Source organism: Octopus sinensis, linkage group LG15 (genome assembly GCF_006345805.1).
Source record: "Octopus sinensis linkage group LG15, ASM634580v1, whole genome shotgun sequence".
In the NCBI taxonomy this organism is placed as follows: domain Eukaryota; kingdom Metazoa; phylum Mollusca; class Cephalopoda; order Octopoda; family Octopodidae; genus Octopus; species Octopus sinensis.
The window spans coordinates 23,884,953-23,954,952 of NC_043011.1; the positions used below are offsets into that span (position 1 = coordinate 23,884,953).

The 70,000-nt window shown below is 37.0% G+C and overlaps 1 protein-coding gene across 1 annotated transcript; it reads right to left on the reverse strand.

Annotated features, from left to right (window-relative positions):
- Positions 1-5,284: 5,284 nt before the first annotated feature.
- Positions 5,285-56,095, reverse strand: LOC115219783 (tyrosinase-like). Its single transcript, XM_029790038.2, has 5 exons — positions 55,587-56,095; positions 34,627-35,588; positions 17,512-17,646; positions 14,963-15,107; positions 5,285-7,116 (listed from the first exon to the last, which is right to left on the reverse strand). Exons 1-5 carry the CDS (start codon positions 55,732-55,734, stop codon positions 6,881-6,883), a joined length of 1,626 nt encoding a protein of 541 aa, XP_029645898.2. The 5' UTR covers positions 55,735-56,095; the 3' UTR covers positions 5,285-6,880.
- Between the last annotated feature and the right edge of the window lie 13,905 nt (positions 56,096-70,000).

Here is a 70,000-nt window from a genome sequence, read left to right on the forward strand (position 1 = left end):
ATGTCAGGTCACTTTCGAGTGCTACTGGTAACATGTAACCCAGTACAACCTGTTGCATGGTCGGGTCGTCGGCGACTAAACAGGCAACCCCACCAAGCTTGCTTGGTGAGGAGGGTGTTTATTGGATACCCTGCGGGATGAAAAGGAAAACCCGTCAAAGGGTGGAGGAACACTTGAGAGTCAACGGTCATCCAATAAATGTCTTAAGGCTGTATCATGCGCGGGGACATAGAAATAATCGGACTGAATACCCGATCGCGCGATTAAACCATTGGGAGTGAAGGACTCCTAGCCTTTGTTAGGGCATCCTTCTAGGAGAAGGTAACTCAGGTAACTGGGATAACTCCGACATAAAACCTACAGCTCATTGGTTACCGATGATGTTGTCTTGTTCTTCTTTTCGGATTATGGCCGCTGTTGCTTAGTGAGTGGATTGACTCAGTGCACAGCCTTTCCTCACTTAAAAAAAATCTTCTTGCACAGGCATTGCACGATAATAACATTGATTAAGCTTCGCGCAATGGCCATACTCGATAACGAGGGGGGCAGCCACCACCATGTAAGTATGTATGTATGTATGTATGTATGTATGTATGTATGTATGTACGTATGCGTGTGTGTGTGTGTATGTGTGTATGTGTGTATGTTGGTGCATGTGACTGTATCTTTGCCTTAATATGGTGTGATAGTTGAAAACGAGTGAAGGCTGGTGACAAGGACATTCGACTGTAGAAAATCTACCTCAACAAATTCCGTCCGACCCCGACCTGCAGATATGGAAAACGATGATGGTTGTGATGATGATGACGATGATGATGATGAAGCTGGATGATGTTGATGATGCTGCTGCTGCTGCTGATGATGATGATAATATTTATCACCCAGCAGAGAATGAAAAAAAACAAACAATTGTTAAAATGTTATATTACAGTTTTGTTTATCATGGATTCAATTTATTTCTCTACAAGATTATGTCACGTTTTAGAAAAATTTTATTTCCTTTACTGAAAATTATCTTGTAACAAAGTTTGTGACTGGTAGGCTTTGCTTTTTTTTTACAGTGACAGAGTTGTGATATTCGCCACCCACCACCATCTCCCCACACACTGCTAGAAGTAAACGTTGAAAGAAAGAAACTAAGAAAAGAAAAAAAGAAACAAAGAGCAAGGGTGAATGAAAATATAGGTGGAAGGAATAGGTTTTTATCGGACAAGGCACAAACCAAGATTTAATAAAGGTGGTAGTGGTGAATGGTTTTGGTTGTGTCTTTCACCCATGGACATTAGCAGTGGAAATGCAGTTAAATAGCATTTGAAACCGGGTCGCGGATACGACTCGCCAGCAGCTTTACCTCAACTCTGAACACTTACATAAAAAGAAAATAATTGTGATAATAATAATAATAATAATAATAATAATAATTTCGACTGGAAGCACAAGGCCTCAAATTTTGCGGGAAGGAATTAAGTCGATCACATCGACTCCAATGCGTAACAAGTACTAATTTTATCGACCGCCAAAGGATGAAAGGCAAAGTCGACCTTGGCGGAATTGGAACTCAAAACGTAGCGACGGGTGAAATACCGCTAAGCATTTCGTCCAGCGTGCTAACGATTCTGCCAGCTTGCCACCTTAATAATAATAATAATAATAATAATAATAATAATAATAATAATCCTTTCTACTAAAGACACAAGGCCTGAAATTTTGTGGGGAGGGATATAGTCATTTACATTGACCCAGTGCTTAACTGGTGCATATTTTATCGACCTCAAAAGAATGAAAGGCAAGGTCAACCTCGGCAGAATTTGAACTCAGAACGTAGCGCAGACGAGATACCGCGAAGCATTTTGCCCAGCGTGCTAACGATTCTGCTAGCACGCTGCTTTAATAATAGTTCTTTCTATTGGAAGCACAAGGCCTCAAATTTGGATGAAGGGATTAAGTCGATTACATCGACCCCAGTGCGTAACTGGTATTTATTTAATCGACTCCGAAAGGTTGAAAGGCAACGTTGACCTCGACGGAATTTGAACTCAGAACGTAGCGGCGGACGAAATGCCGGTAAGTATCTCGCCCAGCGTGCTAACGTTTCTGCCAGTTCACCGCCTTTTTAATAATAATAATAATAATAATAATAATAATGATGATGATGATAATGATGACGATAATAATAATAATAATAATAATAACAATAATCCTTTCTATTATAGGTGCAAGGCCTGAAATTTGGGGGAGGAGGTCAATCGGTTACATCGATCACAGTACTCAACTGGTATTTAGTTTACCGACCCCGAAAGGATGAAAGGTAAAGCCGACCGCGGCGGAATTTGAACTCAGAATGTAGCGACAGGGGAAATACCGCAAAACATTTCGCCCCGCGTGCTAACGATTCTGTCAGCTCGCCGTCTTAATAATAATAATAATAATAATAATAATAATAATAATAATAATAACAATAATAATAATAATAATAATAACAATAATAATAATAACAATAATAATAATAATAATAATAATAATAATAAATGCCCTGATGCAGTACCAGGCAGTGGCTCTCATGGCTTCTGATCTTAACTGATTGGAAGTGTTATCATGTACATTGTTTTGTCTTGGTATAAAAGATGGGCTACAGCAAATATTCTGCTCAATACCACAGATTTGCTTGTCAGTTGTTTGACCTTAACCAGTTGAGCATGTCCCTTAGTGGCTGACGATATGTGCATCTCTGATCACGAGCAGAAGTAGTGTGGGAGCATCATAGCCATGTTTGAGAGGGATGCTTTGGGGTTTGAATAGTTCACCTCTGGAAACATGGGTGGTTCTTTCAACATCCTTAAACAACCCTTATTCGGGGACCGTTTGAGCGGGATGGGCTACTCAACCTGAAGAAAATTCAAACTGGGCCCCACCTGCAAGGTCATGTGCTGTTTATCTTGATATGAGATCACCATGTCGCGCACATATGGTTGTGATGCATGTGCCTGGTGTACCTTTATCAGACGGGTAGTCATGATGGGTATATTGGGCTTCGTATATTTTACCCCAGTGTCACTTTGATGGCATGAACTGCTCTCTCACTCAATAATAATAATAATAATAATAATAATAATAATAATAATCCTTTCTACTAAAGGCACAAAACTTGGAATTTGTGGGGTGGGGTGTAGAAGACCACATCGATCCCAGTACTTGACTATTACTTTATTTATCGACCCTAAAGGATGAAATGTAAAGTCGACCTCAGTGGAATTTTGAACTCAGAACATATACACCGGCGAAATGCCGCGAAGCATTTTACCCGGCCTGCTAACGATTCAGCCAGCTCGCCGCCTTAACAACAACAACAACCACAATAACAATAACAACATCGACAACGATAACAACAACAACAATAATAATAATAATATGGGCTACAGCATATATTCTGCTCAATAACACAGATTTGCTTGTCAGTTGTTTGACCTTAACCAGTTGAGCATGTCCCTTAGTGGCTGGTGATATGTGCATCTCTGATCACGAGCAGAAGTAGTGGGGGAGCATCATAGCCATGTGTTGAGAGGGATGCTTTGGGGTTTGAATAATTCACCTCTGGAAACATGGGTGTTTCGTTCAACATCCTTAAACAACCCTTATTCAGACCTTTCGAGTGGGATGGGTTACTCGACCTGAAGAAAATTCTAACTGGGCCCCACCTGCAAGGTCATGTGCTGTTTATCTTGATATGAGAGATCATCATGTCGCGCACATATGGTTGTGATGCATGTGCCTGGTGTACCCTTATCAGACGGGTAGTCATGATGGGTATACTGGGCTTCGTATATTTTACTCCAGTGTCACTTTGATGGCATGCACTGCTCCCTCACTCAATAATAATAATAATAATAATAATAATAATAATAATAATGATAATGATAATGAAAATGATAATTCTTTCTGCTAAAGGCATAAGGCCTGAAATATTTTGTGGGGAGGTGACTAGTCGATGACATCGACCTCAGTGTTTCACTGGTATTTAATTCATTGACCCCGATAGATGAAAGGCAACGTATGTGAGACCAGAATGGAAAGAACTGGAAGAAATACTGCTAATTAATTTGTCTGACGCACTAGCCATTTTGCCAGCTCGCCGTCTTTTATTTCTTTTTGTTTTGGCACGAGGCCAGAAACTTTAAGGGGAGGGGCAAGTTGATACCATTGATGCCCAATTACTTGACTAGTACTTTATTTTGTCGACCCCGAAAGGCTGAAGCGCAAAATCCTCCCCAGAAGAAATTGAACTCAGAACGTAAAGGGTAGGAAGGAATAGTTTTAGGCATTTAGACTCTGATAATTCTGCTACATAACAATAATAATGATAATGATAATAATAATAACAATAATAGTAGTAGTAGTAGTAGTAGTAGTAATAGTAGTAGTAGTAGTAGTAACAACAACAACAATAAATGCCCTGATGCAGTACCAGGCAGTGGTTCTCGTGGCTTCTGATCTTAACTGATTGGAAGTGTTATCATGTACATTGTTTTGTCTTGGTATAAAAGATGGGCTACAGCAAATATTCTGCTCAATACCACAGATTTGCTTGTCAGTTGTTTGACCTTAACCAGTTGAGCATGTCCCTGAGTGGCTGACGATATGCGCATCTCTGATCACGAGCAGAAGTAGTGTGGGAGCATCATGGCCATGTATTGAGAGGGATTCTTTGGGGTTTGAATAATTCACCTCTGGAAACAGGTGTGTTTCGTTCAACATCCTTAAACAACCCTTATTCAGAGACCTTTTGAGCGGGATGCAGGAGAAAATTCTAACTGAGCCCCACCTGCAAGGTCATGAGCTGTTTATATTGATATGAGATCACCATGTCACACACATATGGTTGTGATGCATGTGCCTTGTGTACCCTTATCAGACGGGTAGTCATGATGGGTATACTGGGCTTCGTATATTTTACCCCAGTGTCACTTTGATGGCATGCACTGCTCCCTCACTCAATAATAATAATAATAATAATAATATAATAATAATAATAATAATAATAATAATCCTTTCTACTAAAGGCACAAGGTTTGAAGTTTGAGGTAAGTTGATTACATCAACTCCAGTTATCAACTGGTACTTATTTTATCGACTCATGAATGATGATAGGTTAAAGTCGACCTCGGCGGAATTTGAACTCAGACATTAAGACAGACGAAATAACGCTAAGCATTTTGCCTGGCGTGCTAACGATGCTACCTGTTAACAACAACAACAATAACAACGACAACGACAATAATAATAATAATAATAATAATAGAAATATTATTTATGAATGTCTTTTCTATGTACAAAATAGAATAATCTGCGAGCAGCTTACTTTCGAAATATTTCTAACCTTTACGTATGCAATAGCAACCTGGCAATTTATCTTCATCTTTACTTCCATTATCTACGCTGTTTCTTCACTCGGTGTCCTGTGTGTGTGTGTGTGTGTGTGTGTGTGTGTGTGTGTGTGTGGTGTGTGTGTGTGTGTGTGCGTGTGTACGTGTGTGTATGTGAATGTGAGTGCGAGTGTGCGTTTGCGTCGCGCGCGTGTTTTAGCCATTCTAACAATACACACACATACACACAGACACACACACACACACACACAACACACACACACACACATACACACACACACACACACACACACACACACACACACACAAACGAAAATTGCTTTGTAGGAAATGTGGAGATGTATTGAGATATACAGATATGGAGATAATTTATTCTCAAGTGCAGAATTATGCATGAACGGCGTAAATAGGATAATATCCTTATATTACAGAAAAAAAAATTGTCAGCAGCCAGCCATGAGACTCGAACTCATATCTCTGGGATTACCGGTCAAGTGCTTTCCATGGTATTTGTTAATGCTCGAGATGACATTCGCATCAGAAAAGAAACGTTTTAGTATTAACATATTTAATGCCTAGGGTACTTTTAAGGTAGCTAGAAATAAGTATGCTGTGGGGATAAAAAAAGTAAGATAGACAACTCCGATCATGTTTTGGTTTTATTCTAACCTCATTAACGAACTGAAATCTGTATTGATTTATTTTATTATATATATTTTTTATTGAAACCTATTATTTTTAGTAGTCCTGGCCTTAAGATCCTATTCAAATTCTTAGGACCGTCTCTATTTGCAATCACTTTAATTTTGTTTTTGTTGTAAAATATACGATTTTCCCTGTATCTGTTTTATTTTATTTTATTTTATTTTATTTTCCACACAGAAATCTTTTAATTTCAGAAGTAAAATAACAACATAATGAAGACAGAGAGCTGCTTACAATGAGAAAAGGGATAAGATTAGTAACGTTTATATATTTCGTGCCTGAAAGTATATGAAGGTCGTTAAACTTTTTCCTTTTCACATTGAGAAAAAGTTTTCTGTTTTCACTATTTTGTTATTTTTCTTTTGTGTCACAATGTTTCAAGCAACTTACAACGCACTTCTGTACGATTCCAATTGCTTATCCTTAAGAACCTATTCAAACACTTCTGCAAATTTCTTTTAAAAATGCAGTAAAAAGTGATATGATGAAGAGCTAGCGTCTAATTTTTGCTGGTCGATTGACAGTATAGAAAGAAGCTCCATTGACGATATTTTTTTTTTTATGTAGGTGAAGGGACATTTTTCTGCACGCACACAAGGATCCGGCTGGGTGAGCCAGCGGTGGAAGTAGAAATTGTAGAAGCAAACAACAAAACAAGAAACAAACAAATAAAAACAAAACAAAAAAGAAAACAAAAACGAAAATGTGATGCTGGATAAATGTCAAAATGCTTTCGCATACGTAAGGATAGATAAATTAAGTAATATATAAAAAAAATTGTTTTCTTTCTTCAACTATGAATTCTCGGCAGCATTATAGGTTCTGTAAGTTGGGTTTCCTGGCTGGAATATTGGTTGTTCTTCATCAGCTGTGTCAGCGGTGACGTTGTTATGCACAGACGTGGAACTCACTTGTCTTGCTTGGGGACGGAGTTTACGTGTGCGTGCCAATTCGATGATGATTGCCAGCAAAAGCAGTAAAAGACCAGCTTCGACAATAACAATTATCCAAACTGGACTGAGCGAAGTTTCTGCAAAAAAAAAAAAGAGAAGTTTAAAATAAAGAAAACACATTCCTTATTTTACCTCAGTTCATTTTTACTCTTTTATTTGTTTCAGTCATTTGACTGCGGCCATGCTGGAGTACCCGCCTTTAGTCGAGAAAATCGACCCCCAGGACTTATTCTTTGGAAGCCTAGTACTTATTCTCTCTCTCTCTCTCTCTCTCTCTCTCTCTCTCTCTCTCTATATATATATATATATATATATATATATATATATAAGACTATTGAAAAGGTTGCAAGACGCATCGAAAATTTTAGGAAAATAAAAATAAGGAATAAGTGCAAATTTTACCGGTGAGTGTGTTAAATTATAAGGCACAAAAAGAAAATGACTCTCCTTAGACACAACAGAATATGCTTCAACACACGAACTTACATAAAGAATCTTGCAAACCAAATCCCAAAACGAAATATATATATATAGGGTGCATGTATATATGCAAAAATGAAAATAACACTGACATCTCATTTTAACAGATATATTTACCCAAATTGCATGAAAATAACTTCAAATATTAAATAGTAAATTTATTCAATAAAATCGCCATTGGTTTCAACCACGGCCTCCAGACGACTTCGGAATCTTCCGCAACTCTTCTGGACGGTCTCCTTGTTTAAGTTGGTGAATGTTGCCATAATCCTTGCCTTCAGTTAATCTTTGGTGTTACAAGGAGTTTTGTTGGTTTCTCGTTCAACTGCCTCCTACACATAATAATCAAAGGGGTTGCAGTGTGGAGAGTTAGGTGGCCAGATGTTAGTGGTGATGTTGTCACAGAAATTGGCTGACAGCATGGCTGGGTTCTCCTGCTTGTGTGGCATGGTGGAGAATCCTGTTGCTAGACATAGTGTCAACTGACAGCGACCCTCTTGACGCAGCGCAGCACTATCACCTTCAGGCACTTGATGTAGGCATCCGTGTTGAGTTTGAGGCCGTGTGTGAAGATAAATGGAAGCATAACGTCGCCATCACTAGTGATCACCCCAGACACCATGATATTGACTGGATGTTTGATTTTTATTACTCTCAGTGCGTGTTTTGGGGACACGGCAAGCCAACGGTTGGTCTGTGTGTTCAGCATCAGATCCTGGCAGAAATTTTTCTCGTCTGAGAAAAACCAAAACGTGTTCGGTTGGAAGGGATGCTTGAGTTTGTTCAAAAGCTTCGTAGTGCGGTCTTTCCTCTTGTCCTCGATAGCCTGGGATAAAAATTGGCCCTTTCTCATCTTCCATGGGGAATGCCGAATGTCTTCAAGTACTACCTACCTGATAAGAAACTCAGACATTCCCATGTCTCTGGTGATGGACCTGATTGACTTGGAGGGATCGTTGTCAATCATAGCCAGCATTTCACCAAAAAATTCAGGAGTTCTTTTCTTATCAGAACGATCAGAGCAAGATTTCCGACCTGTCGCACCTTCATAATCACCATTAGACTCATCCAACATTTTCTAAATCTTCTGCACTGTCCTCATATTGACACACAAACACTCTGAAATGTTCGTATTGGAGCATCAGGTGCGAATGCTAAACAGTACAGCATGTCGTTTCGAAATTTCTGGCAGAGTGAATTGTGTCATGGTGCTGTTTTTCTTATAGAAAGTGCCCAACTAACCCTATCGTACTGCTTAATTGACAAAATCAAAAATAAACTATGTGCATAAAATGGTGACAATTTACCCATTGCATTCTGTATATGTATGTATGTATGTATGTATGTATGTATGTATGTATGTATGTATGTATGTATGTATGTATGAGTGTGTGTATGTATGTATGTATGTGGTATGTATGTATGTATGTATGTATGTATGTATGTGTATGTATGTATGAGTGTGTGTATGTATGTATGTATGTATGTATGTATGTATGTATGTATGTATGTATGTGTGTATGTATGTATGTGTGTATGTATGTATGTATGTACGTACGTACGCATGTATGTATGTATGTATGTATGTATGTATGTATGTATGTATGTATGTATGTATGCATGTATGTATGTATGTATGTATGTATTTGCTTCTGGAGAGTAGAAAGAATCCGTTGTAACTGAGAGGTGTCAACCTATCAACCGAATAGTTGGAGTAGCAGCAGTGATTGCTTGGATCGGATTCTTTTATCTTTTTTCTCGTTTCAGTCATCAGACAGTAGCCAAGCTGGGACAACGCCTTGAAGAATTTTAGTCGAACGAATCGACTCCAGTACTTAATTTTTTCAAAGCCTAGTCAAGCGGTGCTGTGACACAAATACAGACACAGAGATTCTCTCTCTCTCTCTCTCTCTCTCTCTCTCTCTCTCTCTCTCTCTCTCTCTGTTACACACATACACACACATGCATGTGTGTGTGTGTATACGATGGGCCTTCTTTCAGTTTTAGTCTACCAAATCCACCCACAAGGGTTTGATCAGCCCAAGGTTATTGTAGAACGGGACTGAACTCAGAACCATGTGATTGGGAAACAAACTTCTTACGACACAGCCATGTTTGAGGGTTTTTCAAATTCTTAATTTAACGATCTATATTTCTAGTTCCTTTCCACCAGAAACGAAGGCGTGTGGTTTTAAGAACAGAGTAGTTAGGATGTTGTGACATTAATGCCTTTCCCAATGTATTTAACGATGTATTTGAGAAAGAAAATAGCTACAACTGGGGACTGAAAGTGGTTCGCAGATTCGGTTCGCTGCTACCCAGCCTTGTACTCCATCGCATTCGCCACGTTGTATTAAGTAGTAAAAGTACATCCATGTCTATACTAACCAACGAGCCAACCAACCAACCAACCAACCAACCAACTGCTTAGATTCTGTAGGATAGTAATAGTGATTCCTAGTACATATTAGTCATATGACACGATCACATCAGTTATAAATATACCCTTAGTTTATAGTGATACTCCCATCCTCAAATTTCTTCAAACAATCATTTGTAACTGTTCCATCATGTGACAACCTTCAAAAGTAATGGCTACTTTTAATTTTCAATTTTCCTTAATATCGTCTGGCTATTTGTTTTTTGCAAGAAGCCTTTTCTGTTATATAATGGAGCACACAAGAGAAAAATATTTATGAAGCTCATCAACAGATGGTGCAGATAATTCTTTTTATCATATTGTTATCTCGCTAATTATATATCAGGAAGGTGACATACTTAGTAGCGTTTTCATTAAAAGAAAAAAAAAAAAAATTAGCCGCAGGGATAATAACATTCTTGTCAGTCGAGATTTATTAAACTCCAACTAAATCCCCTTCTTCAAATTTGACCTCAATATTGTATTAGGGATATGTGTAGCGAGAACTATTTTCATAAAAATGAATACTAGCGATGAATAGTAAGTAACCACACACATTAGATAAGGTGAATTAATAGAAACTTATTCAGATATTGTCTTTCTATTTCGTGTAATATTCAATACAAGTTAAAGACCAAACTCTAAACTAAATGGAAACTTTTGTGACTTATTCTGTCCTCCTTCAAAAGCAATCGTAATTCTGTACAAATAGAATTACATTTACAACGTATCAAAATATAGGCGCAGGCATGGCTGTGGGGTAAGAAGCATGGTTTTAGGTTCAGTCCCACTGCGTGGCACCTTGGGCAAATGTCTTCTACTATAGTTTCGTGTCGAAACTATAGTACTTAAGATGGTAGACGGAAACTGAAAGAAGCCTGTCGTATATGTATATGTATGTGTGTGTGTGTGCATCTTTGTATATGTGTTTGTCCCCCACCACCACTTGACATCCGGTGTTGGTGTATTTACGTCCCCTCAGCTTAGCGGTTCAGCAAAAGACACCGATAGAATAAGTACCAGGCTTAAAAAAGTTCTGGGATTGATTCTTTCGGTCAAAAATTCTTCAAGGTGATGCTCCAGAATGGCTGCAGTTTAATGGTTGAAACAAGTATAAGATAAGATATATAAAATTTTAGTTTAGATTAGCCATTATATTTTACTTGATTCAGTCATTGGACAATAGCCATGCTGGGGCACCGCCTTGAAGTGTTTAATGGAACAGATGAACCTCTATCTCTTATTATAAAAGGCAGATTTTATCTGCCTCCCTTTGGGAGTTATACAAATCTACAATATAGGATTTCTTCAATTACAATTTACCTAGCATTTTTAAGAGTACAATGCATCGCGTCATGCCAGGTCCAGTTTTTAAAATTTAAACTCCAATTAAGCAAAATTTACAGAAAACTCACATTCTGGTGTGTGTGTCAAATGCTTTTCTTAGTCTGGTTTACACCACACGCAAACGCACACACACAGTGGGCAACGAATAAAATGAAAGTAAATAGCGACAGAGTAATAAAATGAAAGTAAATAGCGACTGAAAGTATTCTGTCTATGACGCTGATAGATACATGAGTAAAATGTATGGGAAGCTAAGAGCTAAGAGTGAGTGAAAATGTTCTTGGAAGAGAGTAAATAGCGAGAGAGAGAGTGATTTGAGGAAGACTTTACATTAAATAACCGTAGTGGCTTGTGTTAGTAATAAAGTAAACATACACTCATACATACATACATACATACATACATACATACACACACACACACATACACACACACACATACATACACACACACATACATACATACACACATACTTACATACATACATATACATACATACATATACATACATACATACACACACACACATACACACACACACAGTATTGAAGCTTGAGAACAATCAGATACATTTGCAACACATCTGTTGAAAATATTATTGTTCACACACATACATATACATATATACATACAGACAGACAGACAGATAGACACACACACACACACACACACACACACACATGATCCAGCATGGCCACAACCTCAAGGCTGAAACATATAAAAGAATAACAGAATATAAATGTGTGCAAAGTACAAGAAATATTAATGCAGTATATGGGGATTGGACAATAAGCGTAAGGCAGCGTCAATGGTGGTTCCAGAAATCCCGAGCCATAAACTACAGCCTAGAAGACGAGCCTCATCCTGAAAGATCTGTAGAACTCGACAAGGACATCCTGAAAACCCTGGTGGAACAAAATCTCATCGTAACTGTTGAGGAACTAGCAGAGAAGCTTGGATTTGGTCATTCAACCATTCATTGAGACCTGTGTGCTATCGGAAAAGTCAGCAAATTGGGTCAATGGGTTCCTCACGAACTTTCCGAGTCTAATTGCATGCAGAGAGTGAATGTATGCTTTTCTTTGCTGTCACATCTCACCACTACTGCGCTATGTATATCTATATATATAAAACTGTAGTTGTGTGAGTGTCTGTCCCTTCGATTTAGATTCCTAACTACTCCCACATTTTGCGGTGCAGTTTAACCAAATTCGGGTAGCTTATAGTCGTGATTCATATCGAGCCCGTCTGAGTATTAGCGCGCGTCTACGATGAGTCTACGATTTTAAAAATAATTTAACATCATTTTTTATTCCATTTTAATGCATAATTTTTCGTGTGTCGATGGCGGCGGAGTTGGCGTCCAAGCTCACACCTGCACCTGTGGGGAAGGGAGTGTAAGGAAATCAACGTCGTAATGCGTTGTCAAGGAGACCAGCGTTCTTTTTGAACAACGACTTCATGGCTTGAAGACACCAAAACAGAAATGGCTAAGAAAGTGTCTACATGAGTCTACGATTTAAAAAAAAATTTACCATCGTTTTTTTTCCATTTTAATGCATTTTTTCGCTATTATATAAGGTAAGTAACTCTCTAAAAATGTCTACGATGAGTCAACGATTAAAAAAAAAATTTACCATCATATTTTTTTCATTTTTAATGCATTTTTTGCTATTTTTTGGCTATAACTCTCTAAAAATGCTTATATAGTTATTTCCCTTACAAACCCGAGCAACGCCGGGCGATACTGCTAGTCACTTAATATTCTTTAAAATCCGGTGCTTATTCAATCGGTCACTTTTTGATGAACCGCTTGGTAATGGGGACGAAAATAAACCAATACCGATTGTTAAGCTGTTGGGGACTAGATACAAACGAGATCACACACACACACACACACACAGACACAGACACACACACAGACACACACAACACACACACACACACACACACGCACGCACGCATGCACGCACGCACGCACACATACAACAAGCTTCTACACATTTTCAGTTTATCAAGGCATTGGTCGGCCCGGGACAATAGTGGAAGGCTTTTGCCCAAGGCACTTCGCAGTGGGATGATCCTGAAACCAGGTTGTTGTAAGGCGTGCTTCTTAACCACACAGTCCTGCTTGTACATTGTATAAAAATATTTCTGTTCGAGAAAACACAAAGTTAAATTTTGACAAGGTGGGTTTAGAGCAGGTTGTCCTATTATATTACTGTCCTATTATATTACTGGTATTTACTGAAATGCGCTGCAAAGAAAAACGAGACCCGGTAGCGTTTGCACTTAGAACTGGCGAATTTAAATACAAGTCATCTAGTTTTGTGTGCTACTGCTCTTGTTTTCAGCTCTAATACTAATGACTTAGTAATTTCTTTTTACTCCTTCATATATAGTAACCCCAACAGTGTGGAGGCGCAATGGCCCATTGGTTAGGGCAGCGGTCGTAAGAACGCGGTTTCGATTCCCAGACCGGGCATTGTGAGTGTTTAGTGAGCAAAAACACCTAAGCTCCACGATGCTCCGGCGTGGGGAGCGATGAACCTCGCTGTACTCTTTCACCACAACTTTCTCTCACTCTTTGTTCCTACTTCTGCCACGAAGCACAGGAACCATGGTGTAACCCACTATAGTGTGGTAAAACTTTCAGAGTAAAACAATGGACTAACTCTGTTACCTCTTTTTGTTTTAACGGTAAATATTCGAATTTATTTATGGATAGTAAAATAGTGTTTTGCTTTCGTATACTCAGCCTGTAAATAGAAGTTCTATTCTGCTCTTTTTTTTTTATGTGACAGCAAAACTAGGTATTCATCACATTTATTATAAAGTTAGCTAATTCAGACAAGCCAGAGAACAGGGTAAAATGCCACAGAGATGGCATTTTTACCTCTGTTCACATGGCATTAGTCGGTCCAGGATGGCGAGCTGGCAGAAACGTTAGCACGCCCGCCGAAATGCGTAGCCGTATTTCTTCTGCCGCTACGTTCTGAGTTCAAATCCCGCCGAGGTTGACATTGCCTTTCATCCTTTCGGGGTCGATAAATTAAGTACCAGTTACCCACTGGGGTCGATATAATCGACTTAATCCGTTTTTCTGTCCTTGTAAGTCATCTCTGTGTTTAGCCCCTTGTGGGTAGTAAAGAAATATATATTGTAGAAGAGGCTCTTGCCCAGTAGCACTAAACCCAAAACCAAGTGGTTGCGAAACGAACTTCTTTACCACACAGCCACGTCTGCGCCTATCATAAATTTAAAAAGAAATATTTAATGATTAACAAAACTATAATAAGGGTTTTCGTCTGATTTATACCGTGTGTCAACTCCTTATCATCTGTAAAAATAGCATTACAAATACCAGTTTCAAATTTTGGCACAAGGCCAGCAAGTTTAAGGCAGGAGATAAGTTGATTACATCGACCTCCCCCGCCCAGTACTCAACTGGTACTTATTTTATCGACACCGAAAGGATGAAAGGCAAAGTCGACCTCGGTGGAATTTGAACTCAGAACGTTGCGGCAGACAAAATGCCGCTTAGCATTTTGTCCAGCATGCTCATGATTCTGCCACCTCACCGCTTTAATAACAATATTTGTATCATTACGATTTACGGAATTGGAAAAGAAATGTTTGAGGTTTAAAACAATATTGAAATCCTGAATGTTACTTACTCGGTATATCTGCTTCAACCAAATCGTCATAGTCGTAGCCAAGAGCGTGTGAGTGAGCAAACATCATGAAGTTCTTTTCTACTGGAAAGAACGGCACCATGTTGGCCATTCTACCGTGACCCGGCGGGGCTTCAAATACTGGCAGCTGTCAAAGAAGAGAAATAGTTACATAAAATTTTAAAACTTATATAGAAACTTTAATATTATGTGGTGAATATTTTGTTTACGGCGGTGTTGATGATGGCTACAGAAGTATAAAATGTTTATGGTTAAAAGAAAAACCCAAACACAAACATGCAAAAGACCCTCTCCCCACCAAAAACAAAAACAAACTACATCTGGTAAATGTTTAGGAAATTTCTTTAAATAATAATCTTAGTTTTTATCCTGTTGCCCTATAATAGAAAAACATACAAAGTGTGTGTATTAAAAATGTGTGTATTAAAACGGCTCTGTATTAAAACTGTAAAAAGGCTGACTGTTTTTCACACAGATATGCGTACGTGGTTACATACGTGAATAGATAAAAGTTGGCACTGTATGTAACAAATACACTGAATAACTTATGGAATTCTCATTACTTCGTTGTGCTGAATACAAATGCTCGCACGATTGTAGTTTCAAGATGCCTGGCCTGCACTAGATATGATGTATTACATCAAACGAGGGGGTGTTGAAAAGCTCCTGGCTTTAGGTAAAAGAAAATGCAAGAAGATCCGTTAATTATGAATTTATTCAACATATTCCTATCTCAGATTCACACATTTATTGCAGCGGTCCTGGGCCTTTCGTGATACACTTAAAGCCAGAAACTTTTCAATACCATTTCATATATGAAACATTAAAATGGTGCCCTACAAATCAAGGGGTTGCAATATTTAAATTTCACAATTATACACCCGTTTGCATAAACAAGATGTGCATAGGATAAATAGTTTCAGATTTTAGCACAAGGCCAGGAATTTAGGGGGAGGGGTAAGCCGTTTATATCGACCCCAAGTACTAGACTGGTACTTAATTTTATCGATCCAAAAGGATGACAGCTAAGTTGGCCTTGGCGGAATTTGAGCATAATGACAATGGTTTTAAATTTTGTTAGAAGACCAGCAAATTTAGAGGAGTGGGAAAAGCAGGTTGCACCGATCTCAGTGCTCAACTCGTATTTATTTTATCGATTCCGAAAGGATAAAAAGCAATGTCGACCTCAGCAGAATTTGAACTCGGAACGTAAAGATCCGAAGGAAATACAGCTAAGCACTTTGACCGACACGCAAACGATTCTGTCAGCTTGAGGTCTTCGTGCATAGTTTTGAGTGAAAAGTTCAAAATGTCAGAATCTTGTCGACATATCACAAAATATTTAATTTCTACTATATACTACTTAACGGATAATCTTCAGGATTTTTTCCCAGAACAACAGGTTCTTCTGCTCTCATTGTTTTATTCATTCTTGCTTCCGTCTGTGGGGACTTATTTATAAATTTACGAGTTAATTCCTTTGCACTATTTCTTACACACCGATCGAAACAAAGGAAAGTGATATCTTGCTCATGATGTGTATCTGAGCAGCAATAACTCATAAATTAGTATTGTAGATGTCTCTTTGAAGATCAAGAAAACCTAATGAGTTTTTTTTTTATTGTTCACAGTAGCATAAACAAATAAATAAATAAATTATAAATGCATAAATGCATTATAAATGCATTCTTTAATTCATTCACCATGCTCCACGGGGCTAGAATACTTTCAGAATTAAACAACCTTGAACAAGAAGAAAGATGTTTTAAAAGTCGCAATTGTTGAAGCTTTTTTAAATGATTTGCATACAGCTATTATTTTGACACTAATTTCAAACCAATAAAAGTTTGAATAAAAATGATTTTCTGCCTCTTGAAAACATTGAGAGTGGAGGCGCAATGGCCCAGTGGTTAGGACAGCGGACTCGCGGTCGGAGGATCGCGGTTTCGATTCCCAGACCGGGCGTTGTGTGTGTTTATTGAGCGAAAACACCTAAAAGCTCCACGACCTCCGGCTGGGGTTGGTGGCGACCCCTGTTATACTCTTTCGCCACAACTTTCTCTCACTCACTCTTCCTGTTTCTTGAGCAATGCTGCGATGGACTGGCGTCCCTTCCAGCTTGGGGGAACACATACGCCAGAGAAATCGGGAAGCCGGGCCCACGAGCCTGGCTAGGCTTGAAAAGGGCGCAAAGAAAGAAAAGAAGAAAACCTTGATAAGTTTTAGGTATACAGTGCTGTTTGGGAACAAAAAAATATGTCACTGTTATCCACAATGTGAAGATATGTAATTCGATTCAGAGACAGACACATATGGAGAGAGGATTACCGGATCTCGAGCCCATGTTCATATTGTTGCGTATCAGATTAGCTGGTTCCATAACGAACAATGTAGAAGCCTTACCCAAAAGATTTAAATCATGATTGACTAAATCCTCCTCCTCCTCGTCACCGTCGAGAAAATAATATTTCAGCTAGGAATCGAAACAATATTTCTGCAACTCTCTTATAATTTTAACATATTACACTTACCTCTGAGAAAGCTGGTTGGTTTTCTCTGATCCAAATTTCCAGAGTTTTATCTATGAATGCATGATGAAGCTGGAAAACAGGGTCGAATGCAGCTGTAACCAATTCCGAAAATGTTCCATTCATGAAAGCATGGACCTGAGAAAAGAGATGTTTCAAAATTATAAACAGACAAAATGAAGCAAAAAACTTTACTCGTGGAACAAATTAAAAATAACAGAAAGAGGAACATTTTGTTCCAAAGTGCTGTTCGTTGCTTTTGAAAATATGCTGACCGCTTTCATTTTTTGATCACCTTATTCATAATATCTTGGGTTGGAAATTAATAAGTTGAATATCCAGAGCGTGACCACAATGCGCTGGAGCTCATACGGAAATAACTGTCTGAGACCTTTATTTAAATATCGAAATTACACTTTCGAATTGCTCGTTATATGGTAGCTCTATCAACTAAGGGGTGGAGGCGTATGGCCGAGAGGTTAGAGCAGCGGACTCGCGGTCGAGGGATCGTTGGTTCGAATCTCAGACCGGGCGATGTGTGTGTTTATGAGCAAAACACCTAAGCTCCACGCGGCTCCGGCAGAAGGTTATGACGAACTTCTGCTGACTCTTTCTCCACAACTTTCTCTCACTCTTTCCTCCTGCATCTTGCAGCTCATCAGCGACGGACCGGCGTCCTGTCCAGGTGGGGAACCTATACGCCAAGGAAACCGGGAAACCGGCCCTTATGAGCCAGGCATGGCTCGAGAAGGATCAAACAATATCAAGTAGGACTTCTGGATACTTGCTCAGTTTAGGCACCTTTAAAAGTCTGTACATACTCATTAGAGAAAACAGGGCCCCATATTTTCCAAAAGATTTGACACCACCCATGCTGTTAACTGAAAAAATTTAACAAAGCATTTTCCACTGTTATTTCTACTTCGTAGAAGAACGTTGTGAATAAAAGAAATGTCTTTCTTGTGAATATTTTGTTATACTTTGAACCATCGAGGAAAAACCGAAACCATGATCTAGAAATTTTGTTGAATCCGAAATATCTACCGCACAGACTTCATTTGTCATAAAACTTTAAAAAATCTATCATAACACGCGAATTAAAAACTTATCATAAAGAGCAAACTAAATTATTAACAAAAGAAATATTTTTAGTTATCGGCGAAACTGTTATCAGATAAGATTATTTTATAAAAGAATGAAATAGACCAAACTCACGTTTAAACGAAAACATGCACGTACTTAGCCACATTAAAGGTGCTGATGTTATTAGTTTGCCACTACAACGATCAGATTTATAGTCTTTTATTATAAGCTACTTTTTAATAACGAAGGAAAACTTGAGAAGTGAGAGCTGTCTTTTAATAAAGGAAGAATTAATCTGTGAAGTAGTCAATTAACTATACATAATTTACGATGTATACTAACACACGATACACAGCAATTTACCATAGATTAAATTTATGTTCAAAGAAAATACAAGACAAAACGTCATGAATGCAGTAAGATAAAACATCAATAGCTTGAAATATGTAGTCCGTTTTAGACAGCATAAATAACAGAAGCGAAGGTTTTAGACTGAATATGTACCGTAAAGAAAACCGGAACAAGCCGTGAATTCATGGATGAAAGCAAGCTTCAAAAAGAACATTAAAAACTGGAACAAGAAGCGACATTTAAATACTTTTGCTAGCTCGCCAAAGAAAACCTAAAGAGCAAGAAGAAGATAAGATAAATGAAATGTGGGAATGGTGAATTTATAGTTCATAAAAACACCCGTACAACTAAAATAAATAAATAAAAACCGTAACGTCAAAAGAAACTTCATTAACTGCTTGAAAACAACTTTAGACTGTTAAATCATTCACTTGTCTATTATTACTGTGTAACAGACGTTCAGTAAATATTTAGAAAACTATTTGAATTATATACAAAAAGAAGTATTTCAAATTCTGGTAATCCTACAATACGAATAAATCTGGTTTAATAAAGAATACTGACATGTTTTATCATACGACTTGGTAACAATAAAGGAAGTTGGAGAAGGAAAGAAGGAGACGGAAAACATGCACACACACAACACACACACACACACACACACACACACAACACACACACACACACACCACACACACACACACACCATATCTAAACGGACGGCACCAAAAATGACTAAAAGTTCTAATGAAAAGCTGCATAAGACGGATGAATAACAGACAGGAATAGTTAGTCATCATAAGTCAACCTCTGAAGTGTATACAATACTCTGTCGAATTGAAACATCCATAAGGTGATTCGACCACTACGTTTACCTGTTGAGAATTAGTCGATGTACTTACGGTTCCATTGCAATGTAATAAAATATTTAAGTTATGATCTCTTTTGGTGAAAGTTACCTTTTTTCAAAGAAGTTTACCTGGTGAGTCCTGATGGTGAGGAGATAACTTTCATCAGAACACGCGAGAAATTAGATACGGCTGTCAAAAAGAGATTGATCGAAAACTGCTAGACCTGAAAATTGGAGATATCTAGAATTGACAATCTGCCAGTTTGGCATCATTACATCACCGCTGTCATCAATTAACTGAGAAACATTACCCTCATTTCAGACACGTCACTATTGAAATTTTTATCTTCAGCTGACTTCAAATCATCATGTGAAGACGTTTGATTAAATTTAGCTTTGATATTCATTAGAATTTTCTAAAATTATCTTTGACTTTTTTCTTTTTAAGCGTTTGTTTGGGGTGAGGTCGAAAAATTGGTGGAAAAATCGTTAAAATAGCAAGTAAGATAGTAACTAAAATAGCAACTAAGTACGTGAACAGACATTTGTAAAGAGCTTTTTCCTGAACCAACGACCTGTCTTTACTCTAACTGACCAATCTATTAAAATTTGACCGAGTTATTATATGGGGGTCTCTTCAATTCCTGTTATGTGGAGAATTTGGTTGAGCATCAAGTCTGGAATTCCTAGTGAACGAAGAATACGGTCCAAGCGCGTTAATCAATGAAATCCAAGTTGAGAAAGAAACATTGGTCATTAGTTAAAGTGCAAAGTAGCAGCTGTATTCAACAAATCAAAATGTCTTTTTTGCTGAATGGTAAAATGACCAGAAATCATCTGAACTCACCAAAAGAGCAAGTTTAACTACCAGACTTTAACAATTCGTTAATACAAAAAGTTACTGCGAGACTATAAATCACTGTTTAGGAACTGCATTATAAATCAAACATATCCGCAACTGCCGAGGAAAAAGGATAATTAGTTGTTTCCTACAAATATAGTTTGATTTAATCACATATTTGATTGTACATAAGCATTTTAATATTCTGATTAAATATTACCTGTCAAGTTGATGGCGTCTCAGAATTATTTAGATTTTAAATATTTTTCTTTCTTTTGGCTCCAGAATATATGTTTAATTGTAAATATTTAAGCTTGTATGCTGTACAATAAAATAAATAAGTTACAGTAAGGCTAAGTTTACACTGACAAACTCTAATGAGCGTGAACATGCCTGGTGTTGTCTCCCTTATTTGCCGAAAGAAAAGGATAAAAGATTAATATTAGACACGAAAAAATATTTTTATTTCACAGCATATCTAATCCAACCCCAATTTTTTTTTTATATTTTAAACATTAAGTTCCCCACCCACTTAACAAATCAATATTCCTTCCTCGATTAGTTTCAAATTTAGTATATCAAATTTATTAATTAAAAACAGTTTGTACGTGTTATCCTATACAAAAATTGCTTAAGCTTTGTAATCTCAGATTATCTAGCTTAAAACTAAAGTAGCTACTTTCTTGGCATGAATTACTGACATACAACAGAAGACAAAATACTATTATCTATCACATAACTTGGACGTTACCATGAACATAGAATTTTCTAGATTTAGTACGACAACACTTCCCATATGTACATAAATATAGTAAATTTCACAATACATAATATATTGGCTTCGAATTTTGGCACAGGGCCAGCAATTTTAGGGAGGGGTAAATCAGTCACATCGACCCCAGTTTTCAACTGGAACTTATTTTATCGACTTCCAAAGGGCGAAAGTCAAATTCACCTTGGCGGGATTTGAAGCTTTTTGTCGGCTTGTTAACGATTCTGCCAACTCGCCGCCTTATTACAATACATAAAATATTAAGGTCAGTAGTTCATCCCTGGACAATACTATTTCCCAGATAACTTACTACAAACAAAAACAGATAATATTCAAACCACATTTAACGAAGTAGTGAATGACTTCACACGAACAACTAATTACACAAGTTGGCAGTGAAATAATTTTAAATCAATTTTTGAAATGTATATGATGAAATTAATGCCGAATTAAAATTTCAAAGAACTCGAAGAACAAGGTAAAAATTATTATCTCGTTCAGAGTACTTGTATATCAAATACCATGCATTTAAGCTTAATAAGTAAATTGAACTAGTAGCTTGGTTGTTTCTATGAAACACATAAACAGGAAAACATTAAACCAACGGCCCGACACGTCTGTGTTTCTAGCGATTATATTGGTAAAGGTTAATATGTTACTGCCGTCACTATGTATCTGCTGTGCCTATACATGTGTGTAAGTTCGTATATCTATCTATCTATCTATCTATCTATCTATCTATCTATCTATCTATCTATCTATCTATCTATCTATCTATCTATCTATCTATCTGTAAAAAAAATATAACATGTGACTTCATTGACCGAGGCAACCGTGGTCTTTTCCGTAGGCTTTTCTTTCCACGGGTAAACCTCACCTGTCCTTCCCTTTACACCTTATATTGACATTTCTGTGATAACGATCCCTATTGATCGATTTTTTTCTTTTTCCTTTTATTTTTATCAGCCCCACATTTTCTTTTGCTTTCCTCTTTCTTTCCTTTTACGATCCCCTTTGATGGAAAACCAAACCCCCTTTTTTTATCCCCAAAAAGAAAAGATCTACCTTGTAATTTGTCCCGTCTGTGCGCAGCCCTGTGTGGCTAATAAAGAAACATATCTATGTTTGTTTAAGGTATTTTGGGTAAAAACCTCGTAATGCGCGTTTAAGAGCTCCTATGCTGTCACGTGGCTACCACATGTTATTATACCTCAGGGTATTATTTCTAGGTATGAGTATATATACGGAACTCCTTTCTGCGTAGGATTAAGAAAATAATGATAATATATCACGAGGATGAAATTTAACAAGCTTTAATAGTGGAATCACGACGTACGTTTCTACACCTCACATCAACTTTACGTTTCCGGGCTCATATTCTTATAGCATTCTCTCTTTCTCTCTCTTTTACTTGTTTCAGTCATTTGACCGCGGCCATGCTGGTGCACCGCCTTTAATCGAGCAACTCGACCTCGGGACTTGTTCTTTTGTAAGCCCAGTACTTATTATATCGGTCACTTTTGCCGAACCGCTAAGTACCTGGGACATAAACACACCAGCATCGGTTGTCAAGCAATGCTAGGGGGACAAACACAGACTAACACACGCATATATATATATATATATATATATATATATATATATATATATATATATATACGACGGGCTTCTTTCAGTTTCCGTCTACCAAATCCACTCACAAGGCTTTAGTCGATTACATCGACGCCAGTGTTCATCTGATACTTATCTTTATCGACCCCGATATCGTTTAGTTAGCTGAACTATGATACTTTCACTTCATCAGTATGGAAACAGACAAGTGGTTCAGTTAGCTAAGTAATGTGTGAAAATTTACATGAGTATTACTGTCCATGAATACATTATATGTTTTTTTACTTTGAATTTAATTCAAGTTCTTATTGAGAGAATTGAAGTCGGTCGCTAACAAAGCAACAAGACTTTTTGAATTAAGGGAGTTCTCCGAGTTTGTAAATATGTGGTTGACTTGGTGTGTTGGTTAAACTATCGATGCATAAACCCAAGTGTGTACCTCTATTCACATAAGAATCTCACACAGAGAATTTTTGGAATGTCTTACAAATCTTCACTGTGCCACAAATAGATTGGATTTAGAGACCCCACGTCAGTTTCTTTTGCTCTTTCTCAGAGAAACTAAGTATTTCAAGGTTTTTGTGCAAATTTGTTGGTACGTAAACTAATGCACCTATGCAAACGAGAATTCATAGTCAGAGTACAAGAGCTATAAGTTCTGCATTAATTCGTCATAAATGTTCTCTTTTTCTTGGACTTTAGATTGCACATTCACATTTGCTTGGCAGCTGACCTCTACAACAGTGTATGGCTTCTGTTCTCTGTCCAACAGAACAATATCAGGTCTGATATATTTGCACTGAATTGATGTTTTTATTAGGGTTTTCCACCACTATTCTTTGTTTTTAAAGGTATGAATACTGCTGGTTCTGACATGTCTTTGATGGGTATCCCTTCCTGCGTATAGCAGTGTAATATAGTCTTTGCAACTATATCACACATTAAGGGCAGGTAGTATTTCGTAGACGTTTTGGGAAAGCTGCTGATGATATGGGTGATATCTTCCACAGTGGTATAGCAGAGCTGACATTTTTTTAGCACAACGTGGAGGTTTGGTGGTATCTCTGTCCCTTTTGTTTATCAGGAATTTAGTAGCTATCTCCTGTTCCTGAATAGCGAAGGCATATCCTTCTAGGTGGGATGTAATGTATCTGTCGCAGGTCCAGGTGAGACCACCTTTCGTGTCAATGCCGATTTTGCTCTCTAGCTTACGCGACATGTACCCATGTATTGCTTTGTGTATTGCTGATGTTTGCTTCTCCTCCAAGCTTCTGTTTAGGTAGACCAGTCCAGCGTCCTTTGGGTCGCATGAGAGAATTTTATTCTAAGAGTACCTGCACAGTAGTTATCCAACTTTGAAGATGTTGCTCTCACTTTTGAGTATGCATAAAGTATACTCATTTCTTTCTTTACTGTTCAGCATGTGTTGTCTGAGTGATACAATGCGACATTCAAAGGCTGTTTGGAATAGCCTTATGATTCTACTGCCATCATTTCATCTCACATAAACCCTATCAGTGTCATTGTTGAAATGGAATTTACCGGTGGTTGTCAGTACCTTTTTGATTTTGATGACCAAACTGCATGTCTCATCGAATGTCCAATCCATTTTCCCAAATCTTGGTACCAGCACTGGTACTGCAAGAACATTGTGAGATATGGTCTTGTTAAATGTTAGATAGCTATGAGTTCCATATTTTCCGGAGTCTACAGAAGTACTCTTTTGTTATTCTGGCTTTAGTCTATAATACGACTCCAATGTATGTATGTATGTATGTATGTATGTATGTATGTATGATGTATGTATGTATGTATGTATGTATGTATGTATGCATGTATGTATGTACGTATGTATGTACGTACGGATGTATATATATAAAATACAAAATGGGACAAGAATACAAAACATCCGGACAACCAGGTGATACAAAAAGGGACAACAAAACATCCAGATAGACGAATCAAAGAAAACAAGGGCGGGTAATTCGAAGTTTTCTATCTTTCTATGTATGTATGTATGTATGTATGTATGTATGTATGCATGTATGTATGTATGTATGTATGTATGTATGTATGTATGTATGTATGTATGTATGTATGCATGCATGTATGTATGTATGTATGTATGTATGTATGTATGTATGTATGTATGTATGCATGCATGCATGTATGTATGTATGTATGTATGTATGTACGTATGTATGTATGTATGTATGTATGTATGTATGTATGTATGTATGTATGTATGTACGTACGTACGTATGTACATATATAAAATACAAAATGGGACAAGAAAGCAAAACATCCGGACAACTAGGTGATACAAAAAGGGACAACAAAACATCCAGATAGACGATACAAAGAAAACAAGGGCGGGTAATTCGAAGTTTTCTATCTTTCTATGTATGTATGTATGTATGTTGTATGTATGTATGTATGTATGTATGTATGTATGTATGTATGTATGTATGTATGCATGCATGTATGTATAGTGCATCGGACAAAATGCTTAGTGGCAAGGTGGTCCTTGGTGACCTGGATTATTTTCGGCATCCCTTTTGTTCTTCTGGAAGCAGATTGTCTCCCGCAAGGGACGTAAATATTTTCCCTGTGAGTATGCCAGTTAACATTTTCCATAAGAGGTTAAGACAAACAATGGGTCGGTCATTGCCAACCTCATTGCCCTTTCACCAATCTTTCATCAATAATGTTGTCTTTCCCTCTACAATTCATTCCGGAACTGCATTACTCTGTAGGCAATTGTCCAAATTGCAACGCAATTAGCTTGTGTGTTGACCTAAACCACCTGAGCCTCTTAGCCCTGAATTCTGTCTGGTCCTGCTGCTTTCCAGTTTGGCAGTTTATTATTGCTTATCCTCTGCTGTCCATAATGTTTTTCTTAATGCAAACCCTTGTGGTTAATAAAGAAATCATCATCATCATCATCATCATCATCATCATCATCATCACCACCACCATCATCATCATTACCATCATCATCATCATCACGACGACGACGACGACGACGACGACGACGACCACGACCACCACCACCACCACCATCATCATCATTATCATCATCATCATCATCATCATCATAATGTGATAAAGTGGAACGTATTTTATTCAATTAATTCTTTTCAAATCCAGTTTGTCGCAAGTACTTAATAAATAAAACTGAATATTTATTACTTTGTGGATTTTCTACAGGAAGTTACGAGTTCAACAATATTTCCCTTCCTTAGTGAACTTAGGAAGTCCGATCTTCGTCACTTGCAAATCCGAGGAAACAAACTCAGCAGAAGTGCGAGGCGCGGAAAAGAAACACTCCTGATAACAATCCTGCAAGATCTCTTAGGACAAAGAAAAAACCAATTAGTTACATTTGATACTACGATTGACAAAGATAGAAAGAGAGAGAGAGAGAGAGGAAGGAAGGAAGGAAGAAAGAAAGAGAGGGCTACTCATCATTATCACATCATCATCATCATTATCAGCAGCAGCAGCATCACCATACAACAAACTTCTCTTATTTCCTCACTTAGTTTTAGGATATTATCAAACGGAAGTGGTCGCTCTCGGAAATGGAGTTGTACCAGAGATCTTGGTTTCTAAAACTAATGTCATTTTAGTGCTTACTTCTGTCCTGTGTTTATACATTTTATGATCCTTATTATGGCTCAGTGGTTAGAGCGTTGGATTCACAATCATGAGGTAGGGAGTTCGATTCTCGGACCGGACTGTGTGTTGTGTTCTTGAGGAAGACAATTTATTTCGCGTTGCTCCACTTCACTCAGCTGTAGAAATGAGTTGCGACGCCACTGACGCCACTGGTATCAAACTGTATTGGCCTTTGCCTTCCCCTTAGATAACATCGGTGGCGTGGAGAGGGGAGGTTGGTATTCATGGGCGACTGCTGGTCTTCCATAAACAACCTTGCCCGGACTTGTGCCTCGGAGGGTAACTTTCTAGATACAATCCCATGGTCATTCAGGTAACAGTCTTTTATTTTTGTTCGAAGATATTCTGTAATGAATTTTAATATCTCCCTCCTAGTTGGTTATTTGCCTGACTTTTTAGAGAAAATTTTTTTAATATTCTTTCTAATTTTGGCACAGGCCCAGCAATTATAATGGGAGGGGACAAGACGATTACATCGACCCCCAGTACTTGACTAGTAATTTATTTTATCGACCCCGAGAAAGATGAAAGGCTAAGTCGACCTCGGCGGAATTTGAACTCAGAACCACATGGTTCCAGGTTCAGTCCCACTGTATGGCACCTTGGGCAAGTGTCTTCTATTGTAGCCTCGGGCCGACCAAAGCCTTGTGAGTGGATTTGGTAGAAGGAAACTGAAAGAAGCCCGTCGTATATATGTATATATATGTATATGTGTGCGTGTGTGCGTGTGTGTGTGTATTTGTGTGTCTGTGCTTATCTCCCCCAACATCGCTTGACAACCGATGCTGGTGTGTTTACGTCCCCGTAACTTAGCGGTTCCGCAAATGAGATCGATGGAATAAGTACTACTAGGCTTACAAAGAATAAGTCCTGGGGTCGATTTGCTCGACTAAAGGCAGTGCACCAGCATGGCCACAGTCAAATGACTGAAACAAGTAAAAGAGTGAAAGAGTAAGGAGCAGGAAGAAATACCGCTAAGCATTTTATCCAATTCGTTGATGATCTTGCCGCGTCGCCGTCAGACAATTTCTAAATATAGTAAGACTGTGTTTTCTTTGGTTGTAGTCTGGAGGAAGGAGCTGGGCTTATTGCCTTCGCGGGGCCACGAGGGTTCCCGAGACGGTTGAGATCAGCGCATGTGAGATTTCATATTTTGAGATCCTGATACTTTTCAATTAATTATCTTCATTAATGCTAATTCGATTATTCTTCATACTATCTAAATATATCCGAAAATAAGTGAAAAAGTAATGCAAACAACAATTGCATTATTTTCTGATTCCCGCTCGTAAGTATCATCATACCAGTGTTTTAACACAACGATGCTTCTTGTTAACTACAACAATGTCTGGTTTCTTACTCTATGTTCTACCGTACCATATGATGTTAAAACCAACAGGCGTGCCTGTGGGGTAAGAAGTTTTCTTCACAACCACATGGTTCCGTATTCAGTTCCACTGCATGGTACCTTGGGAGCAAGTGTCTTCTACAATAGGTTCGGAATGACCAAAGCCTTTTGAGCGCATTTGTTAGACGGAAACTGAAAGAAGTCCGTCGTATATATATATATATATATATATATATATATATATGTGTGTGTATGTGTGTGTGTGTGTGTGTGTGTGTATCTACATGTGTGTGTGTGCATGTGCATATGTGTTTGTCCCTCATCATCACTTGACAAACGGTGTTGGTGTGTTTACGCCCCCGTAACTTAGAAGTTTGGCAAAAGAGACTGATAGAATAAGTACCAGGCTTCATAATAAGGAGTACTAGGGTCGATTCGTTCGACTAAAATTCTTCTAGGCGGTGCCTCTGTATGGCCATAATCTAATGGCTAAAACAGGTAAAAGATAAAAGATAAAAGAATTGTGATGGAGAAAGACAGGGAAATATCAAGGAAAATAGAAAAGAATAGGTAAAAACAAATGAATGAGCCCAGATCAAAGATAACATAGGCAAAAGCTGAAAGTCCTCCGTGAAGAGGCAACCACCAGGACTGCTTGAGATTCAGTGCTTTTCGAACCGCTGACCATAATTTGACGGGTCTTCTTGAGGGAAGACAAGAAGAATACCGTGCTGAGTGAGATGAGGTTCAAATTTATAGAATATCAAAATGATTGACAATTCGTTGTAAAAGTTCAATAACGGTCTACAAATAGAAAAGGTTCAGCTACCAAAAGCACGCGGGTGTTTTCTCCCCTTGCAGGTTGCAATTCTCGAAACAGAAAGTGGCCAGAATCGTAGGATTTCAGTATGCTTCTTATGCGTAGTATCTTCAATCCTTTCTGTAAAGCGGTATGCGTGAATTGAGAAAGACTTGGCCGTTATTTCTAATAGGTTGAGCCGTTTAGAGGCTCTCTGGATGGTTTGTTGCTTATTAGTGGTGGCACTGGAATTGGTGCTGTTGTCATTTTTGCTTAGACTCAGGTCAACCAATTTCAAGCTGATCTATAGTCGATGATGTTTCACATTATCCAATATGTCCTTTCGTTTATAAGCCTATAGCATATGATTTTAGAGAGATTTAACTGGAATTTCTAGCAAGTAGAGCAATCGTGTAAAGGCTTAAAGTAGAACTCCAAGTGGATAAGAACTGGAACGAAGTTAGGAACAATAAGGCCCGTGTCATCCAGTAATGGTCTGAGACAAATCTCTCAATGAAATGTCGGCAGAGGTGGTCAACACTTATTTTGCACCCGTCATTTTTCGTACCTTTGATGTTTCAGCTGTAAAATGAAACGTCAGCTCTTTTGCTTCTTGTAGAAGGGATACGTCTCCCTGGAAATAAGGCCCATTTTCCTAAGATTTTGTGCAGAGGAATCATTATGCCGTGGTTGCTGATGCACAGACACATACCGGGACTGCAGAGTCTACAAAGATTCTTGAACGGCGAAAAAGTGTGGTTGTTATTTGTCAGACATTATCTTCTTACAGTTCATCGTTTTGACGAAGTTGTAGTTCTGGATCAAAAGAAAACCAGGACTGGACTCTTGGTAATTGGAATTTTGTCAGGCGCTGTTAGTTTTCTAGTAATCACCAGTGCACTCGGTGACACATCAACGTTTACAATTTAGAAGTTTAGTAGTGGGCAAGATCAACCACGCTCTCCAGGAGAGACTGCATGGACGAAAATCAGTCTAACAGTCTCTAGAAAGACTTTCAGTCAAGGGCTTTCGAGGTGCACACAGAGCAACAAAACCAATTTCTATGTGCTTGTTTAGCCTTCAAGTATTGATGACTTGCGGCATTTTGTCGAATAACTGTAGTTGTATAATTGGACGGATCCAGTGAAGAGCTGAGTCCATTATGCGGATCACCGCTACTTTGAAGGGCAGATATATTTCCACTCTATGATTCCTCTTCAGCCAAACCTCCATCGACTTCAAGTTCCACTTGAAATCCACTTAGAAAGTGGAGCGTGTATGAAGATGGTGTTTAATCTCCAGTAAATTTGTTCAAGTGTGAGCAGAAGTGGCAAGTAGGGCTGAATGAATTAGGCTGTAGGCCGAAGTATTGTAGCCGTAATTAAAGATGTCTGTGATTCTCTATGTGGAGCCAGTTTCATCGGGAAACAGAATCAAGGCTTGTAGAATTCAGCAAACACCATAACTGCCGACATAAATACCGCAATACATATTTTCAACGAAACATTTTTATATATGTCGCTTCCAAACGACATATCCTACAATGTGAAAAAACAAAAAGAAAAACAAGAGAAAGAAATGTATCCCTAGTTAATCGACGGAAATAGCCAATCTTATTAAAATTATGGACAAGGTAACAAAAAAAAAACAAAAAAAAACAATAGACATAAAACTCAATATCAAATATCTAAACAACGACATAACAAAAAAATAATAAATAAATAAAAAACTATATAATCCACAGAGCAAACAGTAAAACATTATGTAGGGTAGGCATCATCATCATCATCATCATCATCATCATCATCATCATCATCATCATCATCATCATCATCATCATCATCATCATCATCACCATCATTATTGCCGTCATATCGTCGTCGTTGTCGTCGTCATCGTCATGATCGTCATTATCATCAAGAGGAAGGAGAACAACAACAACTGCATCAAATTTCACGTCACAATAAGAACTTAACACAATCGTACACAATAAAAAAAAAAAAAACCCAATGTCCGCCATTAGACATATCTCAAAAATCAGCCATCAAAAATCTTGTCAAGAAGAAACACAAAACGAAAATTACAGACCTAGAACATATTTTTTTTTTAATCTCTTTCTTCCGTCAAATACCAACAAGTCATAGGAAAATCTAAAAAAACTGAGAAGTTTCAGGAACTGACAAAATTACAAACATAGACTTAAAACCGCAATTGTGAATGTTTACAAGTACTCGTTCTAAATCTTGAATAAAATCTTTTTAAAATCTAGACACTTGACTAAAAAATGAAAATGGAGTGATATAATTCGCGGATGTATCACTCTTACGCTCGCCCTCGAAATCGTCATGCCTGGAAAGGCAATCTCTCCTTTAAAAGAATAGAATAATGCAATTAATTCCAATGAAAATTCGGTGGAATTTGAACACGGAACGTAATGAATAGGAAGAAATTCTGCTAAACATATTTGTCTGATGAGCCAGCGGTTCTGTTAGCTCGCCGCCTTGGAGGATACAATTAAAAGAAACTGAAGTGATATGGCGAGCATTGTCACTCATCAAATGAAACAAGACTGGTGAATTGCTTCCATTAAGACCTCAGTAAAATGTAAGCGATTAACAGATCAGACATAATGAGTTGGAATACTGGATGGAATAGTGGCTAGGCTTTATGTATAGCAGTGAAAATCAGTTTCCTTGCAGTTGTTAATAAAAGGTTAAAGAATAGTAAGAAAGAAGTAATGAGGAATCTGCAGGTTCCTCAATTGAAATACAGCTTTGGGATTATAGTTGTAATTATTGGGGCTCTTGGATACGTAAGTAAATGTCTCAGCATCGGTCTCCAGAAACTGGGCTTCACGAAAGAACGTGGCAAATCAGGAAATTACAACTACAAACCATCAAAAACTAGTAGCGTAGCAAGGGGTAACCGAGAGAGACGTTCCATCCTTGGTGGCACTTTTGGGCCAACTTTACAGCCTGAATAGGGGTTGGAGAGGGGGAAAGGACCAGCGAACTTAATGGCTGACTTTGGGCAGCACACTGCAAAAACGTTTGTGAAAATATGCAAAAAATTTTTGAATTGCAGCATATAATAAGTATATGTATAAACGTGTAGACATGCATGTATATGTGTATCCATATATCTCAAAACATTCAGATCCACACATGCAGTGATTTCCGTGCATATGCATGTTTATGCAGACATATATACATGCAACAAGCAAGCACACATGCATACACACTCACTACCACACACACACACACACACACACACACACATACACACACACACACACACATATATACACACACACACACACACATCTACTCCTGTGATATTTCAAAACTCCAATGAAATATTCTTGTTTCTGAGTTTAAACTTGATTCTCCACTGGCGGGAAAGTCAAAAAACATACCTACCTACCAACTAACCTACCTACCTACCTACCTACCTACCTACCTACCTCCCTCACTCCCTCCCTCCCTACCTACCTACTTACCTACCTACCTACCTACTTACCTACCTATCTACCTACTTACCTACCTACCTACCTACATACATATACATACATATATATATATATGTATATATATACACACACAGACACACATACATCCACACATACACACACGCACGCATGCACACACACACATACATACATGCATACGTATACAGACACAAGCATATATACATACATACAATGCCATTCAGGGAAAAGACAGTCGTGGAATAAATATAGAGAATCCCTCTGTTATTGAATATGTACACAAATATCAGTACAAGGAACATTCCCATCAAAACATACGTCACGAGTAAGCATAACAGGCAGGATATTCTTGTTTGGGTCAGACAAGAAAAAAGTATGTACCATCATAGAGGTCAACTGTCCTGCTGATGTGAATATCTCTTTGAAAATCAAAGAGAAAGAAGATAACTATGAACAACTGCTTTAAAACCTCCATCTTCTATAACTGGATTACTAATTTACATTTACGGAGATGTACTCGCATAGCAAGTGATTTGATCTGAGATCGTGTGCTGGAACGAAAACAATTGCAGTGTGGAAGGTGTTTATAAGCCATTTAAGAAACACACAAAAGCCGTTCGATTCACTTCAACATTTAAGTTTAATTTGTCAAAATATTTTCGTCGCTATAAGACCGCGACATATTCACTGACAAAAATCCGTGCTGCATCTGAGAAAGTAACAGTTAGTTGGTTTTATATATGTACCTATGTATGTGTGTTACATTTATACAAACAATAATAGGTGCGCTTGGTTTTGTAAGTAAATGCCTTACTGTCAGTCTGGATAAGCTTGGGTTTTCAGGAAAAGAAATCAGTCGATCGATTTGCACATTACATATACAATGTGTGAGCAGAGCAGTAATACTATGCAAGACTTTGCTCAGGTTTAAAATGTAACTTTGCTTTCGTTAAGTACATTCCAAAAAATGGAGCTTTGTATCTTTATTAGAAACCAGCGCCTTCTTCAGAGGAAAAAACAGAAGATGCGTGCATACATACATACATACATACATACATACATACATACATACATACATACATACACACGTACATACAGACGTACGTACATACATATGGAACAAGAAATATCAACCAAAAACCTAATGTGCAAAAGGGATAGAGATTCAGGAAAAGCAATAAAGTGTGACAACCGATGCAGACTTTGTGGAGTTAACACCGAAGATATTACCCACGCCATAAGCAGTTATCCGAAAATGTCATCATGGCATTATCTAATGATGAGGCATGATGTTGTAGCTTGGACACTATAATGAAATCCGTCGGAAGGATAACCCTGGGGATAAAGAAATAAGAACCCACAGTATGGTAGAAGCCATAGCCACTCGTAAAAAAGATAGAGTACTGGTGGAATGTCCGAGTGAAAATCTCAATAAAATGTAAGCACAACAGACCTGATATAATGATTTGGGATAGAGAAGAGAAACTGTGTACAGATGTAGAAATTAGCTACCCAGCGGATGTTAACATAAAACTGAAGATCAGTGAAAAAGAGAATATCTACGCTGGACTATTGAGAAATCTGCCGTTACTCTCTCCAGGTTACAAGTTCAAGTTTATACCTGTAATTAATGGGGCCCTGGGATATGTAACACACTGCCTAAATACCAATCTTGAGATACTAGGCTTCTCAAAACCAGAAAGGAGAAAGCTTATTCGAAAACTACAGATCCAATCCATCACTGGAACTGTAAAAATCTGTAAAACTTTCCAGAAGTTTATCATTTAAATATATATGAGCATGTCTAGATATGCAACTATATGCATGAGAATACATACATAAAGCAAAACATACAAATCTGCACACATACATACAAACTAAAATATCCTGTTGTTCATGTTGAAATTCTAAAGAAGGTGCCTTAGATCTAGGTTAGAAACCGGCTCTTTCTCTATTGGCAAGAAATCTTGAAATAACAATGCCATACATACATAAAATACTTAAGTAAAAAGAACCTCTTCTCAGGAAGACGTTAAGTAATTTTGGTTTAAGATCCAGAATGAAAGGAAAGATTATAATAAGAAATACAACATGGCTAATTATAATCAGGCAAGAAACCTGTAGCAGTATCAACAGTAAAAGTTATGGAATCGACGCCGAAGCCTTCATTAAAGCTTGGAAAAGCTGCATGGGTGGTGGTGGTGGTGGAGGGGGTGACACCTGGAAGAGACCTAGTATTTGGATGTGGTATAAGACGTTGACATTCTCAATAATATCAAATAAAATCTTACCAACCTGATTATGAGTGTACATTCTACCGGTGGTTGGTCCATCTCTATTCGCAAACCCTTCCAAAAGGTTTCTGAAGCTGTTATTACCACTGCGTGTGTCGTACGGTAAAGTGTCATAGTTTTTAACGGACTTCAAGAACTCTACATCCTTCAAAGGAGGAAGTGAGCGATATTCAGGGTTGTTGCCTGGGCGTCGAATAATCTTCCCACTCGGTGTTGACACGTCGCAGCCTGCACAGCCGCCCAAACTCGGTACGCAATATACAGAGAACTCCGAAAACACAGACAAAGAATCAAGTGATCCGTTGTTGTTATCAGGTGTATGGCCCATAAAATCGTTGGTGCACACATCACAATTTCTACCTGATTCAGTCCAGTTCCAATAGGGGAAAGAAAACGTTGGATTCTTCAGGGCTCTTGCTATTTCCATTTCCCAAAGTAGGAGATATGCTCGGTGCCACGAACCGAACCCCGGTCCTCCGTGAGCAAAATCGGGCACGTAGGCTGCCGTTTGACATTTTTCTATAGGCTGCATAAGTGTCCTCCTAGCCACATAGTAATGGAAATAAGCTAAATAGTTGTACACCGATACATTTACAAATGTTGGGTTTACTGCAGGATCCACTGAAGCAGTGGTGTCCAAAACTGCATAATCACTCTCTGTCTCACTCAGCAGTAAAATACCACGAAGAAGCTCGTCTTTCTCTTCTTTAGTTAATTTCCTGTAATCTTTGCGAATGCGACGAAGTTTTTTGGTGCAATTAGATCCTGTAAATCCATAATCACAGTGCTGACACATATAACCATCATAGTTACCACGACAGTCACAAGCTTGCTTAAAGAAACGTGTGGGCCAGTTAAAACGATCGTCCATCTTGTTTTCAGGTGGGACCAGATCAACCTCGTTGTTAAAATCTATTGGCCGGCACAATCCCCGTAATGGACCGCCACATGGAAGTGTATCACCTGAAATTAGAAGTTTGAAAAGAAATAGGTTTCATATGGCTTTAATAGTGAATTCTATTGCAAAATTACAATTCAATGGTGATATAATTTTATTCATTAAAAGTAAAGATAGCAAATAATTTAATTTATCAATGAATGGATGACAATAATAATAATGTTAGTTTCTAATATAGGCACAAAACCTAAAAGTTTGTCGTTTCTATTGACCCCAGTACTCGGCAGGTACTTTATTGAGTTGGTGAGATTTGAACACGGAACGTAAAGAGACCACCACAAAGCATTTTGTCCGACGCTCCTACAATTCTGCTAACCTACTACCCGTCTAATAATAATCCTTTCTACTATAGACACAGGTGTTGAAACTTCTGGGGGGAGGAGCTAGGGGATTACATCGGCCCCAGTGCTCAACTGGTACTTAATTTATCGACCTCTAAAAGATAAAAGGCAAAGTCGACCTTAGCGGTAATTCGTTTGTTTGCTGGCAGGTTGAGGGACGACAGGTATATTACATAAACAAGGTAAAAAATTATGTGCGTGTGTGTGTGTGTGTGTGTTGTATACAAATACGTGATGCAGTAGGTCCTCAGAGGGGAGAATCTTGTCTTAGGGCCAATCATAACATTCCACATATCCATAAACATCCTGACGACTATGAGCAAATATCTAATAAAGAAGGCATTCTATTACACGACCAACAATTCCACAAACCGGATACTCCGTTTAATAAATTAAAAATGAAGCTGTACCAATCACAGCATAGGAACAGGAATGTCGCGGTATAGGAACAGGAATGTCATGACCATTTAAACTACAAGAAATATTCACAATTCCTACAATATAGATGGCAGATGTCACCTATGTGATGTATTTTTCTTAACGATATACCACATTGTATCACAATGTTCACTAGCTTCGACAAAATATAAAAGTTACCATGGCAATGTCTAGCCATCCTTTCCAACGGTTTTAAGAAAAAGGTCTATTGTACACATATGAATTACATCCTGTCTCAGAAAATAACAAAGTGAAAATACTATGGCAGTTTAGCATACAGACAGACCATTAGCCGTTTTGTGGTCTATTTGTATGCTACTAAAATAGTAGAAAATGAGAGTACAACATTCTCGATGCCAGGTACCTATATTTTGGTCTTCGCTTTATCCGGGACTGTAGCTTCGTCAAGGCATGAGTTGTACCTCACAAGCGGCGGCCACTCCTCGCCACCTAGAAGTCTCTGTAGATGTCACACCTTCAGTGCATACATACACCTTATCAACCGCATTATACTGAGCCTTCTGTGCAGCAGGTGCTGAGAGAAGGCGAACCTTCTGATCAATGGAATGCATCACTTCCAACAAAGAGCGAAAGAGTGGATGAAAAGGTCAAATGAAAGCTGATGCAGGGCACGATGGTTAGGGGATAATAAAAATAGTAGGTGATGTATGTTAGCCTTCTCTGCCTCACCATTCAAAGTATTGGCGCCTGAAATTTTGTCTTCACTATATTACCCTAACCTAACTTCTCATCTCACCCTTATTCTATTCTTTCTTTCTTTCTTTCTTTCTTTCTTTCTTTCTTTCTTTCTTTCTTCCTCTTAAGCATTATCACTTGCTATCTAAAGAAATAATTCAATGTAGCTTTGTCTGTTGATGTTTTCTATGACCCTTACGTGTAGGATATCTGTCTATTGGTCGATATGTTTTCACTTTCTTATTTGTTGCCAAAAATGAGATGGTCAACACAAAATCCACACTTTGGTATTTTTTCCAAACCAAATTTTTAATTTTTACTTTTTAATTCACTTGAACAAAGCGTTTTATTTCCCATGATGCAACCGGTTTATTGTTGTTGCTAAGTCTGATGTCTCGGAGGTACTTCAAGAACTGGTCAGCTAAGCAGCGTCCCGTTTGACCAATGTACAGGGAAGGACAGAGAGAGCAGGAGATGCAGTAAATGACATTATTAGAGGTGCAAGTAAAGGAGTCGGTTACGTGAGAGGGACAGTGATTGGTGCTTGACGATTGTGGTATTAGAGAGGCAGGGACAGGTGTAACAGCGGGGGTGGGAGCAGGGGAAGTAGCCAGGCAAGCTTATATATATATATATATATATATATATATATATATATATATATATATATATATATATACATATATTGTTTTGTTGCTTATTCTTTTATTTGTTCAACTCATTTGACTGTGGTCATGCTGGAGCACCGCCTTTTAGTCGAAGAAATTGATCCTAGGACTTATTCTTTGTAAGCCTGGTACTTATTCTATCGGTCTCTTTTGCCGAATCGCTAAGTTACAGGGAGGTAAATATACTAACATCGGCTGTCAAGCGATTGTATTAAGTTATTGGATATACCAATTTACATATTAAGCGCATTCCTGGAGCGTGGTACTGACTTATGAAAACATTTAGTATACTTTACAGTGTATTATGGTTGCATAACGAAGTACCACGTACCTACAAATCATTAATGTTTAAATACCAGCTCCAGTAATGCATTTAATATGTAAATGGGTATATCCAATAATTTAACACTGCTCTATGCGGTGACTATATAAGCAATGTGTTCAGAGGCGAGATGGGTGCTGATGAAAGAGCAGCAACACCCGAAATATGATATATACATTCATTGGCGTCTCGATACGAAACGTTGTAGCAAAAATTAGCTGACTTATGAAAATTCGGTAAAGGAGTCGGTTACGTGATAGGGTCGGTAATTGGTGCCTGAGGATTGTGGTATTGGAGAGGTAGGAGCAGGTGCCCCAAAACAGCCAGGCTAACATACCCTAAAGAATGATGTGAAACGCTCAGCATACCAACAAAACATTATGCATGGGTTTGTTTCTGGAAGACTTGAGTAATATCGACATGAAGCGAAACCTCTCTTGGACTCGTGACCGCTACATTAGAACACACATCAAAAGGTGTGCATTTGCAATCCAAGAACAGGAGATTGCTATAAAATGCCTAATAAACAAGAGACAGTGAAACCCTTGGAGCTCCAAGATGCAACAGAAAACGTAGATTGTCACATTTCTGTGCAAGACATCACACATGTGATTAGCAGCTGCCCCAAAATGTCATCACGGTACTTCCTCCCTATGCGACTTGACAGTCGCAAAAACAATATACAACGTCATTCAGAGAAAAGACTGTCCTTAAATAAATAAAGGGAATCGTCCTGTTATTGAATACATGCATATGTATCAACACAAGGCATACTGGTGAAACATTCCAATCAAAATATCGCTCGAGTGTAATCATAGCAGGCCGGATATTATTGTTTATGAAAGACAAGAAAAAGTATGTACTCTCATAGAGGTCAGCTCTCCTGCTGATATAAACAACTCTTTGAAAAGCAAAGAGAAAAAGATAGCTATGGACAACTACTTTGAAACCTTCAGCTTCTATATCCAGGTTATAAAATTCACATTTATACCAAAAATAATTGGTGCACTTGGTTTTGTGAGTAAATGATTAAATAGCAATCTGGATAAGCTTGTGTTCTCAGATATACAGTGACAGTACCGGATAGTAATGTTTATATGCCAATAGAATGTCCTATAAAGGACGATGTTATTGTTGTTTTAGCCCCAGGAAAACATCTTTTCCAACTGGATATTGACACACAATTTGTGTCTGTATAGCATTTGCAAGGGAGGTCATCGGTCCCATCTCTAACCTTACGTGTTACTCACAGACCTAGGTTTCTGAATGTTATCCGTCCTCAGTGTGAGACAACAACAACCTAGTAACGAAAGCTTTCTCCGCTTGTTACTTTCTCTCAGTCCCTCTCACTATTACTCTCACTACTTCTCCTTCACGGAATTACTATTTTCTCTCCTCTCTCTTCACTTATACTACTTTTTCGCTCACTTCCTCCTAATTTCCGACACACACACAAACACACACACACACACACACACACACACACACACACACACACACACACATATATATATGACGGGAGCGGAGAGAAAATAGTAATCCAGTGAAGGAGAAGCAGTGAGAGTAATAGCCATGACTGAGAGGGACTTAGAGAAAGTAACACGTGGAAAGAGCTTTCGTCACTAGGTTGAAGTGAATCTAACGGTTTTTGTGTGTTCTTAAATGGCTTATAAACACCTTCCACGCTGCAATTGTTTTTGTTTCAGTACATATATATACAGACAAACATAGAAATATACTACAGTCATTATTATATTAGATTAGATCATTTTCTTTGATTATAGGAAGATATAATCTGGCCTAAATTATTTGATAAGGAATAACCAATTTTAAGAAGCCTAGGGTTAATAATATCATAATATCTATTTTCTTTTGTAAAATGTTTAGAGAAAAGTTTGTATAAGTTTCCAACCAAATTACCCTAAATTTGCTTAGCGAATGGAACCATGAACTAATGTCGTTTTACCAAGAGATTCATTATAATTTTCAAATTTTCGAGCATTATTGAAATTATAAGGGGTTTGTTTTTTTTTATCCGTTATTCGTATTCGTGATAGTATGAGGGCGATTAGAAGAACGAAGCAATAGATTAGTTGTGCATACATACATACATACATACATACATACATACATACATACATACATACATACATACATACATATATACATATTACTTTTCTTTAATTTAAGTTCTTAGGAAAGTTCAAGCCGGTCGCTAACGAAGCAACAAGACTTTTTGAATTAAGGGAGTTCCCCGTGTTTGTAAATATGTGGTTGACTTGGTGTGTTGGTTAAACTATCGATGCATAAGCCCAAGTATGTACCTGAGATTCACATAAGAATCTCACACGGAGAATTTCTGGAATGTCTCACAAATCTTCACTGTGGCACAAATAGATTGGATTTGGAGAATCCGCGTCAGTTTCTTTTGCTCTTTCTCAGCGAAACCAAGTATTTCAAGGTTTTGGGGCAAATTTGTTGGTACATAACTTAATGCACCTATGCAAACGAGAATTCATAGTCAGAGTACAAGAGCTATAAGTTCCGCATTAATTCGCCCTAAATGTTCTCTTTTCCTGGATCTTTTGACTATACATTGGCATCTGACTTCTACAACAGTGCACGACATTTGTTCCCTGTCCAACAGAACAACATTAGGTCTGTTATGTTTGCATCGAATTGATGTTTTTATTAAGGTGTTCTACCAGTATTCCTTGTTTTTAAAGGTGTGAGTACCTGCTGGTTCTGACATGTCTTTGATGTATACGTCAGGGCTGCCCAACCTGCAGATAACATTGTAAATAGTCTTTGCAACTATATCATGCTCCACGGGCAGGTAGTATGTATGTATGTATGTATGTATGTATGTATGTATGTATGTTGTATGTATGTATGTATGTATGTATGTATGTATGTATGTATGTATGTCATTCAGTTTTATTTCAAGATTTCTTGCAAATGGAGAAAGATCTGGTTTCTAATGTCCCTTCATTGGAATTTCAACATCAACAGGGTAGTTTTGCACGTATGTATGTATGTATGTATGTATGTATGTATGTATGTATGTATGTATGTATGTTTGTTTGTTGTTTGTTTGTTTGTTTGTTTGTTTGTTTGTTTGTATGCTTTGTATGTTTTGTTTAATGTATGTATTCTCATGCATATAGTTGCATATCTTAGACATGCTCATATATAATTAAATGATAAACGCCTGGAAAGTTTTACAGATTTTTACAGTTCCAGTGATGGATTGGATCTGTAATCTTCGAATCAACTTTCTCCTTTCTGGTTTTGAGAAGCCTAATTTATCAAGATTGATATTAAGGCAATATGTTACATATCTCAGTGCCCCAATAATTACAAGTATAGACCTATGTATGTATGTATGTATGTATGTATGTATGTATGTATGTATGTATGTATGTATGTATGTATGTATGTATGTACGTACGTACGTATGTAGTATGTATGTATGTATGTATATATGCAGTTAGATAGATGTATGTATGCAGTTAGACAGATTTTAAGTTCATGAATTAAGAGAATGTTATGTTCCGTAGGAGTTGATAACTTTGTCCCTTTCAGCTATCGTTAACACTTGTCCCTTATTTGGTTTTCGTTTTCTTTTCACCCCCTTAGTATTCAATGCATAGTGACCAGCCAACCAGTAAACCACACCCACGACTGATCACTGACTCCAACTAACCAAATTTTACTTTACGAGATATAATTCCTGAACTTGCCCAAATCTAATACCCTTTGATAAATTCCGTTGAGAAGGAAACAAAGATACTTTTGTAAAGCGTCGTTACGACGCATCTGTTAAATATACAGTGCTTCTGTTTCTTGCAGCAATGACATGTTTCCATTCTTGAAGCTCATTGAGATATTGGTTGAGGAGATGGTTAGATTAAGCAGTATGAAAGTCGGTGTCTTGTCTATGTATCACTTGTGAGGGAATACAATATCGTTGATCTTTCAGTAACGGTGTGTGAAATATTGCCTTCTTACATAGATACCGGGCCGATATTTTTAACAATGGTATGAAATCAATATTCCATTATAGTATATTATCTATGCTACCGGTGTTGAAAGGGGGAAAATATCCCATGACATTTAAATAATAGGATCCTTGTGGGATTGTACCTGGATGCTTGATGATACGAAATTAAGTACTGTAATAAGTTATTCTGGGTTAGTATCCTCTCGATTGTATTGTCTATTAGAATGAGGCAAAATATATTCAAAGCAACAACAACAAAAAAAACTATTTGTAAATAACAATGTAGTTCTGAACCTTAAAGGTTTTGAAATATACTTTTCTATGAAAAACTATCAATTTATCTTTTTTTAAATTTTTTTTTTAGCTCAAATGATACTGCGCACTCTTACAATCCCTATTTCCGTCCCTCCACTTATGGACAAAAGTAAACCTATACAGAAAAGAAAAAAACCAAAAAAAAAAAAACCAGACACGAAACAAAAACCAGAAAACAAGCATTTTCATATTCACAGCTATTGTTTGCTCATTCTACCTCCGCTCTCAATTGAAATTCTTCTCATGGCTTCAAGCTTTTATCCTGTCATCATGTGAACCATCACATCCCACACAGTTGAATGTTGTTTGAAAAGATAATTAAAAACAAAGCAGTTACGTGATTGTGAACAACAACAACAAAAATAGTTATTCAAAGGTATTTCAGTATAGAAGAAAGAGTCACAATAAAAAAATGCTCTCCAAATAATTGAATCTATCAGACATGAATCAGATCGCGGATTCTATCTTTTGTAACAATAGTTTTCAATTAGCAACCTAAGTGAAGCTAAATTATTGCAACCAGAAATAAACGCCTAGTCACGAATCTGATCCAGGATGCTGGAAGCTTATCTCTCAATTATAGCAATCACTACTGTGATATCAAAGTGATACTGCATGAAGGAAACCCACCGAGTGGCGTACATACCTTTTCCAACGACGGTCACACCCCAAGAATCGAAACTAGGTCGCGAACTTGCCCCACTGTTATATTACCTCTATCCTATTTTTAACAAATCTACTTTCACCAAATCTTTTAAGAAGTCATTAACAAATGTACTTTGAACAAATCCTCTATGAAGCATTTTAACGTGTCTGTTCGTAAGAAGCCATTAATGTATACTTGAACAAGTCTGGGTTGTTCGAAAGATCAAGGTCGTTGCTAAAGTGCCAAGCCTCAGGCTTAATTTTTTCCTTGCTCAGCAGTCAATGACATCAAAATTTGAGTTATAGCAACTGGGAGAGAGCAACACCACCTACAGTTTTCTTATTTAGGTAGAACAGAGGTAGAAAACCTTCTGCCCGCGAGCGAAATTTTGCCTGCTATCAAACTTCTAACCGTTCAGTGACGAAGTCCCTAAACGCCTACAGGAAAAAAAAGATTTAATCTTTTGAGACCAAACAGTTGTTTAATATAGCTGGCATGCTAATGAATTTGTAAAAATTTAAGTCATCATTTTTCTCAGCAGAGAAACTCTTTCATAAGTTCTTATGAACTTGCAATTCAATCCTGGTATCGCAAATATTCCGCACTTCCTAAGGTAGTGATTACCTGATAGTTTGAATCATCAACTGTTTTTAGTCCATCCTCAGCTTGCTTCATAATCTACATCCCACAGCTTCTATCTGACAATATGCACGCCCCAGGCTTTTAGTAGATTCTTCCTTGACTGTTGTTATACTTGCTATTTTAAATTTCACTTCTTTCTGTACACGCCTAACAAATGTCAGACTGTACGACTTTTTGCTCTGAATTATATCCTTGGCCACTTTATCAGCCCGTCTAGCCTTGAGAGAGCATTCTGAATGATCTACTTATCTATAGATAGAAGAATCAGGTCTATCCATGAATGCCTTCTTAGTTGATTGTATCTGAACCATTTGTTCCGAAAAGTATGTAGCTTTTAAAAGTATCTCTATGACAGGAATAAACCACATGAAAGATATTGTGCAGCTACCAGCAACCCAATCTTCAGGCAGTGCCAATCTCTTGTGAAGTTGCCAGATGTAAATCTCATCTCGATACTGTCATGGTATTTCTTCATTAATTTTGTTACCTTCTCTAGAGTGTGGAAGTGGCTCGTGGATCTCATCAGCAATTCATGTGGTACTGAGCCATATGCATTAGTTAGATCAATCTTGTTTTGTTCGACATCCTGGATTGCCTTCTAAATTGAAAAGGACTGTTCAACACACCCAGGAATCCCAAGGATTCCAGTCTTTTGAACAGATTAATCTGCATAGTTATTACTCCGTAGGTATGCCATTGTTCTTTTTGAAAGAATGCCCATATAAATCTTGCCATTCACATTCAATAAGGATATGGTCTGAATTGATTTATAGTCTCTGCATTGGTTTCCTTTGACAGGTATATACCTTCTTCTGTACTCCAGTCTTCCACTAGAACCTCTTCACGCCAAAGCTGTCGGAGCAGGATGAAAAGCTTCTTTCGGAAACGATCGCTGTAGTTATATTTAAAGAGACTCCGCCGGTTACGACGACGAGGGTCCCAGCTGATACGATCAACGGAACAGCTTGCTCGTGAAATTAACGTGCAAATGGCTGAGCATTCCACAGACACGTGTACCCTTAACGTAGTTCTCGGGGATAATCAGCGTGACACAGAGAGTGACAAGGCTGACCCTTTGAAGTACAAGTACAACTCATTTTTGCCAGCTGAGTGGACTGGAGCAACGTGAAATAAAGTGTCTTGCTCAAGGACACAACGCGTCGCCGGGAATCGAACTCACAACCTTACGATCATGAGCCGAATGCCCTAACCACTAAGCCACGCGCCCTCACCTGTAGTTATATACCTTACACAAAAACGCAATAACCTCCTGGAGTGCTTTTCGCTCAGGCTTGTTCAAGTTTGTTGAGCAATACTTCAAGTTTCGCATAACTTATTCAATGAGAAAAGCAAGCTTCACTTTGTTGTATTAATATTGAAACATAAGATACAAGTGTCTAGTCTTTTACATCAGTTGTGAAATTTACTTATATATATATTTGAATGTTTGCTTATCGACCGGTTACTTTGTGTCACTTTTTGTGTTCATGTGAACGATGCATATACATTTGTCAAAACCGTTCCATATTAGTATATGTATATTCAGTTTATTTTTTCTGTACCTACATGTTTGACGGTATTTTGTTGAGTGTTTATATTTGTCTATGCATAAAGAGTTTTTAGCTACGTGTACATAAAATATCTATGCTTGTATCACCACGTGTACATGTACACACACACATACACACACGCACGCACACACGCACACACACACACGCCACGCATATATATTCCTACCTACATGTATATATATGCATATATATATAGATTGTGTGTGTGTGTGTGTGTGTGTGTGTGTGTGTGTGTATTCTTTTCTACTCTAGGCACAAGGCCCGAAATTTTGGGGGAGGAGGCCAGTCGATTAGATCGACTTCAGTATGCAACTGGTACTAAATTTATCGACCCCGAAAGGTTGAAAGGCAAAGTCGACCTCGGGGGAAATTTGAACTCAGAACGTAACGGCAGACGAAATACCTATTTCTTTACTACCCACAAGGGGCTAAACACAGAGAGGACAAACAAGGACAAACAGACAGATTAAGTCGATTGTATCGACCCCAGTGAGTAACTGGTACTTATTTAATCGACCCCGAAAGGATGAAAGGCAAAGTCGACCTCGGCGGAATTTGAACTCAGAACGTAGCGGCAGACGAAATACTGCTAAGTATTTCGCCCGGCGTGCTAATGTTTCTGCCAGCTCGCCACCTTGTGTGTACTTATATTATATGCGCGCGTGTGTGTGCGTGCGCGTGTGTATGTATATATTTATGTACATTTATAAGCATACTTATATTTCAATATATGATTATATGTGCATATTCACCGGCATTAATATATGAATATGCGTTTACATACATATATCTTATGTGCATGTTCATACATACATACATACATACATACATACATACATACATACATGCATGCATGCATACATACACACACCTACATCCATCCATCCATTTATCCATCAACACACCCACTCATCCATCCATCCATCCATACATGATAAATTTTGTTTTTTGTTATACGGTTGTGAAAAGAGAGAAAACTGGAAAAGAGACTAGCAACATCTCCATCAATGATTTAACTGTTTACTCTATATCTGACGAGGAATGTTACAGGTATCTTGGGGTGTATCTTGGCACCTGTAACAAAACACGAGTCACCGAAGAATATTACAGCCAAATAAAGAAAATATGAACCTCGGAACTCTCTACATTCAATAAAACAATGGCCCACAATGTGTTTGCAGTGCCAGTACTCATACCAACATTTGGGCTGCTTGATTGGACGCTTGATAAGATCCGAGTAATTGATGTGAAGACCCAAAGGTATTAACCAGCACATAATTTCCACATCAACAGTGACGTAGACTGACTCCCGCTGTAATGAAAACAAGGGAGAAGAGGCTTAACATCAATCCAGACTGCTTCTGAATGTCATAACATACTCCTCCGGCAACATCTTTTAAACATCAAGTGCCGAAGTGTATCCCTTGACCAAGTATGTATACATGAGGCTGATAATATCATGAGCCTTGGAAAGCAGCTCCTTGAGCAGCATTCTTTGTCTGATAACCTTAAATACATGCCCAAAGAAGTCGCACGACTCTACCGCAATATATCCTCAGATGGAAGGATGAGCGCATATCAGCAGAAGATGGATATGTTAGTAGAAAGCTTCGGGATGATAGTAACACTGATCATCAAATCAGTTTATCATGGATTAACAATAGGATTACTACCTCCCACTTTGAAGGGTATACGTTTGTAATCCAGGAACAGGAAATATCAACCAAATACTTGATGCACAAAATAGATAGAGATGCAGGAAAAGCAGCAAAATGTGACAACCGATGCAGACTTTGTGGAGTTAACACCGAAGACATCACCCACATCAGAAGCAGCTGCCTGAAAATGTCATCACGGCATTATCTACCGATGAGATGTGATGTTGTAGCTAGGATACTCTGTAATGAGATCCGTCGGATGGATAATCCAGGAGTCAAAGAAATAAGAAGCCACAATCTGGTAGAAGCCATAGCCACTTATAATAAAAAGGAGTTCTAGTGAAAACCTTAATAAAAGTTAAGCATAATAGACCTGACATAGTAATTTGGGATAGAGAAGAGAAACTGTACAGTCGTGGAAATCAGCTGCACAGCGGATGTTAACATAAATCAGCGAAACAGAAAATACCTACGCTGAATTATTGAAGAATCTACAGCTACTCTATCCAGATTACAAGTTCAGGTTTATACCTGTAATTATTGAGGTACTGGGATATGTAACACACTGCCTAAATACCAATCTTGAGAAATTAGGCTTCCCAAAACGAGAAAGGAGAAAGCTGATTCGAAGACTACAGATCCAGTCCATCACTGGAACTGTAAAAATCTGAAAAACTTTCTAGAAGTTTATCATTTAAGCATATATGATCATGTCTAGACATGCAACTATATTCATGAGAATACATACATAAAGCAAAACATACAAATCTGCACATATACATACATACGAGGTCTTATCAATAAGTATCCGGATTGTTGCTATTGACACGAAGCTAAAGCACCTAGGATTTGGATCTAGGTTAGAAACCGGCTCTTTCTCTATTGGTAAGAAATCTTGAAATAAAACTGAATGATGACATATATACCTACGTCTGTTATTTAATATAGAATTTTGAGGATTTTATATACGAATGAGAGATATATATTCCTACATGTTGTCGCTTAAAGTTTTCCTTTAACATAATGTATATCTAAGATTGTATATTCTGATCTAATATTTGATGTAAATCTGATCGCTAAGCAGAATAATATAAACAATTTTAATAGGTCTTTATTTCTATCTTTGCGTATGTAGCCGATACTTTTTCCAGGAATTTACATTCGCGCGTGCGCGCACACACAAGTCGTATTTCTATCAATAATGAATTAGTAGTAAAAACAACGCCGCTGCTACAGCAACAACTGTAATTATTATTATTATTATTATTATTATTATTATTATTATTATTATTATTATTATAATTAGTAGTAGTAGTAGTAGTAGTAGTAGTAGTAGTAGTATCAGTAGTAGCAGTAGTAGCAGCAGCAGTAGCAGTAGTAGCAGTAGTAGTAGTAGTAGTAGTAGCAGCAGTAGCAGCAGCAGCAGCAGCAGCAGCAGCAGCAGTAGTAGTAGTAGTAGTAGTAGTAGTAGTAGTAGTAGCAGCAGCAGCTGCGGCGGCGGTGGTGGTGATGGTGGTTTTAGGATGATGAAAAAGGAGAGGCACAAAAGATGGTGACGGTTGTGTGGATATGTGAAATATATTCGCAAAAGTTTTCAACATAAGTCAATGAATGTATAAAAGTACATAAAAGCAACTTCTTTCTGTCTTTCTTTTCTTTTGTCTTGTGAACAAAACAAGATGGATTTATAATCGTAATTAAAAGGATTTATAATATATCTTTAGGGTGGCCCAAGCCATGTTTTAAAAGGCTATTTGAATCGTTATATTTTTTTCTCTTTTAAGGAGCTAACAAGATTTCCGATCAAGCAGACAAGTATAAACTCAGCAGCTGTTGACTGCGATCAAAAATATCCTTTTAAAACATAGCAGAATGAAAAACAAATGGAACAAATGGCTTGTTTGTCAACCTAATCTGGCCCCAGTATTTAGTCTTCCTTATTTATACAACTGGTAATCAGATTAGAAGTCATTGAAAATGCTTCAGGGTCCACAGTAAGTCTTCGCTGCTACATAGGCTCTGGTAGTTTCAAAGGTGTAAGAGTTTAACTGCAGTTTAGGTAGCTGTTGCTGTTGTCAACCGTGATAAAAGTCATATGGTCAAAGGCATTCCATTTGTGACCATCTCATCTACTATAATATCAGGGATTACATTGTTCAATGTATGCATTATTTAAGACGATACGGTGTGATTTGTGGGTGATTTGGTGATTTGGCAGCGATTTCAAGGAGGTCGAGCAACTACTTAGAGCTAGTTTCCCAACGTAGGGTATCTGCATTTCCTGGTAGTGCGAGAAAGCATTTCGAGGTTCGACAAAAGAAGTATATATTTTATTTTAATCAACTTTTAGAATAAATCTCTTGCAAATGACTTTTTCAACCAAGCGCACCAAGGACGTTGTTATTCTACTCATGTAGCTTTAACCCTTAACAGATTATAACTAACAACAGTGTTTTCATTCCATTTGCAACAACACACTTATGCGAGTTTGGATTCAGTTCTTTTGTCAATCAAGACAAATTGCCTGAATTCACGAGCAAACATACACATTTCAATCAGAAAGAAAATGTTACATTTTGATAAAGTTACGAATGAGTAGGAAGTCTTTGAATTTTATTTTCACAATTGCGATTGATTTCACAGTGTATAATTCACTGTATCTAATTGCTCAATTTATATTCGCATTTTGCAAATTTATTTTTAAAGTTCAATTTGTTCGTCCACAATACTATATGTAGTTCAATTCATAAAAAAAATTTAGTCACTAAAAAAATTGGCTTTTAAATCTTTATATGTGATATCACTTTTGCAGGTGATACGAAAATAAATGAAACATTTGTGAGGCATAGAAAAGGTTAGGGAGCATTGATTTAGAGCCCCCCCCCCTTGTTATTGTTGTTGTTTTATCTCCAATTCAGCCCTGATTAAACAGACGGGTTGATCAAGAGAGTTACAGCCTCTCTTTATTATATGCCAAACACAGACTACTTTGAAGGAGTAGTTTCATCCAGAGAACTGTTGGGAATGAAGGTGTTTAGAAAGGTATTTTCCTATAATTTCTTCAAAAGAAAATGTAACCATCTTCGCATAAATTACATCACCTTGGTTAGTTTATCCCATTCTTCGTTACATAAGACTCATGGGAATACCGGACTGTTACCCAGCGGTTCTGAAGAATATTTTAGCGTGGAATTTTTATATGATTTTACGAAAATTCAGAAACCAATACCTATATTTTACAGACAACCCCACCACCTTCATCTTAATACAACATTAAATATAATAAAAATTGCTTTAAAGATGTAATTTATTCGTAAAAATAAATGAATATAACTTTGTTTTTGTAAATGAATAACATTCGTTTTATAAAATAAGTTTTTGTTAAATTTCATTAAATAACTTTGTATCTTGTGGAAGACTAGGATCTGTTTTCACGGAATCCTGAGATACCTCGAAACCTCTTTAGAGGAACACAACGATAAACTAAGCACCAGGAGGTTATGCAGTCACTCGACCTACTAAAATGGCTGTGAAATCTGTCTGAAAAAGATCACACACCCTACTATTGATAAAAAATGGAAGGTCACATTAAATATTGCAGACGTATACACTTTATAAGAATTGGGTGGTCATGGTTAGATTGTCTTTGATCATAAGTCTACGTGATTAGAATCGAACTGGGGCTAAACGACAATAAGTTATACCATAAGTTATACAACGGTAAGATATTCAATAAAGTTATGCAAACTTTTTATACAACAGTAAGCTACACAGCTTAGAGTTATACCAGCGATTTTCAATGAGTTCCTTTAGGTAAAAGAAAACACAAGTGGATCAGCTAATTATGATTTTATTCAACGTGGTGTTCCAGTATGGCCGCAGTCAAATGACTGAAACAAAAGAATAAAAGAATATAAACCTCTCAGATTGATACACTTATTACAGCGGCCCTACAGTTTTTCTAAGCCCTGTAAAATAACCCGGAAGGTTGGGCCTCCAACTAGGCCTTTCGTGATACTTTTGAAGCCAGGAATTTTCACTACTCCCTCATTGAATACACATATATGTAAGTAAAGATGCATATATATATATATATATATATATATATATATATATATATATATATATATGTACTACGTACGTATTTATGTATGTATATATGTATATGTATGTATGTATGCATGTATATACAGTGTACAGTGAATAAATTGTCATCTAACAATGAAGTTAACACTGACATCTCATTTTAACAGATATATTAACCAAAATTACATAAAAATATCTGCAAATACTAGAGAGTAAATGTATTCAATAAAATTGCCATTGGCTTCAACCACGGCCTCCAGACGATTTCGGAATCTCTTGCAACACTTCTGGACAGTCTCCTTGTTTAAGTTGGTGAATACTGCCATAATCCTTGCCTTAAATTCATGTATTACAAGGAGTTTTATTGATCTCTCACTCAACTGCACACCACACATAATAATCAAGTGGGTTGCAGTATGGAGGAGGTTGGTGGCCAGATATTAGGGGTGATGTGGTCGCAGAAATTGTCTGACAGTATGACTGGGTTTTCCTGCTTGTGTAGCATGGTCCAGAGTTCTGTTGCCAGACATAGGGTGTTCCAGTAGCCACCCTCTTGACTCAGAGCAGCACTAATCTCCTCCAGGCACTTGATGTAGGCCTCCGTGTTGAGTCTGAGGCCATGTGGGAGGATGAATGGAGGCATAACGCCGCCATCACTAGTGTTCTCTCCAAACACCCTGATGTTGACTGGATGTTTGGTTTTTATCACTCTCGGTACATGTTTTGGGGATACGGCAAGCCAACGATTGTTCTTGTTTTCAGCATCTGATCTTGGCAGAAGTTTTTCTCGTCTGAGAAAAAAACCAAAGCATGTTCGGTTGGAGGGGATGCATGAGTTTGTTCAAAGGCTTCGTAGTGGGGTCTTTCCTCTTGTCCTTGGGATAAAAATTAGACGGCTTGGAATAAAAATGGCCTCTTTCTCATCTTGCATGAGGAATACCGAATGTCTTCATGCAACACCTGCCTGATAAGAAACTCAGACACTCCCATGTCCTTGGCAATGGACCTGATTGACTTGAAGGGATCGTTGTCAATCATGACCTGGATCTCATCAAAAAATTCAGGTGTTCTTTTCTTATCAAATGATTAGAGGGAGTTTTCCGAGCTGCCGTACCATCATAATCATCATTAGACTCGTCCAACTCTTTCAGAACCCGCTGAACTGTCCTCATATTGACACCCAAACATTCTGAAATGTTCGTATTGGAGCATCCGGCGCGAATGCTAAACAGTACAGCATGTCGTTTCGAAATTTCTGGCAGAGTGAATTGTGTCATGGTGCTGTTTTTCTCACAGACGGTGCTCAACCGACCCTACCATACTGTGTTGTCGACAAAATTAAAACCAAAAAATGTGCATGCACGAAATAAAAAATATAAAATGACGACAATTTATCTATCGCATCCTATGTATGTATGTATGTATGTATGTATATATATATATACTCGTATATATATATATATATACAGTATATATATATATAATATATATATATATATAATATATATATATATATATGATATATATATATATATATATAGATATATGTATATATATATATATATACTCGTATATATATATATATATATATAGAGAGAGAGAGAGAGAGAGAGAGAGAAACAGACAGACAGACGTGGCAGAAGTAAATAGACACCCTTATAATACACATAGCGGCATGATCTTAAAATATCGACAAGATCTTAATATCTTACTGCAGAAATCAAACCAAGGAGTGATAATGCAAAGCACAGAGAAATGATACTGAAAAAGGTATTTCTATCTATCTATCTATCTATCTATCTATCTATCTATCTATCTATCTATCTATCTATCTATCTATCTTCTATCTATCTATCTATCTATCTGTCTATCTATCTATCTGTCCGTCTGTCTGTCTGTCCGTCTGTCTGCCTGTCCGTCCGTATGTCTGTCTGACCGTCTAGCTGTCTGTGATTATATATATATATATATATATATATATATATATATATATATATATATATATATATATATATATATAATAACAAATAAATAAATATATACATACATACATACATACATACATACATACATACATACATACATAGATACATACATACATACATACATACATACATATAAGAGGGACATATGTATGTAATATAATTTTTCTGAATCTTCAGATTTTTTCAATATGCTTGGCCACTGGTTTAAATTGATATTAATCAAATTAATATTCAATTTTTACCCTTATTATTTAAATATATATATATATAGTCTACTACTAATATAGGATGAAGTTTTTTTCTCTACAGAAAAAAATTCCATCAAGAAATGTCGCAGCATATTAAAATACCTTTACGGTTAAAATTATAAACAACTTCCACATATAATTTATATAAATTATATGTGGAAATTGACGATTTAATAGTCTGTTATCAGCATATTGGCTTTGAAATAATTTTCTTTAGCCCTTACTTATAAGTTGTTTATATATATATATATATGTAGGAAGGCACTAAGATACGATAATGGCATTGCAGATAATGTGAATTAGGTTAAATACAGAAATTATAATTTCAAACTTGGACGCAAAGCACACATTTTGGCGGAAGAGTACACACAATTACACTGACACCAGAACAAGACGGCTTTTAGTTATGTCAATCCCGAAAAGAAGAAAGACCCAAACAGGCTTCGTAGATTTGAAGTCAGAACTTACAGAGACATAACTAAAAGCTGCACAAACATTTAAATCAGAGTCGTTACTCGTCTTTACCGTCCGCAGTATATCAGTATAAAAGAAATATGATTTCAGCTGCGCGAAAGCTAACGACATCATGGTTCTAATTAGCTTAAATTAAAAGGACAAAAAAGGAAAATCAAAGTTGGTATTAAATAAAAGAAAAAAAAAAAAAATTGTTATTGATATATTTTTCGATTCTTTCATATGAGGAAATCGTGAAGAGTTTAAGTTCAATAAATGGAAAAGTTCAATCGACATGAATAATGAAATCTTGCACACCCGCCTTTTTTTACCCCCAAAACAAGCACGAAGGATGTACATGGCGTCATCAACAACAACAACATTTTTAATAATAAAAGTATTAATACTGAAGATTTATATTACTACTACTACTACTACTACTACTACTACTACTACTACTACTACTACTACTACTACTAATTATTATTATTATTATTATTATTATTATTAATTTTGGCTCAAGGTCAGCAATTTTGAGGAAAGCGTGGTGCTGGGAAGTCGATTACATCGACCCAAGTACTTGACTGGTACTTTACTTTATCGATCGCGAAAGGATATAAGGCAAAGTTTATTTCGGTCAGATTTGAATTTCAAACGCAAAGAACCTGGAAAAAATGCCATTAAGCATTTTGTCCAACAGCAATTTGTCTCTTTAACAACAACAACAACAACAACAACAGCAGCTGTAGTAACAACAACAACTATTATTATTATCATCATAAGGAGGCGAGCTGGCAGAATCGTTAGCACGCAGGGCGAAATGCTTAGCAGTATTTCGTCTGCCGCTACGTCCTGAGTTCAAATTCCGCCGAGGTCGACTTTGCCTTTCATCCTTTCGGGGTCGATTAAATAAGTACCAGTTACGCACTGGGGTCGATGTAATCGACTTAATCCGTTTTCTGCCCTTGTTTGTCCTCTCTGTGTTTAGCCCCTTGTGGGTAGTAAAGAAATAGGTATTTCGTCTGTCGCTACGTTCTGTGTTCAAATTCTGCTGAGTTCAACTTTGCCTTTCATCCATTCGGAGTCGATTAAATAAAGTACCAGTTATGCACTGGGGTCGATGTAATCGACTTAATCTCTTCCCTCAAATTTCAGGCCTTATGCCTACAGTAGAAAGGATTATCATCATCATCATCATCATCACCACCACCACCATCACCACCACCATCATTATCATTATTATCATTATTATTATTATTATTATTATTATTATTATTATTATATTATTATTATTATTATTATTATTATTATCGCCTTCATCAATATCGTCTTGCCAAATTTAGAAAACTTTGAAGTTTGGATGAGGGATAACTAGCGAAGCTGTATCAAAATTTAAAAAAACTTATCTAAATTTACTTAAACTAACATGGTTCACGGAAAAATTGACACATATTTCAAATGTTTTGTTTATCCGTTATTAACGAACTGTTTAAGACTATCAGTGTTGCTATAAATGCAACCAGATCTATAAGTCCTATTGATTTATTTTGACGAGACACAAGGCCATCATTTGTAGAGGGTGAATTATACGCAAATACTGAATTTCTTACAGTCCATCGGTCCCGCTACCATATTCGTACTTACCTTATTGACCCAAGAAGAATGTAATAATTGAAGATAATAATGAAATTTGAACTAGAAGGGGAGAAAGAGACGGAAGTAGATACTGTGACGCACATTGCTACCCATATAAAAAGAAATAGCTTAGCAAAATGCGAGGTCGATGACTGTTTTTGTTAAATGATAGATAAGTTGAGGTTTTTTTTGTGTGCCAGAATAGGGGAAACATTTCCTAAGAAACATAAAAACAAAGATGCCTGAAAGAAAGTTTATACCAGAAAGAGAAAACGGAAAATAAAAGGGGGTTTTACCTGGCCTTGTTGGACAACAAATTCCATCAGGAGTGGTGGCATTTTTCGCACATACTCTTGGAAACTGTGCAGAAATTGAGGGCAATAATGTGAAGAAAAGAAAACATGAAAATGTTTGAGGAATATCCATAGCCAAATAGCGATGCATATTCGTAAATATATTTAAATATATTTTTTTTTGCCTAAGTTGAAAATGTAAAAAAAAAAGAAAAAACAAAAAAATTTGTTTTTGCAAGTTTCTATGTATTTTCACTCCCCTGCGTTGGTTACTGTTAGCAAGCCATTAAGATCCTCCAGAGTTCCGTAACGTACAACTGTTTTACTGTGAATGAACGGACCACATGCACCATATATTAAGTCGACGCTGGGTTAATGGCGACTGGATTACCTGCTAATAATTACTCACGTGACCCACCTCTGTAATACATTGTTTTTCACCTATTTGCTTGTTTTTTTTTTATATATTTAACCCTCGCTTTTTTTTTTTCAGCATGTCCTCGTGACTGATGTACGTAAGCACATGACGAATTCCGAAGCTTTTAAAACGGCTACGTGACATAGGAGACGAATCAGACTCCACCTCCACTTTATCTCAAGACGTATTCATCTAAAACACACATACACATAGACGCACGCACACACACATACACACACATACACACACAGGCATGCACGTACACACGCACACACATACACACACTCACACTCCGCCCTCTCTTCCCGCTCTCTCTCTCTCACACATACACACACATATGCACACACATTTGCGCACATGGTCACACTCTTACAATGGCTCAACAAACAAATATAATATCACAAATTGAAGTAATTCACTATTTGAATGTTTAAAGAAATTATATTTTTGTTCTCTTTCCCTCTTTGTCTCTCTTTCTCTCTCTCCCCCATCCTCTGTCTCTTTTTCTCACTCTCACTCTCTCTCTGTCTCTGTATATGCGTGTTTGTATGTTTTTTTACGCAGGTATGTATGTATGTATGTATGTATGTATGTATGTATGTATGTACATAATATGAATATGTATGTTTAATTGTGTTTATGCTACTAAATGGGATTATGGTCATATAGAAAGTTCATTCATATACTTTTTTCCCTTTTTGAATCAATATTGTGGTTACGTCAATCTGGGAATTTATGTACGTTTGTACCTGTGTTTGTATGTTACGCAAGCGTATTATGGTGCAAATTAAAACCCCGGGAATACAGACACAGAAGTCTCTCACGTCACCCACATGTAGGGTGAAATGTCGATTAACTGAGATTATCTATGCAATTAGTAAACAAAAACTTCCTATCCAAAATTTAAAAATCAACAAACTAGTGAGATAACTCCAATATTATGTTTATCGGAATTATTTAGCAATATAGGCAATATAGACTAGAGTGGGTTTGCTCTTTAAAGCTTACGGTCGAACGCATGGGTACATTTCGGTCTTATTAGACCTTCGAGCTGGCAGAAACTTTAAGCACGACGGGCGCAATGCTTAGCAGTATTTTGTCTGTCATTACGTTCTGAGTTCAAATTCCGCCGAGGTCAACTTTACCTTTCATCCTTTCGGGGTCGATAAATTAAGTACCAGTTTCGTACTGGAGTCGATCTAATCGACTGGCCCCCTCCCCAACAATTTCGGGCCTTGTGCCTAGAATAGAAAAGATTAGACCTTCTAAGCGAAGCATATTTAACACACGACTGGCAAGACTAAGCGCGATCAATACACACACACACACACATACATACACATACATACACATAAATACATACATATATATATATATGTATATATACATACACATAAATACATACATACATACATACATACATACATACATACATACATACATGCATACATACATATATATATATATATATACTCTTTTATTCTTTTACTTGTTTCAGTCATTTGACTGCGGCCATACTGGAGCACCGCCTTTAGTCGAACAAATCCACGCCAGAACTCATTCTTTGTAAGCCTAGTACTTATTCTATCGGTCACTTTCGCCAAACTGCTAAGTTACGAGGGCGTAAATACGCCAGCATCGGTTATCAAGCGATGGTGGGGGAACAAAAACATACATGCACACTCACACATACAGGGGTCGGACAAAATATTGGAAACACTTTGCATCATAGCATCATAATTTTGAACTATCTATAAAACCGAAAAAGCTTGTTTATTACTATGTTTTTTGATTTATTATTAGTGTTGCATAATATGTTTTGCTAAAAATTGTTGTTTCTTTTTAGATATCATCAGAAAAAAGTAATTAAAATTCATTAAAATGACAGATCTATTGGACTTTCAAAGAGGTCAAATAGTTGGTGCTCGTATGACAGGCGGTAGCGTAATAAAAACAGTTGACATGTTTGGTGTATCGAGAAATACTGTCTCGAAAGTAATGACAGCCTTTGAGAAAGAGGGAAAAACCTCCTCGTCGAAACAAAACTTCGGAAGAAAACCAAAACTTTCAGATAGTGACCGTCGGACTCATACGCGAATTGTTAGAAAGAATCACGAAAGTACAGCTTCCAAAATTACTGCAGAGCTTAATGACCACATCGAGAACCCAGTTTCCACAAAAACTGCTCTCCGGGAGCTGCACAAAGCCGGATTTCACGGGAGGGTGCAATCAGAAAACCACTACTTCAAAAACATACGTTGCAAAGCGTTTAGAGTGGAGTAAAAAAAAACCTACAGAATTGGTTCTTAGAGCAGTGGAAGAATGTTATCTTCTCGGACGAGTCATCTTTACCTTATTTCCGACCACCGGCCGAGTATACGAGTGCAGACAGCCAAAAGAAGCATTTGACCAAGACTGCCTTTTTCCAACTGTTAAACACGGAGGAGGATCTGTGATGATCTGGCTGGTGCTATATCTTGGAAATCCGCCGACCCAATGGTTTCCCTTCATGGCAAAATTAATAGTCAAGACTATTTAAGCATTTTATCTGATCAAATTCATCCTATGGTTGCGGAACTGTTACCGGAGGGAAACGCAATCTTTCAGGATAATAATGCACCAATTCACACGACTAAAGTTGTTACTCAATGGTGCGAGGAACATTCTACTGAAGTTGAACATCTTATCTGGCCACCACAGTACCCAGATCTCAATAGTATTGAACATTTATGGTGTATTTTAGAAAAAAACAAACTAAAGAGTCGATATCCTCCACTATTATCACTACAAGAACCGGAGACTGTTTTAACTGAAGAATGGACAAAAATTCTTTTGGAAACAATTCAAACTTTATAGGAGTCCATACCTAGTAGAATTCAAGCTGCAATTACTGCCAAAGGCGGTCCTACCCCATATTAAAATAAATTTGTTTGAAATTTTAAGGTATTTCTATTATTTTGTCCAACCCCTGTATATATATATATATATATATATATATATATATATATATATATATATATACGACGGGCTTCTTTCACTTTCCGACTACCAAATCTACTCACAAGGTTTTGGCCCGAGGCTATAGTAGAAGACACTTGCCCAAGGTGCTACGCAGTGGGACTGAACCCGGAACTATGTGGTTGGTAAGCAAGCTACTTATCATACGACCACTCCTGATCTTTAGAGTCAACAAGTGTGCTTCGAAACCCCGTAGTTGCGACTTATCTCCTCCCCCGAAAGTGCTAGTCTAGTGCCAAAATTTGAAATCAGTACCATTGAGGTAAAATACCACGGCTGTAGGGAGAATCTTCTGCATACTAAATATAAATATGGCATCGTCCGATGGGTTAAATCAGTTTGAAATGAGAACTGTGGACTAGTTTAATATCTGTGTAAGATATATTGTTTATATTTGTCTGAGTCGCCTGAAAACAGTAATTCCCTGGAATCTGATCTTTGTCTCCGTTCATCTGCGACTCAACCCATTAAAACGCATCAACGTTATCAGGGTGGAAGTAAGTTTGTATTCCTCGGCATCAGACCCAAATTTCGGCTTCTATAAAATCAAACTCCTGTAATGTGAATCATAGATTCAGGAACAGAGGCGCGCAGCTGGTGCAAACGCACACCCTATATATATATATATTATAATATATATATATATATATATATATATATATATATATATGATAAATTATAATATATATATATAGTATAACATATATATATATATATATATACATATATAATAATATATACATATATAATAGTATATATATTATATTATATATATATATATATATATATTATATATATATATTATATATAGTAATCCAACATGAAAACACCAAGAGAAAACACAACAACGCGAGGATGTGGAACAAGTATAGTATTATTGGACGCTCAGGAAAGAAGGAAAAAAGGAGGTTAACGTTTCGAGCGGAGCTCTTCGTCAGAAACGTACGGGAAAGGAAGAGATCCAAGGAAGGAAAGACGGAGGAAAAAAATCGCCAACGGTACACACGCGATCATATATATATATATATATATATACATATATATATAATATATATATATATATAATATATCTATAGATATATATATATTATATATATATATATGTATATTATATATATATATTATATATATATATATATATATATATATATATATTATATATATATATATATATATATATATATATATTATATATATATTATATATATATATATATATATATATATATATATATATATAATATATTGGTGAGGGAGATAATGAAAACGCTTTGAACATCCACCTAAAAAACTGAGTTTGCATCTCCTAAGCAAAGTTAGTTCCCTCGCTTATTCCTTGAATGGGTTTATTTTATCGGCACTCAGTGAATGAATGGTCACTGTAGGATTTGAACTCAGAATCTAAAGGGATGAAACTAAAAACCGAAAAGTATTTTTTGCCTGGTACTCTACTGAGTTTTTCATGCATTTGTCTCACTCAGAATAAGGAATTTTTAAACATAAGAATAAGGCCGCTTAGATGCAGAAAAAAAGTAACTTGACGTAATTGTTAGCGTTGAAGACACGTGGTCTAGCGGTTTGGGGAACGGCCTCTTGGTTGTAATGTCATAGATTCAATTCTCACACCTATAAGAAGCTTTTTACCTACTAAGTGCATAGATCAGTTATGAGCAACTTGCAGCTCACTGGACTTTCTGCTTGGCACGCCAAATGAAAAAATGACCTTAAATTTTTCTTAGTAGTGTGCCCTGCCTGATGATGATTTATGTTCCATGCAGTATACTTCTCGAAAAAGGTTTCCCATGCATGCTTCGCATCAAATTTATAATACATCTTTGTATTTTGTATATGACAGATGCCTACTGGTGTGCTCATAAACCCTCACATGCTACCTGTTGCGGACTCCTGCCGAGCTAACTGTATGGGATTGTTATGTATGCGGTACTCCGTGTAGCGTAGAATAAATATATTAATAACGAGAAATACTTCACAGATGGAGAAAATCTCCATCTGTGAAGTATTTCTCGTTGTTAATATATTTTATTATATATATAAGATTCTAGAGTTTTCTGTGTCTGTATTTCCGGGGTTTCTGATGCTCACCGCAATACTCGTTGTTTTCTTTTTTCTATACCTTTTACTTGTTTCAATCATTGGACTGTGGCCATGCTGGGACACTATCTCTAAGGGTTTACTGGAACAAATCGATCCCAGTACTTAATTTTTTTCGCACGGTCTTATATTTATTCTATCGCTCCCTTTTGCCAAACCGCTAAAATATAGGGTCCTAAACACAAATACAGAGGCACACGCATATTTACATAAATTCGTACATGCATACATATATACATGCATAGATGCATACGTACATATATACATATATGTGTGTTTGCATGTATGTATACACATATACGCACTAACACACACACTCACACACATATATATACATATACACAGCTGGCTTATGTGTATGTATGTATGTACACACACACACACACACACTCACGCACATACATATATATATAACTGGCTTCCACACAGTTTCCGTTAACCAAATTCACTCAAAAGACATTGGTTGGCATGGGTGTATATTAGAAAAATGCCTGTCCAAATTGCAGTGCAGTGGGACTGAACCCAAAACCACGTAGTTGCAAAGCGAGCTTCTTAACCACACAGCCATGTTTGTGTCTTGAGCAAGATACTTTATTTCACGTTGCTTGATGTCACTCGCCAAAAAATGGCTAAAATCGACAGCTGAGGTGTCGCTTAGCCATACGACGAACTTGCTTTCTGTTTTGTGAGATGGGAATCAACTGGCATAATCTCTGTTTCAATGGGTTTGTAGACTCGAGACAGGTTTTCACTTTAGCTTTAATTGTTGGCAACTTTCAAAGGGTTGGGGTCATGATATTGGGTGTTGGGGAATGAAAAAAGAACTAATTTTGCCGAAGATTATATATTTTCAGTCGTAGGAAGTAAAATCTATGTTGGTAGGCTAGGCAATAGATATGGACATGTTTTGATCTTATTAAACCTCATCAGCGAAGCAAAGTTATATCAAGCCTGCACGCCGAGTGAAGATAATAGAGAAAGAGTTACGAACAGTTTAGGCCAGTAACTCAAGTGAATTAATGGCATGAAATTAGATAAACCAGACAGATGGTGATGTATTGAATGATTTGCATAGAAAAATTCTCAGTCAAATGACATTTCCTTTCAGTTGAAGAATGTGACTGAAATAGGTTTTAGGAACGCTGAGGTTAAGCCTTTGTTGCGGTACAGTGCCTTGGGTGTCTAAGTGGGATTCTAATGCTGGACAGGTCAAAGGGCAGAGGCCGGACTAAAATGGACCACTGTTTTCCAGAAAAGAAAAATGGGCTGGTGTAGGATCAACACTTCTAATTAGAAATGGAGCAAAGTTACAGAAGCATCGATAACAAATAGAGACCAACAAGATCTGGGAGAGGAAGGTGTTGCCTTAGGGAAATGTGATGCAGTGCAGCAGAAAACCAAAAGAAAAAAAAACCATCATCCTGCATTACATATCTGGGCCTGACCCTGGAGCCCACAAAGGAAGCAGAAGAGAGGATGTTCTAAAAATAACTTGAGGCAGGATACTGAGGCAGAGCTGAAGAAGCAGGGATCCAACTGGAGAGTAGCAGAAAAAAAACAAAACAATCTAGAGTCGAGAATGATGGAAAAAATCATCAATGGCCTATGCTCCATGGGGAGCAAAGGGCTTAAGAAACAGTGTCTACAGCAGCAGTAGTAGCAGCAGCAGCAATGGTAGTACATGCACATGCATACACTCTGGAAAACAGAAGGGAAGCAAAAGAGAGTGCGCTAAAAAAATAACCGGAGGCAGTATATTGAGGCAGAGCTGAAGAAGCAGGAGTTCAACTGGAGAGATGCAGAAAAGACTATAGAGTTGAGAACAGTGGAGAAAAGTTCTCAATGGCATGTATTCCGTGGAGAGCAAAGGGCTTTAGTAAAAGTAAAAAAGGTCCATGCAGATTAGGTTGAGAAACAGGGGTGAGCTTATTCATATATCACCAGCTGAATTACCCGTCATTGCCCGGGTTACTGCTGCTCTTATTCAGATTAGTAAACAATAAATAAGAAGATATTTTTTTTTTCCTTGTTTCAGTCATTTTGACTGCGGCCATGCTGGAGCACCGCCTTTAATCGAGCAACTCGACCCCGGGACTTATTCTTTTGTAAGCCCAGTACTTATTCTATCGGTCTCTTTTGCCGAACCGCTAAGTAACGGGGACATAAACACACCAGCATCGGTTGTCAAACAATGCTAGGGGAACAAACACAGACACACAAACATACACACACACATATATATGCATATATACGACGGGCTTCTTTCAGTTTCTGTCTACCAAATCCACTCACAAGGCTTTGGTCGGCCCGAGGCTATAGTAGAAGACACTTGCCCAAGGTGCCACGCAGTGGGACTGAACCCGGAACCATGTGGTTGGTAAGCAAGCTACTTACCACACAGCCACTCATCTTTTTTCCTTATAATTATTTCAAAATATCTATATTTTATTTTAAAAATATCGAAATTGTAATGATAATAGAATTTAGAACTGAAAATCTGTCGATCTTGAAGTATCTCAGAGTAAAAAATATTCATTGTGTAATTTTATGTTGGTGTCCAAATGAAATAATTGTTGCTGCTTCCAACTCGTGAGCATCAACATAGAGTTGGCTGTTGGAGAACATGTAGTAGAGAGAAGAAGTTCAATTATCTTGTAGGATTGACCCTGAGATTTATTAATTGAAATGCTAAACTTAGTTTGACTGGAAACTGAAGCCCCTTAAATTCAAATGGAACATCTGTAGGTATGAGAGGAAATTTTGAAAGAAAGACAGCTTCTTCTTTGTGACTACCTGTTATGATTGTTGCCTGTAGGACATGGGACTTCATGGAAGTAACAATTAAGCGAGTTCCATTACACAGGCAAGGTGGGTTAAGATTCCTAGTCAACTTAATGGGAGCATCCAGCTTTAGTGTTAAGTTATGCGGTGGCATCCCAGTGGGTTTAAGAGTGTTCAGAAATTCAACAGGATATTGAACAGCCTGATCTTGATCGACTGTTGTGTGTATTGAAGGAAAAGTCATTTCTGATGAATCTGTTAACTTTTGAAGAAGTTTATGATTGAGCTTATCAACCATTTCATTTGTTGGAGCCAATATACCTCTTTCACAGCCAGTTTACAACAGTGTAATTGACAATCACAATACACTCACACACACATACACTCTCACATACACTGACACGGTCATGCACTTTCACATACACTCAAATACATATACTAAGACAGACACACACAGACAAACATTTACGTAACGAACGCGCAAACACACACACAGACTGACAGACATATATACACTTATATACCGAATGTGTCGTCGTCGTCGTCGTATAAAATATCCTTTACTATGTCGTATGTAACGGTCGCGCAAACAGACACACGCTCACAGATACATACACACTCATATACGAAATGTGACACCGTCGTCGTGGTTTAAGATGTCCTTTACTATAGTTGACTATAGAAAGATTATTTTCGAGAAGAGTTATATTATTTTAATCCAAATGAAAATAAAAATTACATGTCGACACTCGCGGGGTCTAATACTATTACTTTGTAAAATTTGATTTGATTTGGTGGAGAAGTTTGAGAATGCATAGGGGACAGATAGATAAAGAATTTTATATAGAGAGAGCTAATAAAGGAAGCAACAACCTAGAATCAATTGTTGGCAATTGCCAAAGAAAGAGGAAAATAATTTGAAGGATTTAACGGTTCATTTTCATAGAAAGTTACACATTTTCATAATTAAGGTTTTATAATTAACGTGGTGGAGGCAGTTGATTTGTTAACTGACAAAATGATAGCTACAAACGCAAATGTCAATTCATTGAATTTTTATATTTTGTTTTACGCTTCATGCTTCACAATATTCTCAACTTAAATAAGGAAAAGTTGCGGATATTTACTCTTCCGGATTGCTACAATAATTGATAAAAATCAAACTGAAAATAATTGATCTTGTGACGACCTTATATATATGGTTCAATAGGAATAAAAGACATTAGATATTTTATAGCCGGAATAGATTGTCAATAATATACATTTATCAATCAATGAACACACACACACACACACACACACACACTGAGCTGAGGCTACGACAAAGCGCAACAGCGACTCAACAAGGAAACATATACTTCAGTGGTTCTCAACGTTTTTAATATCGAAGAGCCAAATCCCAATGCAGTGATTTTTTTAGGGGTGCACCATAAAACGTAAAACATATCAATTAAAAAAATAAAATATGTCTATAAAGGGAAGACCATTTGGGGGCTGTCGGAAGGATACTCGAAAGCCGCATGCAGCCCTGGGAGCTGTGGCTCAGAACCGCTGTTATACTTAGTCGTTTGACACTAGAAAAAGCAGCCAAATTATCATCAAATCATACCGACTATCTAAATAAAATGGATGAAAAAAAAGGTAGGAGAAATCTATATATATAAAAGTGAGGTTGTGTGCTGTCTGTCTCCTACGATTTAGATTCCTAACTACTCCCACATTTTGCGGTGCAGTTTAACCAAAACCGGGTATCTTATAGTCGTGATTCATATCGAGCCCTTCTGGGTATTAGCGCGCGTCTACGATGAGTCTACGATTAAAAAAAAATTACCATCATTTTTTCCCATTTTTAATGCATTTTTGGCATATATAAGGGAAGTAACTCTCTAAAAATGTATTATTAAATCTCAGAACGTAAAAAAGCTACAGTAACCCCCCCCCCCTTTGTGGTTAGCCATATTGAGATGGCTATTATACTTTACATCTCTAAAAATGCTTATATAGTTATTTCCCTTACAAACCCGAGCAACGCCGGGCGATACTACTAGTCTAATATAGATTAATCCTATATACTGCTGGAGAGACGTGAATTCACGTTGCCATGCCTATAATTGATTACAGTCCTGCTTGATGTGGGATGACTTCTGATTAAACAACAACATCAACAAAGCACTCTGAATTAGGCAAAACTGTACGACTATATTAAAAGCTAACCTTCACCTTTACTGCAAGCTGCTTAACTTTAATACGCGTGGGTGAGATTGAGAACGGATCGTTGTGTATGTGTGTGTGTGCGCGCGTGGGTGCTTATGTGTGCGCGTGCGCCAGTCTGTGTGCGTTTGTGTGTGTGCGTGTGTGTGCGTGTGTTAGAGATGCAAAGAGTGAAAGAAAAAAAGATGAAATATGCGTTATATCATAATTTCGTGCTTTGCATTAATGAGAGTATGTGTGTGAGTGTGTGTGTGAGTGCGGTGTGTGTGTGCGTGTGGGTGTGTGTGAGAGAGAGAGAAAGCCTTCAAACTATCGGGGAGGAGGACGCACAATTAAGGAGATGGTCCCCTCGTGTGTATGTGTGTGTGTATGTGTGTATATATATAAATATATAAATACATATATATACATACATAAATACATACATACATACATCCATACACACACACACACCACACTCACACACACAACACACACATATATATATTATATATATATATTATATATATATATATATATATATATAATATTGGGAGTTATGGTAAGACAACAAAAGAATGAAAGAAACCTCGATATTATGTAAATAGATGAATTTATCTGTAAATATAATATGTGACAATTACGGTAGCCATGATAAAACTTTTTCGATGCTGGATAACAGAAGAGATGGCGGCGTGGGTTTCCGCCACGACATCCGAAACTCGGAGTTTTATCATGGCAACCGAATAATTGGCACATATTATATTTGCACACACACACACAACACACACACACACACACACACACACACACATATATATATATATATATATATATATATTATATAAAAGATAAAACTTACTTGGAAATGGATGCGTGGCGTTCAATCATATAGTAATATAAATAATATATAAATATATATGTATACCTACACATATATATGTGTACATACATATATTTGTATATACATTCATATATGGGCACAGGACACCACGGAACGTAAAGAACATAGAAGAAACATAAAATACGAAAACAACAAGAAATACGAAATGCAACAACATGGAATACGAACTTTTTTTGCGAACAACGAAAGAAACAAACTGAAAAAAAGACAAGCAACGCGAAAAAACGACCCTTCATCAGTTGTTGGTTTTTTTTCTACTTCGTATTTCAAGCATTTTCACGTTGTTTTCGTATTTTATGTTTATTTTATGTTGTTTATGTTCCGTGGTGTCCTGTACCCATATATGCATGTATATACATGTGAGAGATTTTGACAATAAAATAGTAAATTTGAACAGAAAATTTTAACATATTCTTTCTTTCTTTCTTTCTTTCTTTCTTTCTTTCTGTATGTATGTATGTATGTATGTATGTATGTATGTATGTATGTATGTATGTATGTATGTATGTTATAAACAAACTTAGAAGCGACAAGTGAATTGGTATTTTACAGAAAACAAACCAAATCTCAATCTTAGAATAACTGTAAATAGAATCCTGTATCTAAGGCTCGATTATCTGTAGCAGCTTAATGGCCTCTTTTCCCGTTTTCTAAGAGTATTACCCGATCTGCTAGCCTTCTAGTCTATTGTCACGGCTATTCTTCGTATGATGTTTACTTTATTTTCTGTTATTATATATATATATATAATATATATATATATATATATATATATATATATATTATATATATATAGGTGATAAATAAATATATGCATACATAAAAAATATGTACGTACCGACATCTACATGTATATATACATGCATATATAAATAATTATACGTGAGTACAGGACATCACAATAAGACGTAGAAACGGAAAAAACAAAAAAACAAAAAACAAGAAAACGAAAAACGAAAAGCAAGAAAACGAAAAAACAGTTACAAGACGAGCTACACAAAGACAAAACCCCCGTCATCAGCTGTCGCTAGTGGAGTCAAGCATGTTTCGAAGGCAGAGACAGAACACTAATCCAGTGTGTGTTTCCGACGAAGAGCTCCGCTCGAAACGTTAAACCCTCCTTCTTTCCTTCTTTCCTGAGCGTCCAATAATACTATATTTGTTCCACGTCCTCGCGTTGTTGTGTTTTTTGCGTTTTCTTGTTTGGATTAACTTTATATATATGTATATATATATATAACATATTAGCAGAGATACCCAGCGTTGCTCGGAATTAAAATGGCATAGTTTATATATATATATATATATATATATATAATATATATATAATATATATATTAATATATATATATATATATTACAGTTATGTTGAAACAGGTGATACGGGAAAGTGGAGCATGACGACAAAATATTGTGGAGTAAATGATGGGCTAATTCGATTAAGCAACATGCCATGCATCCGTTTGGAGTATTCCAGACCCTAACCTTGCATGGAAAATTGGGTGGTGTGGTGGGGTATTTGATTTTTGGACGTACCGAAAAGTTGTCAGTGGATATATTCTCCTTGCGGCTGTCGGCGCTGCGTCTAACATGATCCATCATCTGATAGTTTGATACCTTCGTCGGGTTTGTTGTCCCACATCACTTATTAAGTAAATTTGGAGGAACTGTGGTTGTTCATTTGTGGGTTACAGGGAACCAATGAGGTGATAGACTTGCCCTTGAACTTTGATGTTGACATAAATTCATGTTTAAGTATCTTCTTAGATGCAGTAAACGATGTCATTTGAAATGCAGAGTTGTATTGTCTGATATTGTTCAGAAAATCCTTTGACTGGATGGAAGTGCCTCCCAGAAGATCCATAAGAGGTTGAGGAGGAGGTGGTAGTGGTGGCAATCTTACCTAACCGCCTGAGCAGCACATGCCATTTGTTTCATTTGGAAATTTTAGAGCTTTCCAGAAACGACTGTATGAGTTTAACACAGCAATTTAGACTAAATTGTCAATTCTATAAGAATGGGATGTTTCATATCTGGAAGCAGCTCCAGAAGTTGTGAGGAACGAATTTGTACGTAGTCTGTTTCTCAAAGCTAATCTATTGGACCTCTGTCTAATCATTAAAACGTTGTTTTAATGATCCAGCATTAAGCGTTGCAGCATGCATTTGTTAATCTTGGGAAAGTCTCATCTCCCTTCTCTCTTGAGATTCCATCTGGCGTACTGCAGCATCCCTTTGCTGATCTTGAGTAAGTCGCATCTCACTTCTGTCATGAGATTTCATTTGATGTGCTGCAACATGTGTTTGCTGATCTTGGGAAAGTCTCATTCCCCCTTCTCTCTTGAGATTCCAACGCAGCATGCGTTTGATGATCTTGAGAAAGACTCATGTCCCTTTTGTATTGAGAGTTCATTTATTTATTTCAAATATAATAGAAATAAGATGATCTTAGTGCTATCACAGTAGAATTAAAAGTGAAACTATTATATCACATTACAACATAGATCTTATTCTCTCACTTTTGACACGTAATAGCGAATCAGTGCCAATGTTATATTGTTTTAATCCAAACGGAAAAAAAATTTCCATGTTGACACTCACGAGGTCTGATACTATTACCGTGTAAAATTTGATTTGATTTGGTCGAGCGTCGTTTGAGAATTGCATAGAAAACAGAGAGACTAAAAATTTATGTGTATATATAATATATATTATAATATATATATATATATATATATTATATGTATGTATGTATGTATGTATAGTATATATATATATATAGATATATATATGTATGTAGTATGTATGTATGTATATATATATATATATATATATATAGATGTATGTATTATGTATGTATGATGTATATATATATATATATATTATATATATATAGTATAAATATATGTATGTATATATACATACATATAGATAATATAATATATATATATATATATATGTATGTATGTATGTATATGTATATATATATATATATA

Coding starts and splice junctions, on each gene's coding strand:
- LOC115219783 (XM_029790038.2), bottom strand. CDS start 55,734: ATGCATCGCTATTTGGCTATGGATATTCCTCAAACATTTTCATGTTTT. Junction 35,589..55,586: donor TTGTTGTCCAACAAGGCCAG/GTAAAACCCCCT, acceptor TTCTAATTTCAG/GTGATACACTTCCATGTGGC. Junction 7,117..14,962: donor GGTTGAAGCAGATATACCGA/GTAAGTAACATT, acceptor TTTTTTTTGCAG/AAACTTCGCTCAGTCCAGTT.